This window comes from Mytilus trossulus, chromosome 2 (genome assembly GCF_036588685.1).
Source record: "Mytilus trossulus isolate FHL-02 chromosome 2, PNRI_Mtr1.1.1.hap1, whole genome shotgun sequence".
Lineage (NCBI taxonomy): Eukaryota > Metazoa > Mollusca > Bivalvia > Mytilida > Mytilidae > Mytilus > Mytilus trossulus.
This window is the reverse complement of record NC_086374.1, coordinates 86,244,858-86,316,946: the sequence shown is the minus strand read 5'-3', so window position 1 is coordinate 86,316,946 and position 72,089 is coordinate 86,244,858. Positions and strand designations below refer to the sequence as shown.

Genomic DNA, 72,089 nt, shown 5'->3' with positions numbered 1-72,089 from the left:
GTTGTCAAACAGTCTGATTAAAGTACGGCCCCTGTGTTTATGCGTTACATAATGTTGCTTTATATATGTAAGAGCCAAACAACAAATGAAGCAATGGCATATTCTAAGTTGGTCTTCTCCCTTGCAATATGTCAAAGCCAAACATATAAAGGACATGTAACCAGTATATGGGAGATTCTAGTGATATATCTAATGACATATACACCATTTATTTTTAGGAATTGCTTTTATTGGTGATTTTTCATCAGTACCACCTACTCAGGCCGCCATTGATTCGCTCAAGAAGTTTTTGGCATGCGCAGTACATGAAAGATTGCTAGCAGCCTATTACGTTTTACGGACTGAGCGTGATGTTATCGGAACAGGGTTTGGCGATGCATTGTACAATGAAATCGAAAAACTTCAACATTACTAAATAAAATGATAAAATAACTGCAGGTACTCTCAGAAATGTACTTGGTGTATTTTTGTTGTTAGGATGTTCAAGTACCCGGCCACGTCCACTCTGTGGTTTTGTTAGATGTATTTCTAATTGTATCACTCTGATAAGTTAAGACTTTGTCGACTGATTATCATAGTTTGTTATATTGTTGTACTGTTTCACAAATGTCCCAGTTTATGGGAGGGTTGGGAGCCCGCTAGCATGTTTAGCCCCACCATATTCTGTATGTGCCTGTCCCAAGTCAACAGCCTGTAACTCAGTGGTTGTCGTTTTTTGCTTTTGTTACATATTTGTGTTTCCTTCATTATTTTGTACATAAATTTTATTTAAGCGGTTACTTTTCTCATTTCAAATGTTTTACAATTGTCATTTCTGAGCCTGTTATAGCTGACTATGCGGTATACGCTATGCTGATTGTTGAAGGTCGTGGGTAATCTATAGCTGCTAATTTCTGTGTCATTTTGTCCCTTGTAAAGATTTATCTCATAGAGAATCATACCACATTTTTTTATATGTAATGTCTTGCTTCCACAATTTGACGTTTATATATGTTCACAGCTGATCTTTTCCGTTAAGTGTGTACTAACCTCATGATTATCTATCGTGGGTGAATTTGTATAAGACAGCAACCCAACAAACATAACACATAATTGAGGTTTAAATACAAGCACAAGAGATAGCTAACATTCATATCACATAAACTTCGCCCTCCAAACAGTTGTTCAGCGATCAAAAGCAATAGAAGGCACATTCGATATTTGTCAAAATCTAAAAAGGACATGATTTCCGTAGGGAAATATACCATTTATGAAAAAAAAAACTATGGAAAAGCTAGCAGGAATACTCAGTTTCTTATGAATCGTTATCAATAATACGACAACCCTCATAGAAATACATGACTAAGGACGGTGCGTTGACATTTGACGTTTTGACTCTTCATAGTTGCTGTCCATCACAATTTACGGTTAAAATATATTGTTTTTCGTTTAATGTTAAACGCGTTATAGAGACCATTAGTTTACTCTTTTGAATTGTTTCGTATTTTATTATTCCATGGTATTTTGTAGCTTATTGAACGTATGGTTTGTTTTCATTGTTGGAGGTCTCACGTTGACATATCGTCGTTTGCATGGTTGTCCTTAACTTTGGAACCTTATCTCTAAGGTCCTTATGATAATTTTTGATTATTTGCAACATCTATTGTCCGTAAATATTGAAAGAAAATAAACACAAGGACCTAAGTAATTAAAGAGAGTTATTGTTCCGAAGCTCGGTTGTCCTTAAGTATTTTATGAACAGCTGTCTCATTTGTAATAGTGTCATATATCATTTTTTTTCATATTTTGGTATTTCATTGAATAAGAATACTACGTTCATACTTAATTAACATTTATTTTAAATATTCAACAAACATTCTGAAAGACGTGGTGAGCGAAGTTTCTTTGGTGTTTCAAATCTGCTGGTACAATACCTGTAAGAACAAATTTTACAGTTAATTTATATTAAAGTAAACAATATATTGAAAACCACAGTAGTTTTTTTACTTTAAATAACTTAAGTATCATTTGTCAAAATTTGCAGCATATTTAATTAATCGTGTGCTATACTTGAATGCTAGTTTGAAATATACATTCATGAGAGGATGTGCCACTTGCCATACTTTATATTTCATCAGTGAGAACAGTCGCAATTTTGACTTTATTTGTTCATCAAAACTGTGTGTGCCATATACTGACTTTACTGACAACGAAAATATGGCCGGGGCATCAGAAGCTTAAAGCAGTTTTATTTCACTCAATTATTAAATATTAAATTTGTGAGAAAGTTTTATGGTTACTACTGGGAATTGACCTCTTCCTTCCGTTCTCATTGTATATTTATTAGTACATACAGTTACACAACACTGTGAATGTTGGAAGATAAATTGAGACATATCTACATAATCACGTCAGGTATGACTTTTTACATGATATTACCAATAAGTGAAAATGGCGGGTTCCTCCTTAATATTAGTTCAATTATTTGAATTCGAGTTACCTCCCCTAATGGCTTTTATTAATTTGGAACTCAATGTTTGATACTATTTATATATATATTACCTGTCAGCTGTATTTATTTGGTTGTTCTATTTCCAAAATTCTTCAGAACTGATAGCAGCAAAACGTATATCACTAAAAAGGACGAAATAAAAAAAATATTAAATGACGCTAAATAAAATTCTGTACTTGTCTAGTTTTATAACACTCCTACGTACTCATAGACGGATCCAGGGGAGGGGCGCACCCCTGTTTCGTGGGGGGGGGGGGGAAATGGTTGATTATATAGGGAATCACTGAAGCAGGACTGGAGCCCCCTTTCCCTTTAAGGTCAGTCAACGGGCCCCCCTTATGAAAAGTTCTGGATCCACCACTGGTGCTATAATCAACACGGCGAATATTGCACGTTGTTTGAAGATACGTAAATGCCCGTGCAATTAATTAACAAAATAACGTAAGTACTGTACTTAGATCAGAATGATTTCCCTCCGTCTGTTTCAAAATTCAATGAAACTTATTGCTTTGAATGTTTTAAGCTGAGAAAAAACAGCAACTCCCTCCAACGAAGTCAGTTTTGGATCTTCTTAAAAAATATGTTGTATTTGATACTTTCAAAAGTTGGAATTTTTTTATTTGTTATTTATTTTGGACTTTTTTTATGTAGAGCGTATCTGATGCTTTTAGCCGATTTGACATGTTTATTATATATGTGTGTATATACTTTTGCACGAAAGCTTAACGATAAAGGGCTGTTTACTTACGGAATAATCCGCCTAGTTGTCCGAACACATCAAATACTCCTCCCGAAGAATTCGAATAATCTTGTTGTACGGGATAATAGGATGAATATGGTAAGTTGTACCCATGTACATTGACTGTACAAACGGCAACAATGATGAAAAATAAGATACAACTGTTCAAAAAGTTTGTCATCTGAAATACAGAAATACATGATTGAATAGGTTTTATTTTCTAAGTCAAAATTCGACGTAATTACAGAAAAACTTGAATACCATGTACAATTATAAAATTTGTGCATACAATCACTTGTATTAAGTTAGGTATGTCATTATATCAATAGAAAGTTAAAAGATACTAAAGAAACATTCAAACTCATAAGTCGAAAATGAACTGACAACGCCATACCTAAAAAGACAAATAACAGTTCACAAAACACAAAACACAACATTGAAAACTGAAGCTGCTATTAAACATTAGAGCTGCATCATTACGTTATTTTTTTGCAATTTGAAATGATGTTTGGGCTTTTTGTTAAAAAAAAAAACGGGACGTTCAAATGTCTATGTGATTGGGTTCTTCATTTTTATGTTTTGTGGCCTTTATCACGATATTTTTGTTTTCGCCATTTCTACAAAAATTAATAACGCAATAAATGCCAGTTTTTATCTTAGTAAAGAATACTGTTAGTGTTTATTTTCGTGCCTAATTTTAACAGTTCAGAGATAAAAAAAAAAAAAGGAACACATTATTTTAAAAAAGATTGCTGTCTTTAGAGAAACATTATCAACGTTTCATTTCAATTAAAATGTTAGAATATCTTAATCTGAAATTAATATAGTTTTAACTTACGTTTATAGATATATGTTATCCTCTTAGTACACTAGTGTAGTTGAGTAGAATTAAGGCTTATATGACCTAACACACTCGGTTATTTACGTTTATATACCAAATATGACGGGTATATGTGCGGTTATTCTGGGTACAAACGTGTACATGATTTATTTCCGAAATTGACTCATCAATTTCCGATACAAGTTCTTTTAATATTTTGTAATTTTATGTTTTATATGGCGTCATCAGTTTTATGGTTTGCACCTTTCACAGCTTTCAATTCACTTGAAATATTACAAAGGAGAGACTAACACGTTAACTGTATTTTGAATGTGTTCTGACATTATTCCATATTGCCCTTATAGCTTGTTGTTCGGTGTGAGCCAATGCTCCGTGTTGAAGGCCGTACTTTAACCTATAATGGTTTACTTTTTAAATTGTTATTTGGATGGAGAGTTGTCTCATTGGCACTGACACCACATCTTTCTATATCTAATAAGTATTACAAGAAGTAAAAACTACCCAAAAAAAAGAGTTCAATTAATTTATCCTAAAAGGTTACTCATTCAACACTGTAATCAGATATTTGAAGACTCTTTTATTGGTATGAATATTGATTTTGTTATCAGAAAATTATAAACATTTGACATATTATTTTTACACACACATGCACTTTCACGGTACCACAATATCCCGATACCTATATTTTGAAATTTCACAAGGTCATGTTTTTCTATGACGTCTTCATACTGTAACTGCGAGGACTCTCATTAATCTATATTTTGTGGTTTGTTTGTTGTTTAAATTCCCTGCCATGTCAGGTCTGTGTTTTTGAAAGTTTAGGATAGAAATATCGGAATCGATTTCTCTCATTCCATCAATCGGTCTGTTGTTCATGTGACTTCTTCTAATCAGGTCAACATTACGATATATGATTACTTGAAAGATGTTTTTCTGCTTTCAATATCGATCTAAAATATAATGATCGAGTAAGGATTTTCAACTGATTTTTACAGGGCATTCCAGTGTATTTCTATCGTCTTGATTTCCATTTCGTAATATTCGTTTTGGGTTTTAAACCGATCTACATCATGATGAATACGTAGACATCATCACTGCTGAGTGCAAACTTACATTCCTTATCGCTTGTTATAAATTCATTTCTTCAATGAATACTCATCAAATACTTTTTAAAGAAGATAAATTAATAATATTGAAATGTTTTGTTTTATGTTTATATATATATAAGTAAAAATCATTTATATATATGCACACGTATGCGGAAGAATATCTCAAGAACGTTTGCAATCTCAAGGAACGATAACTCTGAATGGATTGCGGGAAAATACGAATGCTTACTTAAATCCATTCTATTAGAAAAATCGAATTGTTACAGCAGAGTGACGTGTCCACCATGCACTTGCGCTGCACTTCTATTAATATAGTAGAATAGAATGATAAACACATGCATGACAATTATGATGAATTCCTTGTCATTAATTTATCATCGACGCATGAACTTGTCCCAGAAAAAAATTATATCTGTACATTAACCTCACTTTCAGGTATACATGTGATTTTTTTTTCAGAGACAGGCGCTTGTCGGAACATCAACAAGAACTTGCGGTCATCCGATGTTCTGTACTTCAGTAGTTTGATAATAATAGTTTGTTTTTTGTTGTGCTGGGTTTTTTTTTGGTATCTGGATGGTTGAGCGCTTACAAATATTTTGAACCCTTCACATTCTTCATCTACCTGTCCCATGTCAGGAGCCTTTAGTTTAGTAGTGGTTGTCGTCGGCTACTTTATGTCATATTAGTTTTTTCTTCATAGAATAGGCCATTGTTTTTCTCATTTCAAATGTTTCATTATTTGTTTATGTCGGTACCATTATAGCCGACTATACGGTAGTGGTTTTCTTATTTTTGAAGGCCGTACGATTGGCTATAATTGCTTACATCCACTTCATTTGAACTTTGATGATAAGTTGCTTTATTGACAATCATACCACATCTTCTTCGTTTTAAATGTGAGCTACGTTATGATCAGACAAAGGCACGGTGTTGGTCTATGTGTGACATAAGGACTACCGATGAGATTCTCGGGGAAGCACATGTTGGGGAGCCAATCCAGTATTTTCATATCTCATCTCTCTCCTCATATGTGTATGCCTTTTTTAGTCTTCTTATTTACATATGAACAGAAGATGTTGTTCAGTGTATGATTACCAATGCGTACATATCTATTCTGTTCTTTGTTTTTCATGCGGATTTTTCATTGTCACATTCATTAACAAACAAAGTCGACTGAAGACTATTTAAATACTCTCTTAGGCTTTCCTAGTATATTAGTACATCCTAAGATATTGAGAATATTGGCTCTTAGCGTTCCAGACTAAAAGGTTGATACTATAATTATCCTAATAGTATAAAACATAATGATTAAAAAATTGTACATTTTTATTGTATTTTCACTATTTTGTACTCAGTATCATTGTAATAAATGAAATATATTGTCATTTTGTTATAGGAAATTATTATTTTTATGTGACTACCCATCATATGTCATTATATAAACAAATATCTGATTAGTCGGCAATGTCGTTAATTCATGTCCTCTTTACCCATTTGCGCCTTTATACTTGATTCAAACGAGTTTGAATTTTGTTATGTATTAAAATTTATAATCTCTCTTTTTTTCAATTCTCTCGGACTTGAACACTTTCAAAACATTTTAATAATTCTATATTTTTCAAATAAAATTGAGAAGTGAAATGAGAAATGTACATGTGTCAAAGAGACAACAACCCAGACAAAGAAAAAAGGCAGATTTTTTTTTTCAATTAGAACGTAAATTTCTTTACCTGAAGATGGAAAGGAACCTATATATAGAATTGCAACATTTGGAAACAGTTGTTCAGCGATCAAAAGCAATAGAAGGCACATTCGATATTTGTCAAAATCTAAAAAGGACATGATTTCCGTAGGGAAATATACCATTTATGAAAAAAAAAACTATGGAAAAGCTAGCAGGAATACTCAGTTTCTTATGAATCGTTATCAATAATACGACAACCCTCATAGAAATACATGACTAAGGACGGTGCGTTGACATTTGACGTTTTGACTCTTCATAGTTGCTGTCCATCACAATTTACGGTTAAAATATATTGTTTTTCGTTTAATGTTAAACGCGTTATAGAGACCATTAGTTTACTCTTTTGAATTGTTTCGTATTTTATTATTCCATGGTATTTTGTAGCTTATTGAACGTATGGTTTGTTTTCATTGTTGGAGGTCTCACGTTGACATATCGTCGTTTGCATGGTTGTCCTTAACTTTGGAACCTTATCTCTAAGGTCCTTATGATAATTTTCGATTATTTGCAACATCTATTGTCCGTAAATATTGAAAGAAAATAAACACAAGGACCTAAGTAATTAAAGAGAGTTATTGTTCCGAAGCTCGGTTGTCCTTAAGTATTTTATGAACAGCTGTCTCATTTGTAATAGTGTCATATATCATTTTTTTTCATATTTTGGTATTTCATTGAATAAGAATACTACGTTCATACTTAAATAACATTTATTTTAAATATTCAACAAACATTCTGAAAGACGTGGTGAGCGAAGTTTCTTTGGTGTTTCAAATCTGCTGGTACAATACCTGTAAGAACAAATTTTACAGTTAATTTATATTATAGTAAACAATATATTGAAAACCACAGTAGTTTTTTTACTTTAAATAACTAAAGTATCATTTGTCAAAATTTGCAGCATATTTAATTAATCGTGTGCTATACTACTTGAATGCTAGTTTGAAATATACATTCATGAGAGGATGTGCCACTTGCCATACTTTATATTTCATTAGTGAGAACAGTCGCAATTTTGACTTTATTTGTTCATCAAAACTGTGTGTGCCATATACTGACTTTACTGACAACGAAAATATGGCCGGGGCATCAGAAGCTTAAAGCAGTTTTATTTCACTCAATTATTAAATATTAAATTTGTGAGAAAGTTTTATGGTTACTACTGGGAATTGACCTCTTCCTTCCGTTCTCATTGTATATTTATTAGTACATACAGTTACACAACACTGTGAATGTTGGAAGATAAATTGAGACATATCTACATAATCACGTCAGGTATGACTTTTTACATGATATTACCAATAAGTGAAAATGGCGGGTTCCTCCTTAATATTAGTTCAATTATTTGAATTCGAGTTACCTCCCCTAATGGCTTTTATTAATTTGGAACTCAATGTTTGATACTATTTATATATATATTACCTGCCAGCTGTATTTATTTGGTTGTTCTATTTCCAAAATTCTTCAGAACTGATAGCAGCAAAACGTATATCACTAAAAAGGACGAAATAAAAAAAATATTAAATGACGCTAAATAAAATTCTGTACTTATCTGATTTTTTAACACTCCTACGTACTCATAGACGGATCCAGGGGAGGGGGCGCATCCCTCTTTCGTGGGAAAAAAAATGGTTGATTATATAGGGAATCACTGAAGCAGGACTGGAGTCCCCATTTAGGTCAGTCAGCGGGCCCCCCTTATGAAAAGTTCTGGATCCACCACTGGTACTAAAATCAATACGGCGAATGTTGCACGTTGTTTTGAAGATAAATGCCCGTGCAATTAATTAACAAAATAACGTAAGTACTGTACTTAGATCAGAATGCTTTCCCTTCGTTTGTTTCGAAATTCAATGAAACTAATTGCTTTGGGTGTTTTAAGGTAAGACAGAACAGCAGCTCCCTCCAACGAAGTCAGGTTTGGGTCTTCTTTAAAATATGTTGTATTTGATACTTTCAAAAGTTGGAATTTTTTTAATTATTATTTATTTTGGACTTTTTTTATGTAGAGCGTATCTGATGCCTTTAGCCAATTTTGCATGTTTATTATCAACGTGAGTATATACTTTTACACGAAAGTTTTACGATAATAGACTGTTTACTTACGGAATAATCCGCCTAGTTGTCCGAACACATCAAATACTCCTCCTGAAGAATAATCTTGTTGTACGGGATAATAGGATGAATATGGTAAGTTGTATCCATGTACATTGACTGAACACACGGCAACACTAGTGAAAAATAAGATACAACTGTTCAAAAAGTTTGTCATCTGAAATACAGAAATACATGATTGAATAAGTTTTATTTTCTTAGTCAAAATTCGACGTTATCACAGAAAAACTTGAGTATCATGTACAATTATAGAATTTGTTGTCGATGCATACAATCACTTGTTCAAGAGAAAGGCAAAAGATACTAAAGAAACATTCAAACTCATAAGTCGAAAATAAACCACAACGTCATGGCAAATAAACAAAAAGATCAAAAGACAAATAATAGTACACAAAACGCAACATAAAACAATAAAATATGTTTAAACTAACTAACATAGAAAACTAAAGACTGCTATTAAAAATTAGATTTGCATCATAGCGTAATTGAATTGCACTCTAAAATGATATTTTGGCTTATGGTTTAAAAGCTTATGGTTTAAAACGCGACGTTCAAAAAAGTTTATTATCCAAATGTCTGTGTGTTTTGGGATCTCAATTGTATGAGCCTTTTTCATGATATTTTTTTTTTGTTATCGCCGTTTCCACAAAAAATCACGGAATAAATAATTATCACTTTTTCATTTCTTATCGCTTTAAGTAGAAAAGAACATTGTCGGTGTTTAGTGTTCTACCTAGCAATACTATTTCAGAGGTAAACTGACTGGGAACATATAATTCTTAAAACGATTGATGATTCCAGTTTCATTTCTATTGAAATATACGAAAATCTTAATCTGAAATTAATATAGTTTTAACTTACGTTTATAGATATATGTTATCCTCTTAGTACACTAGTGTAGTTGTAATGGAATTAAGGATGATATGACCTAACATACTCTGTTATTTACGTTTTTATACCAAATATGACGGATATATGTGCGGTTATTCTGGGTACAAACGTGTACATGATTTATTTCCGAAATTGACTCATCAATTTCCGATACAAGTTCTTCTAATATTTTGGAATTTTATGTTTTGTATGGCGTCATCAGTTTTATGGTTTGCACCTTTCACAGCTTTCAATTCACTGGAAATATTGCAAAGGACGGACTCGCACGTTAACTGTATTTTAAATGTGTTCCGTCATTATTCCATATTGCAGGTTTAGTATTACAAGAAGTAAAAACTACCCAAAAAAGGAATAAATTTATCGTAAAAGGTTACGCATTCAACACTGTAATCAAATCTTTGAACACTCTTTTATTGGTATGAATATTAATGTTGTTATCAGAAAATTACAAACATTTGACATATTATTTTTACTCACATATGCACTTTCACGGTACCACAATATCCCGATACTAATATTTTGAAATTTCACATGGTCATTTTTTTCTATGACGTCTAAATCCATCGGTTGTACTGGTGGGTTTTTTTCAGTCTTATATACGTATTTTTTATTAATTGTTATGGCTTTGACCTAGCTGTCAGTAACTGCGAGTAATCTCAGATCTATATTTTATGGTTTGATTGTTGTTTAAATTCCCTGCCATGTCAGGTCTGTTATTTTGAAAGTTTAGGATAGAAATATGGGAATCGCTTTCTCTCATTCCATCAATCGGTCTGTTGTTCATGTGACTTCTTCTTATCAGGTCAACATTACGATATATGATTACTTGAAATATGTTTTTATGCTTTCGATATCGATCTAATGATCGAGTAAGGGTTTTCAACTGGGTTTTTTTTACAGCGGATGACCGTGAGGGCATTCCGGAGTATTGCTATCGCCTTTGTTTCCATCACGTAATATTCGTTTTGGGTTTTTAACCGATCTACAACATGATGAATACGTAGACATCATCAAGTGCAAACTTACATTCCTTATCGCTTTTTATAAATTAATTTCTTCAATGAATACTCATCATTGACAAGTACTTTTTAAAGAAGATAAATTAATAATATTGAAATGTTTTTGTTTTATGTTTATATATATGACATATAAGTAAACATCATTTATATCTATGTATACGTATTCGGAAGAATATCTCATGAACGTTTGCAATCTCAAGGAACGATAACTCTGAATAGATGATTAAACATTTTTGCGGGGAAATACGAATGCTTACTTAAATTCATTCTATTAGAAAAGTCGAATTATTACAGAAGAGTGACGTGTCCACCATGCACTTGCGCTGCACTTCTTTTAAAATAGTAGAATAGAATGATAAACACATGCATGAAAATTATGATGAATTCTTGTCATTAATTTATCATCCACGCATGAACTTGTCCCAGAATTTTTGTTATCTGTACATTAACCTCACTTTCAGGTCTACATGTGATTTTTTTTCTGAGAAGGGTGCCTGTCGTAACATCAACAAGAACTTGCTTGTCATCCGATGTTCAGTACTTCAGTAGTTTGATTATAATAGTTTGTTTTTAGTTGTGCTGTTTTTTTGATATCGGGAAGGTTGCGCGCTTTCAAAAATTTTGAACCTCGTCACAGTATTCATCTACCTATCCCATGTTGGGAGCCTTTAGTTAAGAAGTGGTTGTCGTTGGTTACTTTGTGTCATATTAGGTTTTTTTTCTTCATAGAATAGGCCATTGTTTTTCTCATTTCAAATGTTTCATTATTTGTTTATGTCGGTACCATTATAGCCGACTATACGGTAGTGGTTTTCATATTTTGGAAGACCGTACGGTTGGCTATAATTGCGTACGTACACTTCATTTTAACTTTGATGATAAGTTGCTTTATTGACAATCATACCACATCTTCTTCGTTTTAAATGTGAGTTACGTTACAATCAGACAAAGGCACGGTGTTGGTCTATGTGTGACATAATGACAACCGATGAGATTCTCGAGTAAGCACATATTGGGGAGCCAATCCAGTATTTGTATATCTCGTCTCTCTCCTCATATATGTATGCCTTTTTTAGTCTTCTTATTTACATAAGAACAGAAGATGTGGTTCAGTGTATGATTACCAATGCGTACATATCTATTCTGTTCGTTATTTTGTATTTGGATTTTTATTGTCACATTCTTTAACAAACGATGTCGACTGAAGACTATCTGAATACTCTCTTAGGCTTTCCTAGTATATAAGTACATCCTAAGATATTGAGAATATTGGCTCTTAGCGTTCCAGACAAAAAGGTTGATACAATAATTATCCTAATAGTATAAAACATAATGATTAAAAAATTGTACATTTTTATTGTATTTTCACTATTTTGTACTCAGTATCATTGTAATAAATGAAATATATTGTCATTTTGTTATAGGAAAATATTATTTTTATGTGACTACCCATCATATGTCATTATATAAACAAATATCTGATTAGTCGGCAATGTCGTAAATTCATGTCCTCTTTGGCCATTTGCGCCTTTATACTTGATTCAAACGAGTGTGAATTTTGTAATGTATTAAAATTTATAATCTCTCTTTTTTTCAATTCTCTCGGACTAGGACACTTTCAAAACATTTTTATAATTCTACATTTTTCAAATAAAATTGAGAAGTGAAATGAGAAATGTACATGTGTCAAAGAGAATACAACCCAGACAAAGAAAAAAAGGCAGATTTTTTTTTCTCAATTAGAACGTAAATTTCGTTACCTGAAGTTGGAAAGGAACCTATATATAGAATTGCAACATTTGGAACCAAACTCCATGTTTTCTGTTTGCATGTCACATAGTGGCATTGTGCAGTAATTGCCGTTTGTTGGTGTTATTCATAAGTAATTCTCGTTTCTTGTTTTTTTATATAGATTAAACCGTTGGAATGGTTTTACATTCGTTCGGTTGATGTTTACATGTTTTTGTTTTTAAAAAAAGATATAAAAAGATGAGGTATGAGTGCCAATGAGACAACTCATCACACAATTCATAAAAGTAAACCATCATAGGTCAAAGTACGGTCTTCGACACGGAGCCTTGTCTCTTGCCGAACAGCAAGCTATTAAGGGCCCCAAAACATAATAGTGTAAAACCATTGAAACGGGAAAACCATCGGTCTAATCTATATATATAATAAACGAGAAACGAGAAACACTTATAAACCACATCAACAAACGACAACTACTGAACATCTGATTCAAGACTTAGGACAGGTGCAAACAATTTCAGCGGGTTAAAACGTGTTAATGGTACCAAACTTTCACCCTTATCTGTAACAATAGTATATATCATCACAAAATAGAAAGATGGGCACAGGACGTTCGTGCTTTTTTACCTGTAAAACGATAGGACATTTGACCTATAATTGTCAACTTTTTATACATTGTGACTTGGATAGTGAGTTGTCTCATTAGCACTCAAAGTTATACCCTTGCCAATCATACAGACATGACGTATCTCTTTCAGTCTTGAACTGTTTGGCTGGCTAAGAATATTGTGTAAAATTAGATAAAATCAATATAAATCAAGATTTCTACAGATCAAGTATCAAGAAATTAATTTGGAAGTACATGTATGCAACAGTTATTCTATTTTGAACATTGAGGTAAAACAGACGCACAAGTACATATGGTGCAAATGCAGTTTTACTTTAAAACATGTTATCATGTTGGTGTCTTTAAAGCTTACTTATATGCGGTATCGGGTCTGCTCATTGTTAAAAGTCATACGGTGATCGAAAAATTTATAACTTCTGAAGATCCAAACATACAACCTCAAATACACAGAACAAGTCGTGAGTTAACCAGTTGACATTCTGTAAACCATTCAATCTTTCAGCACATTACACTTTAAGTAGGATTTTTATTCATGTCACTATATATAGCTGTGTTTTTCACTTTTCATTCTCGAGCTGTCGTTTTTAAATTACATGTATAGTTTTCCTGTCCAATTGATACGTTAAAAGATACGTCATATGTTACATTCATCCACTGAAAACTACGTTGAATTTCATGTAATTGTAAAACAAAAAACTGAAACATTTAAAAAGTTTAATAGAAAACAAATGTCTTCATCCGTGACACAAAATCAGTACATACGCAACCAAAAAAAAAACACAAGATCAAATGAACAAGCTTGTATTGCTGTTCTTCATATTAAAATCACAATAAGACCTTCAAAACGGAGCAAAAAAATGCAAATCTCACTGCAAGATTCAGACTTTCCTTACCAATGTATTTTTTGGAAGCCGTTTATCATCGACCGATTAAAGTGTGTTTGTATGTTGTGTTGTTATGTTTCATTGTTGTATTACTATCATCTCATAAACTATTCTGTAATTCTGTAACTAAGAAACTTTATATTGTATAAGACTTTTGGCACCGCTATTTCAGACAGCGTTTTAAGAAAGGTTCTACAAATTTGTAAATTGTAACATATAATGCAATATATCGACACAAACAATTCAAATAAAATTGAATATATGTGTTGTCTGCTCTCTCCTTTCCCTCATATTTTTTGGTTTGATAGAAAAGTACATTTCATCAATAAGAATAAAAAGACATTTTATATCTAAAACATTTATTTCATTTCAGTACAAAATATTCATAACAATTGATTAGAGTATTATATTTTTAAAGACTACTTATACACGTATATTACATTTTATTGCACTTTTCGAAAAGTCTAAATAAATTAAAACAATATCAATTCAATATAATGACAGAAATTCTTATAAAAATGATACATGTTTATTTACAAAAACTGCAAATCTAGTACGAGTGATTTGGAGACATCTTGGCTTTGGTAATGCTGTTCATGATCTGAAAGATAAGATTATCGATTAGATATAGTTTTTCGAAGATGCTATGTGACTTGTTAAGGTTCCACTAAAGTCAAATTATAGGACACCTCATAAACATCTAAACTTTGCCTGTATTTTTCAACCTATAATGAATAAAGTCATAAACTATGAGAACATATGTTCATTTAAACATACTTTACATATACACACTGTATAAATTGTAAATAAACTTAAAATTGTTATGTTGTAGCCAAACCGGTTCTTGGGGGTGAACACCAAATTTTCAAAAAAATCTGGAGGCCTGCAAGACGACGTAATTAACTTAAAATTGGTATGGTAGAATACTGTTACATGTAATGCAGGGCAAGCTCATGTTGATTTGTCACATACATATGTTTTAATGGCATATTTGTCCAATTTCTGTATTGTACCTTCGATATTCGTTCACTTAGATACATGAAATTAACTGAAACTCGAAAATCAATACATTTTATAAAAAATCAACATGAGCTTGCCCTGCATTACATGTAACAGTATTCGTCCATACCAATTCTAAACAAATTAAGTCGTCTTGCAGGCCTCCAGATTTTTTTGAAAATTTTGTGTTCACCCCCAAGAACCGGTTTGGCCACAACATAACAATTTCAAGTTTATTTACAATTTATACAGTGTGTATATGTTAAGTATGTTTAAATGAACATATGTTTCATAATTTATGACTTTATTTATTGTAGATTGAAAAATACAGGAAAGGTTTAGATGCTTAAGAAGTGTCCTATATTTTGACTTTAGTGGAACCTTAAATGTATTAAAGTCAAAGGATTAATAAATAATTATTTCTTTATGTTAGTTATTGGCAATATTTGGTGGAGGGTTGTCTTTTCAATACTATATCTATGTGCCCGTCTCATGTCAGGAACCTCGTCAGTAGATATCTAATGTCATATCTTGTTCTTTGTGTTTTGTTATTTGAAGAAATTGATGTTAATTACAGTTCTTTTACTGTTTATCGTTATGTTGGTGTCACATTTGATTCACATTTAATGTGGACGCCGACGAATGTACTAATAAAATGAAAAATTGCAATACTAAAAATGTATAAATTATACAGTTTTTAAAAATATACTGAGCATTTTATCTATTCATTTCATTTTCAATACTATAAATTATAATTATTTTTATACAGTACTCACCTTTTCTTTATTTTTTTCCTTTGGCAAGCAATAAAAGAGGAGCTGCTATTAAGGCTGCAGGTACTGTCAAAATAAGATTAAGAACATATAGTTTAATAATTTAAAATGTTAAAAATGTGCGTTACAAAAGTAAATAAGTTAAGGTATGCGCTCTTTGTTGAGAGGGCTTTCGCGGTTTGATAAAAAAAATGTATTTCCTACTGCTGCTCAAGGGATGCTCCATTAATATATTTTAACCTTAATTTGAAAGCAATAATGTTTCCGATTTTTTTTTTAGACATGGCATTGATCTGAGAAACAAAGAGGACCAAAAGACTATCAAGCCATATTTTCGACCCAGTAAAACATTTGGACAAATTGTCTTCAAGAAATTGCATGATAAAGTGAAGCAGTCTGAGAAATTGTTAAGAATACTTCTTACTTAGAAGGGCTAAGAAAGTAAAAAAACAATACACGAGAACTAATCATATACAAGGGTAAAAAAAGATTGACTCAAATGTACACAGATAACTGCCCTGGAGAGAGAGATATATTTATTCATTATGTATCAAAACAATATACAAGTTAGGAAAAACAACATATTTGAGTGTATATATAGAGAGAGGCAATCATTATGTATATAAAAAAAAAGTAAACAAAAAAAAAAAACATATTTGGGTGTGATTTAGTTAGATGTACTTACAAAGTGGACTGTTCATAATTCTTTCGCCCAATGAAGGTCTGCGTTGAAAAATAAATTGATTTGAATGTCCTCCAAATGGCATTCCAACTGGTACCGGTAACATCATGTGATTCCTCTGAGGAAAATGGCGGTTTCCATAACCATAATTCTGGTACACACCATAATTACCAGTGTATCTAAACAATGGATGGACACCATACATATTATGTCCATATGAATTAAATCCTGATTGCTGGTGATACGAAAATGGAAATGAACTGAAAGGAGACCATGGTAATCCTGATTGAAATCCACTGTAACCGGAACCAAATGGATTCATAAAGAAAAATGGAAAAGTGTTGTAGAAGTTCTTTGCATAATTAGAACCATATCCGCTTCCGTAACCTTTTGTATATCCTTGATTGTAATTTGTTCCATATCCTGAATTGTATTTTTTTCCATATCCGGAATTATAATTGGTACCATATCCAGAATTATAATTGGTGCCATAACCGGAATTATAATCGGTGCCATATCCCGAGTTGTAACTGGTTCCATATCCAGAATTGTAATTTGATCCATATCCGCTATTATAGCTGTTTAAGTTTGATGATCCATACCCGCTATTATAGCTATTTAAGTTTGATGCATACCCGCTATTATAGTTGTTTATATTTGATCCATACCCGTTATTATATTTATTTAAGTTCAATCCAGTATTATAGGTATTTAAGTTCGATCCAGTATTATAGGTATTTAAATTCGATCCAGTATTATATGTATTTAAGTTCGATCCGCTATTGTAGTTATTTAAGTTAGAATTGCTGTTGTAGCCCACGTTACCAGTATATGAAACAACATTGGTTATGTTTATGATGAGCAATACACATAAGCACCAAATCGCATGTAGTGAGTTCTGCATAATTTGAATCTACAATATAAAGTAAGTGATATGTGTAAATAACCAATGGTTTGATGTTCAACACTTATGTTTAAATAATACTAAAAGTTCTTAAAGGGAAAAAAATCAATTTATAAAAACAGGGTTCTTCTGAAACGTCCTTTTTAAGTCTCTGTTGTGTCGTTAAAGAAATCTACTGCGAATTAAGAATACATTGCCTTCAAACTATGTATAGACTTTGTGATGAAGAAATGTAAGATGTCCATAAAAGTATAAACTCAAGATAAATAAGACTTAAGATTATATGCTTATGTACTTTAATATAGTAACTTTTACAATTTCTAATCGGATAGCAAAAACATCGCGTAATTGTACATGATCCAACTTGAATTTGAACGAAGGAATACACCTTATTATATACTGATATAAAATCAAAATCCTAAAGACTTACTTGTAGTTCTATCGAAAGTCAAAGTTATTTTACTATGAAGAGTGAAACTAGCATTTATAGATCCCATTCTGTTGTTAGTCATTTCCCACAATACACACGGAAATAAGTGCGTCATATTTCTGTTTCCCCTGGTTTTATGCGGGTAGGTGTGAGTAATACAATATTTTCCATGTATTGGTTTACAAGTTGTCAAAACTATTTTAGGACAAGATATTTGACAAGTTACATCTTAATTGACCCTGGATTACCTGGATTCATGATTATCCAGACGTCGAACAAAACTTAATTACCTGTATTTCATACTGTACAATATTCCATTCTGTAGTATACCTTTTTGAAGTTAAATAAACTTTCAATGTCTGTCATGCTTCAGCTAAAATATATTTTTTTACTCTTGCGATGATGGATTTGTATATAAAAATCCCTGTTGCGATGTTTATATATTCGTCCAAATTTTTTGTTGGAAGCACATGTGAGGTTGTGATTTGATTTCATTACCGTCCATTACTGATTTTATGTTCCTCTCCGATTTCCATATCCAACTAAGCATAGCTTAAAAACGAAATGAAACATAAAAAATCAAGTCAATTATGAAGGCAATTGATGTTAATATTTGCCGACATGATGGAACTGGTGGAATCGGTGTTTTCATTTCAGAGTTTAAATATTTTGTTAAATTAATTTTATTCTTATTGGCGAAAAAAAAAGCAACACAACTACAGAAGGTTTAAGTTTAATTACTAGAATACTAGCGTACATTGAAGTGCAATAATGTACCAATAACGTAATGTAACTGTAGACTCAACTATTATTGTTTCATACGTAATTAATCGGATCCTTACCCAACCCTTTATTCCGGTAATTAGTCTCCAATGTAACAGTAATATATTTCTTATTATTACATTTCCATGTAAACGTAGCCAGTGCCATTTTTGTTTATGAGCCAACTGAAACTCGACTCCTGTTAAAACATTTCGCCGTGTTGAAGACCTATTGGTGGGCTAGTGGTATTTTCTGCTGTTTGGTCGAGTTGTTGTCTTTTTGACACATTCCTAATTTAATATTTCTTAATGTTTACTTAACATTCTATCTGGTAAAATATTTTGTGTTGAACGAAATTGAAAAGGAGATTTATAATTGTCATTATAGAAAATTGTTTTTTAAAAGAAGAAAGTTACCATAACATGCATATCATATAACTATAAATATCTGATAAGTTGGCGTTGTCGTTAATTCGTGTCTTTTATAGCTCTTTGCCACTTCATATTGTAATATCGAAGATGTCAAAGAGGTTGAATTTTGTAATGATGTCAGTGTTAGTTCTAGAACTAATTCGAACATTGTATAGTTCTACATGTCATCAAATGTATTTTGCAATCAAAACGCAAATTCTCGAAACGTTACCAGGAGATGGTATGGAATCTAAATATAGAAACGCAGCCTTACATCTTATACAAATACCTCACCCATTTGAAATCCAAACTTCAGCGTGTCTATTTTCGTGTTACATTGTTGCATAGTTCAGTGGTTGTCGATAGTTAGTGTGGTTCTTGAGTGTTTTTCGTTTCTCGTTATATAGCAGATTAAACCATTAGTTTTCCTGTTTAAACTGTTTTACATTTGGGTGCACTTTATAGTTTCTGAAAAGACTGTCGGGATTCCAATGGGAACCAAGTGTCCCTCTTCTTGCCGATTTGTTTCTTTATAATTATGAGGCTGTCTTCATACAGTAACTTCTTAGGAAGACAAATTAGAAGTTAGCAATATCCTTTAACTTTACATTCCGCTATATAGATGATGTTCTCTCACTAAAAAATACAAATTTGGTGACTTTGTTGAACGAATCTATCCCATCGAACTGGATATAAAGGATACTACAGATACAGCTAAGTCTGCCTCATATCTTGGCTACATCTTAACTTGACAATGAGTGTCGGTTGAAAACAAACTTTAAGAAAAAAGAGATGATTTCAGCTTCCCAATTGTGAGCTTTCCATTTCTAGGTAGCAATTTACCAGCAGCGCCTGCATAAGGAGTATATATCTCCCAATTGATACGACATTTCTGCGCTTGCATTTCCTATCATGATTTCCTTGATAGAGGATTGCTACTCTCAAAGAAGCTATTAAACTAACAGTTCCAAATGGTAAAGTTATAATCATCCCTTCGTAGATTTTACCAACTGAATTAAGACTATTTACCGGATTTGTAATAACATAAGCAACACGCCACATGTGCCATATGTGGAGCAGGATCTCCTTACCCTTCGTAGCATTGAGATCACTCCCAGTGTTTGGTGAGATTCGTGTTGCTTAGTCTTTAGTTTCGTTGTCAGTTTATTTTCTATCTATGAGTTTGACTCTCCCTCTGGTATCTTTCGTCGCTCTTTTATAGCTTGCTGTTCGATGTTAGACAAGGCTACGCGTTGAAGGCATGAACTTTGAACTAAAATTATCAACTTTTTATACAATGTGACTTAAACCGGAGATCAGTCTCATTAGCACACAAAGTTATACCCTTGACAATCATACAGACATGCAGTATCTCTTTTTCAACCTTGACCTGTATATATGGTTAAGAATATTGTGTTAAAGGAGTAAATCATGGTATCTACTGATCAAGTATCGAGAAGTGATTCGTATATGCGACATGTTTTCGCTAAAATAACGATAAAACAGACACACAAGTAAATTTGGTTTTCAATGCAATTTATTTTAAGTCTGAATTGTTTTACAATTGTCGTGTTGGTATCTTTAGGTAGTTTTTTTTAACATGGAACTGTCAGTTTGTTTTCTTTTTACGAGTTTGAAATCCCTTTGGTATCCATCGCATTTCAAATTTTAGTATATTGTTAATGATACTATGCTAATAGCAAATTCTTTTAATTATATTTTACAATGTTAACGTAAGAAAACTTAAAAATTTATTTACTTGGACCAAATACTCAACATTATCAATAACTCATTAAGAATTCAGAGGCAATACGACCGTTCTAAATGTTGGGTATATTCCTTTAGTTTGATATTCATTTTGGTTTTTTTCCCTTTTCTCTCAATTTATATCTAGCCAATACTTTTGAATGAGTTTCTTTAAGTAAGAATAAGGAGATATGCTTACAAATCAAACAACTATCCATCATTTACAGAGTGCTTTATTTCGCTTTCCAAGGGGAAGATTGGTTTATCCTCTTAACTACTTATTAATCAAGATATATGGTAAATAAACTAATCATAGATACCAGGACTAAATTTTATACCACTGGGCTTGTGATACCCTCGCGGAAATAAATCTCCACCAGCAGTGGCATCGACCCAGTGGTTGTAATTTAACTCATCATAGATACCAGGACTAAATTTGATATATACCCCAGACGCGCGTTTCGTCTACAAAAGACTAATCAGTGACGCTCGAATCCAAAAAAGCTAAAAAGGCCAAATAAAGTACGAAGTTGAAGAGCATTGAGGACCAAAATTCCTAATATGTTTGCCAAATACAGCTAAGGTAATCTATGCCTGAGGTAGAAAAACCTTAGTATATCAAAATATTCAACATTTTGTAAACAGTTAATTTATAAATATAACAATGTCAATGATAATTCATGTCAGTAAAAGGGTGTATTGTTAAAGCTTCCTCTTGCTCTCAAATGGAAATCATGTATTTGCAGTATTCAGTCATCTAGAAACCTTGATAGATTTACAAAGACCATACTTTGATTATAATGGTTTACTTTAAAAAATTGTGACTTGGATTGAAAGTTGTCTTATTGGAACTCAGAAGATCAAAATATACAACTTCGTTCCTTATTTGTCCTATTAAACTTTTTTGATTCGAGCGTCACTGATGAGTCTTTTGTAGACGAAACGCGCGTCTGGTGCATATACAAAATTTAGTCCTGGTATCTATGATGAGTTTATTTCCTATCCTATGAATGTCTACATATTTTGTAACCGCTTATTATCGACCGAACAAAGTCTCTACTTGTTTGTGCTGTTTAATCTCATTGAAGTATACCTTACATCTCTTTGCATTCATAAACTATTTTGTATCTTATGACAACAGAAGATTGTACGCTATTTTGGAACGAGTCAGACAACGCTAGTCCTTTTATAATAAAGGTTCTACAATTTTGTATCTTGGTTCACTCTTCCTGCCATTAACTGACAGGTAATGACATATATCAATACACACAATTCAAATACAGTTGAATGCTGTCTTCTTTCTTTTTTCCTTCATATTTTGGTTAGATGGAAAAGTACTTTTCATCAATAAGAATAAACAAAGCATTTTATATCTAAAACATTTATTTCATTTCAGTACAAAAAATGCATAACAATTAATTAGTGTATTATTTCTTAAAGACTACTTATATATTACATTTTATTGCACCATTCGAAAAGACTAAATAAATCAAGACAATATAAATAAAATGAAAAGTCTTATAAAAATGATACATGTTTGTTTTTTACAAACACTGCAAATCTAGAACGAGTGATTTGGAGACATCTTGGCTTTGGTTATGCTGTTCATCATCTGAAAAATAAGATTTTCGATTAGATTGAAAAGAGGTCAAATGATAGATCAATAATTATTTCTCCGTGTTATTTCTCGGCAAAATTTAGCGGAGGACTAAGATAAAAAAAAAATTATACGTGTGACTGTCAAAAGTCAGATAGCTCGTACATAGTTGTATTATGTCGTATCCTAAAGTTTGCTTTTTGGTATTTGGAGAATTGGGTGTTGATGGCAGATCGTTGGTTCTTTCTGTACACTATATTCTCCTTTGTTTTCATGTTGTATTGACGCTATCTATAATTGGTGAGGACTGTATGTTGCCATTGAGATGTCGGTAAATTTTTTATGGTTGGGTTGATGTCACATATTATTTATACTTAATGTGGACGCCAACAAATTTATTAATGCACCTAAACATTATACGTTTGCTTAAATACAGAAAGCTCTATATTGATCCTAGCTTAAATATCAGTGGTTGAATTAAACAGATCGAACCGAAGTACCTAATATAAGTATCATACTTCGAAAATTGACAAGCATCACTCACTTAATGAATACTGCATCAAAACTTGGATCAGTATAATCAATATATTCCAGGTCGAAATTATATATGTTTAATAAAAAAAAATGCATTATCAAAATTTATAAATTACGACAGTATTTAGAAGTATACTGTTCGTTTTATCTATTCATTTTGTTATCAATACATGTACTATACATTATCATGATTGTTATACAGTACTCACCTTTTCTTTATTTTTTTCCTTTGGCAAGCAATAAAAGAGGAGCTGCTATTAAGGCTGCAGGCACTGTAAATAAGATTAAGAACATATAATTTAGCAATTTATGTTTAAATGTGAGTTAAAAAAAAGTATATGTATATAAATAAAGATATGCGCTCTTTATCGAGAGGCTTTCGAGGTTTCAGTAAAACAAAAAAGGGGACCTTCATTACTCCTGTTCGAGGTGTACTGTTCTTAATGTTCTTGAAGTTGGAAGAATAATGTTCCCCGAAAAAAAATGAAGAAATGGCATTGATCGGAGAGCACAGATGACCAATAGTCTACCAAGCCATGATTCCCTATATCCTATATGTATATGTATCTATATAGAAAGAGGCAATCATTATATATTAAAATTGTAAATAAGTAAGAAAAAACAACATATGTGGGTGTAAGGATACAATTAAAAATATTTTGGTTTGCCCAAACCCTACTCAAAGGTTGAGACAGTGGGTAGGAAAGTAGTCCTTTTTTTCAAAAAGAGAAATTGAAGTATCGGTTGTTTATTATTCTGCATGCCTATCTAATTAAAAAAAACTTCGTCAAATCAGGACAATAAAAGAATTTGAGTTGGCCGGGTTTTTTTTTTTGCTGGGTAGGTAGCGTCTGGGCAAACAAACCTATTCCTTTATATGGCCTTATTAAGGTAGATGTACTTACAAAGTGGACTGTTCATGATTCTTTCGCCTAACGAAGGTCTGCGTTGAAAAATAAATTGATTTGAATGACCTCCAAATGGCATCCCAACTGGTAGCGGCAACATCATGTGATTCCTTTGGAAAATGTGGCGGTTTCCATAACCATAATTCTGGTACACACCATAATTACCAGTGTATCTAAACAATGGATGAACTCCATACATATTATTATGTCCGTATGGATTAAATTCTGATTGCTGACCATACGACCATCGAAATGAACTGAAAGGAGACCATGGTAATCCTGATTGAAATCCACTGTAACCGGAACCGAATGGATTCATAAAGAAGAATGGAAATGTGTTATAGAAGTTCTTTGCATAATTAGAACCATATCTACTTCCGTAACCTTTTGTATATCCTTGATTGTAATTTGTTCCATATCCTGAATTGTATTTTTTTCCATATCCGGAATTATAATTGGTACCATATCCAGAATTATAATTGTTGCCATAACCGGAATTATAATTGGTGCCATATCCCGAGTTGTAACTGGTTCCATATCCAGAATTGTAATTTGATCCATATCCGCTATTATAGCTATTTAAGTTCGATGATCCATACCCGCTATTATAGCTATTTAAGTTTGATCCATACCCGCTATTATAGTTGTTTATGTTTGATCCATACCCGTTATTATATTTATTTAAGTTCGACCCAGTATTATAGATATTTAAGTTCGATCCAGTATTATAGGTATTTAAGTTCGATCCAGTATGATATGTATTTAAGTTCGATCCGCTATTGTAGTTATTTAAGTTAGAATTGCTGTTGTAGCCCACGTTACCAGTATATGAAACAACATTGGTTATGTTTATGATGAGCAATACACATAAGCACCAAATCGCCTGTAGTGAGTTCTGCATAATTTGAATCTGCAATATAAAGTAAGTGATATGTGTAAATGACCAATGGTTTGATGTTCAACACTAATGTTTAAATAATACTAAAAGTTCTTAAAGGGGAAAAATCAATTTATAAAAACAGGGTTCTTCTGAAACGTCATTTTTAAGTCTCTGTTGTGTCGTTAAAGAAATCTACTGCGAATTAAGAATGCATTGCCTTCAAACTATGTATAGACTTTGTGATGAAGAAATGTTAGATGTCCATAAAAGTATAAACTCAAGATAAATAAGACTTAAGATTATATGCTTATGTACTTTAATATAGTAACTTTTACAATTTCTAATCGGATAGCAAAACCATCGCGTAATTGTAAATGATCCGACTTGAATTTGAACGAAGGAATAAACCTTATTATATACTGATATAAAATCAAAATCCTAAAGACTTACTTGTGGTTCTATCGAAAGTCAAAGTTATTTTACTATGAAGAGTGAAACTAGCATTTATAGATTCCATTCTGTTGTTAGTCATTTCCCACAATACACACGTAAATAAGTGCGTCATATTTCTGTTTCCTCTGTTTTTTTGCGGGTATGTGTGAGTAATACAATATTATCCATGTATTGGTTGACAAGTTGTCAAAACTATTTTAGGACAAGATATTTGACAAGTTACATCTTCATTGACCCTGGATTACCTGGATTCATGATTATCCAGACGTCAAACGAAACTTGGTTACCTGTATTTCATACTGTACAATTCCATTTTGTAGTATACCTTTTTGAAGTTTAATAAACTTTCAATGTCTGTCATGCTTCAGGTGAAAAAATGTGTTTTTACTCTTGCGATCACGGATTTGTATATAAAAATCCCTGTTGCGATGTTTATATTTTCGTCCAAATTTTTGTTGGAAGCACATGTGAGGTTGTAATATAATTTCATTACCGTCTATTACTGATTTTATCTTCAACTCCGATTTCCATATCAAACTAAGCATATCTTTAGAACCGAAATGAAACATAAAAATTCAAGTCAATTGTGAAGGCAGTTGATGTTAACATTTGCCGACTTGATGAAACTGGTGTAATCGGTGTTTTCATTCCAGGGTCAAGATATTTTGTGATATTAATTTCATTCTTATTGGCGAAAAAAAATTAAGCAACACAACTATAGAAGGTTTAAGTTTAATTACTAGTACACTAGCGAACATTGAAGTACAATAACGTAACAATAACGCAATGTAACCGTAGACTCAACTATTATTGTTACATTCGTAATTAATCGGATCCTTACCCAACCCTGTATTCCAGTTATTAGTCTGCAATGTTACAATAACATTTTTATTATTATTACATTTCCATGTAACCGTAGCCAGTGCCATTTTTGTTTATGAGCCAACTGAAGCTCCCCTCCGGTTTAAACATCTCGCCGTGTTGAAGACCTATTGGTGGGCTAGTGGTATTTTCTGCTGTTTGGTCGAGTTGTTGTCTCTTTGACACATTCCCAATTTAATATTTCTTAATGTTTACTTAACTTTCTATCTGGTAAAATATATTGTATTGAACGAAATTGAAAAGGAGATTTATTATTGTTATTATAATATTATTATTTTTTTAAGAGAATCAAGTTGCCCTAACATGTATATCATATAACTATAAACATCTGATAAGTCGGCGTTGTCGTAAATTCGTGTCATTTTAAGCTCTTTCCGACTTTATATTGTAATATCGAAAATGTCAAAGAGTTTGAAATTTTGTAATGCCAGTGTTAGTTCTATGACTAATTTGAAGATTGTATAGTTCTATATTTGAAATCCAAAATTCATGGTGTCTATTTTCGTGTTACATTGATGCATAGTTCAGTGGTTGTCGGTTGTTAGTGTGGTTCTTGAGTGTTTTTTTGTTTCTCGTTATATAACAGATTATATTGTTCTATTTAAATTGTTTTACATTTTGGTGCACTTTATAGTTTTTCAACAGACTGTCGGGATTCCAATGGGAACCAAGTGTCCCCCTTTTCTTGCCGACTTGTTTCTTTATCACTATGAGGCGGTCTGTATACAGGAACTTCTTAGGAAGAAAAATAAGAAGTTAGCAATATCCTTTAACTTTACGTTCCGCTATATAGATGATGTTCTCTCACTAAATATAAAAATTTGGTGACTATGTTGTACGAATACATCCCATCGAACTGGAGATAAATGATGCTAAAGATACAGCTAAGTCTGCCTCACGTCTTGACTTGCATCTTTACTTGACAATGAGGGTCGGTTGAAAACAAAACTTTACGACAAAAGAGATGATTTCAGCTTCCCAATTGTGAGCTTTTCATTTCTATGTAGCAATATACAAGCAGCGCCTGCATACGGGGTATGTATCCCCTAATTGAAACGACTTTACCGTGCTTGCATTTCCTATCATGATTTCCGTGATAGAGGATTGCTACTCACAAGGAACCTATTAAACCAAGAGTTCCAAATTGTAAAGTTGACATCATCCCTACGTAGATTTTACCTACCGAATTACGACTGTTTACCGGATTCGTAATAACAGAAGCAACAAGACGGATGCCACATGTGGAGCAGGATCTGCTTATCCTTCCGGAGCATTTGGAGCACCCCCAGTTTTTGGTGAGGTTCGTGTTGCTTAGTCTTTAGTTTTCTATGTTGTGTCTTCTGTACTAATATTTGTCTGTTTATCTTTTTTTTGTTTTTAGCCATGGCGTTATTAGTTTATTTTCTATCTATGAGTTTGACTCTCCCTCTGGTATCTTTCGTCCCTTTTTTCTAATTTGCTGTTTGGTGTAAATCAAGGCTACGCGTTGAAAGCATGTACTTTGACCTAAAATGATCAACTTTTTATACAACTAGAACACACCCGTGATCTCACGGGTCCGTGACTGAATTAAAGTATATAACTATGCGCAAGCCTTATTTTAGTATTAGTATTGTCATCTGATAAAGTCATGCCAATTATAAGATACACAGTTTTCTCTGCTTTCAAATCTTTCTGTTTGAACCCGTCGAACTGCAACTTATCAATTATTGGTAATATTTATTATTTGGAAAACAATAGGTCCTGGAACGGAGTCAACAGCATTGTCCTATATTAGTTATAAATAAAGTTGAATTCTTTGTTTCGCTGTTTTACGTCATGCCCACTAACAAATTGAAAACTGTACCTATACGCCTTATTTTTAGTCCAGATTTTTAGTATTAGTATTGTTATCTTAGAAAGTCTTACTGATTAAAATACTACAATAGGTAAAAATTTGACAATTTAGTAGTGTCAACCTTGTGATTATGACCCGTGTATATAGCATATTAATCCTGAATACACCGTTTGGTGGTGCGCCTGTCAGATGCGGAACGTACAGATAAGGTAATACATGTAGGTAACAGGTGAATATACTATTGGTATCGGTATCGGACTCGACCCGGAACTTCTTAATTATTGGCAATATTAATTACGTGGAAAACAAAAGGGCCTGGAGTAGTGTAATTTTTAATCTACACCTTTGTACTATATTAGTTATATATAAAGTTGAATTCTGTGATTCGTCGTTTTTACGTGATGACGGCTGACAAATTAGACCTCGTAATTTTAGTATTATAGATATGACTTAAAGGAAGAGCAGTCTCATTAGCACACAAAGTTATACCTTGCCAATCATACAGACATTAAGTATCTCTTTTAACCTTGGCCTGTGTATCTGGTTAAGAATATTGTGTAAATGGAATTAATCAAGGTATCTACTGATCAAGTATAAAGAAATGATTCATATATGCGACAGGTTTTCGTTAAGATACGGATAAAACAGACACACAAGTAAATTTGGTTGAAAATGCAATTTGTTTTAAGTCTGATTTGTTTTACAATTGTCGTGTTGGTATCTTTTGCTATTTTTTTTTTAACCATGCCATTGACAGTTTGTTTTCTTTTTACGAGTTTAAAATCCCTATGGTATCCATTGCCTTTCTATTATATTATTAATGATACTGGGGAATTAGCAAATGTTTTAAATTATATTTTACAATGTATACGTAAGAAAACTTTGTTAACTTGAACCAAATACTCAACATTATCAATAGCGCATAAAGAATATAGCGGCAATAAGACCATTCTAAATGTTGGGTATATTCATGTTATGTTGGTTTTTTTTGTTTTTTTCTCTCTCAATTTATATCCATCCAATATTTTTGAATGAGTTACTTTAAGTAAGAATAAGGAGGTATGATTACAAATAAAACAACTATCCATCCACAACATACCGTTTAGTTTCGCTATCCAAGGAAAAGATTGGTTTATCCTCTGATCTACAATTAGTCAAGATATATATAGTAAAAGTTAGTATTGTTCAAAACTTCCTCTTGCTCTGAAATGGAAATCATGTATTTGCAGTATTCAGTCAGCTAGAAATCTTGATAAATTTACCAATCTGCTGCTTCTGTATGAAACATGCTTTTGCAAAACTTTTAGGAATTTTTGTACTCAATGCTCTTCAACTTCGTTCTTTATTTGGTCTTTTCAACTTATTTTAATTCGAGCGTCACTGATGAGTCTTTTGTAGACGAAACGCGCGTCTGGCGTATATACAAAATTAAGTCCTGGTATCTATGATGAGTTTATTTTATTGCTTGATATTCGGTGTTAGCCAAGGCTCAGTGTTGAAAACCATACTTTGACCTATAATGGTTTACTTTACAATTGTGACTTGGATTGAAAGTTGTCTTATTGGAACTCATACCACATCGTCTTATATCTATGTACTCAGAAGATCAAAATATACAACTTCAAATGCACCGAACAAGTCGGAAATTAACCAAATAACATTCTGCAAACTATCATTCTTACAGAACACTGCATTTTATGTTGGATTTTTTTTTCTGTAACTGAATTAAGGTGGGTTTTCCCTTTTTTCAAGATGACATTTTTAATTTACGTGTATAGTTTTCCTATCCTATGAATGTCTACATATTTTGAAGCCGCTTATCATCGACCGAATAATGTCTTTGTTTGTTTGTGCTGTTTAATCTCATTGAAATATACCTTTTCTTTGCATTCATAAACTCTTCTGTATCTTATGACAACAGAATATTGTACGATATTTTGGAACAAGTCAGACAACGCTAGTCCTTTTATAATAAAGGTTCTACAATTTTGCATATTGGTTCACTCTTCCTGCCATTAACTCACAGGTAATGACATATATCAATACAAACAATTCAAATACAGTTGAATGCTGTCTTCTTTCTTTTTTCCTTCATATTTTGGTTTGATGGAAAAGTACTTTTCCTCAATAAGAATAAAAAAGCATTTTATATCTAAAACATTTATTTCATTTCAGTACAAAAAATGCTTAACAATTAATTAGAGTATTATTTTTTAAAGACTACTTATATATTACATTTTATTGCACCATTCGAAAAGACTAAATAAATTAAAACAATATAAATAAAATGACAATATAATGACAGAAATTCTTATAAAAAATATTACATGTTTGTTTTATACAAACACTGCAAATCTAGAACGAGTGATTTGGAGACATATTGGCTTTGGTAATGCTGTTTATCATCTGAAAAAATAAGATTATCGATTAGATTGAAAAGAGGTCAAATGATAGATCAATAATTTTTTCTTCGTGTTATTTCTCGGCAAATTTAGCTGAGTATCGAGATAAAAAAAACTTTATACATGTGACTGTCAAAAGTCAGATAGCTAGTACATAGTTGTATTATGCCGTATCCTAAAATTTGCTTTTTGGTTTTTGGAGAATTGGGTGTTGATGGCAGATCGTTGGTTCTTTCTGTATAATATATTCTCCTTTGTTTTCATTTTGTATTGACGCTATCTATAATTGGTGAGGACTGTATGTTGTCATTGAGATGTCGGTAATTTTTATGGTTGGGTTGATGTCACATATGATTTATACTTAATGTGGACGCCAACAAATTTATTAATACACCTAAACATTATACGTCTGCTTAAATACAGAAAGCTCTATATTGATCCTAGTTTAAATATCAGTGGTTGAATTAAACAGATCGAACCGAAGTCCCTAATATAAATATTATACTTCGAAAATTGACAAGCATCACTCACTTAATGAATACTGCATCAAAACTTGGATCAGTATAATCAATATATTCCTGGTCCAAATTATATAGGTTTAAGGGGGAAAAAAATCAAAATTTATAAATTACGACAGTATTTAGAAGTATACTGTTCGTTTTAAATATTCAGTTTGTTATCAATACATGTACTATACATTATCATAATTGTTATGTAGTACTCACCTTTTCTTTATTTTTTTCCTTTGGCAAGCAATAAAAGAGGAGCTGCTATTAAGGCTGCAGGCACTGTCGAAATAAGATTAAGAACATATAACTTAGCAATTTATGTTTAAATGTGAGTTACAAAAGTATATATATAAGTAAAGATATGAGCTCTTTATCGAGAGGCTTTGAGGTTTCATAAAAGCAAAAAAAGGGACTTTCATTACTCTTGTTCGAGGTGTACTCTTCTTATTGTTCTTGAATTTGGAAGCAATAATATTCCCCGAAAAAAATGAAGATATGGCATCGATCGGATAGCACAGAGGACCAATAGTCTACCAAGCCATGATTTCCTATATCCTATATGTATATGTATATATATAGAAAGAGACAATCATTATATATTAAAATTGTAAATAAGTAAGAAAAAACAACATATGTGGGTGTAAGGATACAATTAAAAATATTTTGGTTTGCCCAAACCCTACTCAAAGGTTGAGACTGTGGATAGGAAAGTAGGCATTTTTCAAAAAGAGAAATTGAAGTATCGGTTGTTTATTAGTCTTCATGCCTATCCGATTAAAAAAAAACTTCTTCAAATCAGGACAATGAAAGAATTTGAGTAGGCAGTTTTTTTCTGGGTAGACAATTAATTAATTAATGGCCTAATTAAGATAGATGTACTTACAAAGTGGACTGTTCATGATTCGTTCACCTAATGAAGGTCTGCGTTGAAAAATAAATTGATTTGAATGACCTCCAAATGGCATCCCAACTGGTACAGGCAACATCATGTGATTCCTTTGGGGAAAATGACGATTTCCATAACCATAGTTTTGGTACACCCCATAATTACCAGTGTATCTAAACAATGGATGAACTCCATACATATTATTATGTCCGTATGGATTAAATCCTGATTGCTGACCATACGACCATGGAAATGAACTGAAAGGAGACCATGGTAGTCCTGATTGAAATCCACTGTAACCGGAACCGAATGGATTCATAAAGAAGAATGGAAATGTGTTATAGAAGTTCTTTGCATAATTAGAACCATATCCGCCCCCGTAACCTTTCGTATATCCTTGATTGTAATTTGTTCCATATCCTGAATTGTAATTTTTTCCATATCCGGAATTATAATTGGTACCATATCCAGGATTATAATTGGTACCATATCCGGAATTATAATTGGTGCCATATCCGGAATTATAATTGGTGCCATATCCAGAATTATAATTGGTACCATATCCAGAATTGTAATTTGATCCATACCCATTATTATAGCTTTTTAAGTTTGATCCATACCCGCTATTATAGGTATTCAATTTCGATACGCTATTATAGTTATTTAAGTTCGACCCAGTATTATAGGTATTTAAGTTCGACCCAGTATTATAGGTATTTAAGTTGGATCCAGTATTATAGGTATTTAAGTTCGATCCGCTATTGTAGTTATTTAAGTTAGAATTGCTGCTATAGCCCACGTTACCGGTATACGAAACAACACTGGATATGTTTATGATGAGCAGGACACATAAGCACCAAATCACCTGTAGTGAGTTCTGCATAATTTGAATCTACAATATAAATAATTGACATGTAAGTAATTCGTGTAAATAGCTTTTGGTTTGATAATCAACAATATTGTACAAATTATACTTCAGTTTAGTAGGAAAAAAATAAATACAGATCAATCAAATAACAGGGTTTTTATTCTGAAATGTTCTTTTTTTAAGCGCATATTGTGTCGTTATAGAAATCTACTGCGAATTAGGAATGCATTGCCTTCAAGCTATACTTTATGATGAAATAACATGGGGTGTTCACAAAAAAACTTAAGATAAGACTTAAGAGTCTATGGTTATGTGATTTAAAAATGTATTAATAGTTGTGCCAAATACGACTAAGGTAATCTATGCCTGGGATGGCTCCACCATTTTCTACATTTTCTACATTTGAAAATGCCTGTACCAAATCAGGAATATGACAGTTCTTGTCCATTCGTTTTTAATGCGTTTTGTTATTTGATTTTGCCATGTGATTATGGACTTTCCGAATTGATTTTCCTCTGAGTTCAGTATTTTTGTGATTTTACTTTTTCCTAAGTTTTTCAAAAAATACTGTTACAATTTCTAATCTGATAACAAAACCATCGTGTAATTTTACTTGATCCAAATTTTTCAACGAAGAAATTAACCTTATAATATATTGATGCAAATTCAAAATTGCAAAGACTTACTTGTGTTTCTATCTTAAGTCAAAAGTTGTTGCTTTACTATGAAGAGTGGAACTAGCATTTATAGGTTCCATTCTGTTGTTAGTCATTTCCCAAAATACACACGCAAATAAGTGCGTCATACTTCTGTTTCCTCTGGTTTAATGCGGGTAGGTGTGACTAATACACTATTTTCCATGTATTGGTTTACAAGTTGTCAACACTATTTTAGGACAAGATATTTGACAAGTTACATCTTCATTGAACTTGGATAACCTGAATTTATGATTATCTCGACGTCGAACGAAACTTCCGACTTTTCATTTAAAAAAATACCTTTATTTTTTTAATCCATTCATTTTCAACATAATATTATATGAAATATGAAGTATAATTTATGATCATTTGAGTTGTTTGACATCAAACAATTGCAATCAGGCTAAGAGTAATAATAGACAACAATGTGCATTAAGTCAAATGAATATATTTGAACCGTAATAAGATAAGATAAGATAAGATAATTTTTATTAACCAATCATGGTGCCCAAAATTTGAGCTACACAATCAAATGAATGAATTACAAAATAAAGCACAGAAAATGATTAGAATGATTAAAGTACATTTAGACAACAAAAAAAACAAAAAACAGAAAAAAACCACAAGAATACACATTTACACTAATTAACCTGATATAAACCAAGTTTTTGACAAAACATAGTTGTTATGGGTGCCACTGTGACCTGGAGAAATTACATAATTCTTCCTATAGTACTAGGTTTATGGGAGACAACCTTATTTCCTATATATATCTATACATGTATATATTTTTTCTTCTATTTTTTTTTTTTCAAACAACAATATTTTCTATAATTTTCTTTCGTTCTTCCAAAAGGGAGTGCAATAAATTAGATAAGTTTGAAGTTACAAAAAATTTTCAGATGAAAGAATCCAAACAAATTTCATTTCATCAGATAATCTTGAAAAATTTTGAATTTTGAATTTAAATTAGATAGATGTTGAGATCGAGTATCTTTTAGAACAGGACATTTTAAAAGAAAATGTAGTTCGTCTTCAACTGCGTTCTTACATAGTTTACACTTTCTGTCTTCACCTTTAATCCCAATATACCTCCCTCTTTCGATTTCAAGATCATGACAGCTAGTTCTAAATCTTGTGATTATTTGCCTGGTTTTTTTTTAATTCATTTTTAAATATGGTTCAAACATAAAAATATTTTTAAATTTTCTGTAAGTTCTTAATTTAATGCCAGATTGTAAATTAGTACACTTCCCAGAATTGCTTTCTAAACTAGCTAACCAGCTTTCTTTAAATTTAATAGTTAAAGATGTGTTTACCTTTTTTAGAATATGGTTTTGTTTAAAGTTTGACTGGTTAACAAATAGATTTTCTATGTCTAGAAATTTAAATATATGTTTAATGCTTCCTATCCAAGATTCCTGGTTATGTTTGTCCGTAGAATGAGACAGATTTATGGCTTCCCTTAGAATAATATTTGAAGGTTCAATATCTTTCATAAGATGGATCCAATATTTTATCATATTCATTATTACATAATACAGTGTAGGGAGTGAACCTAGTTCTCCTCTACATGCCGTAATATAGTCTTTTATCAACAGAATTTGTAGGATTCAGTAAATGAAAAAACAAAATTAAGTGGCAATTAAGATGACCGTTCAAAACGTTAATAAAATATTTCATTCAGTGAAAAGAATAGATAACGAATCTGCTTATTTTATTCCTTTCTACAATCTCCAGTTCTGTCTTTAAAAATCTATCGTTTTATTAAATTTACACCGTAAAGACACTTGAACACTCTACTTAAAATACATATGGACCAAGAATAGTTTGATATGTGAGGTATACCAAAATGAGACAATATACAAATAAAAAAAAAGTTATTTCATATTCAGGATAAGCACATAATCATAAATGAATAAGATAGTTAGCAAATTGGTTCGACTGGAATAGTAAAATAAAGGCATGATGAATAGTGAGCAGAAACATTACCATGCAGCATGTCACCTAGCTGCCTCAAACGTTTACCAAATGATATTCAAGTTATGGCACTTTTCCTATACAATGAAGATGGTTTAAACAGACCATATTTGTAACTGTGTGAATTCATGCCATCTCAGTGACCACGTGCAGTTCGTTATATTCTTTTTGAAAGTTTGCCTTTTTTTTTAAAGTCGGTAATTGGTGAATGATGTTGTATATTGTAATGTGCGGTAACTTTGGTGATTCCCTTTTATATTTTACGTGGAATCAATGTCCCAATCCAACATGCATTGATTGCTTTACTAGACAAACACAGCCAATATATTGAGGCCAGTATGTCCTACTAATAGCATTTAGATTTTAAAACAAATATGGAATTATCAGTTAATCTAAGCAGTAAGATTGATATTCACACAAACAGACAGATGTATCTATGATACTAACGTATATATAACAACGTGTACTGTATTTCTAAAGTACTCAACGCCACTTGTTAGAATACGGATATCGTGACAAAGTAAATATAACATTTGATTGGCTTATTGCGAGGACGTCTCGTAAATAGTTATCAAAGGTACCAGGATTATAATTTAGTACGCCAGACGCGCGTTTCGTCTACATAAGACTCATCAGTGACGCTCATATCGAAATATTTATAAACCAAACAATTACAAAGTTGAAGAGCATTGAGAATTCAAAATTCCAAAAAGTTGTGCCAAATACGGCTAAGGTTATCTAAGGAAAATCCTTAGTTTTTCGAAAAATTCAAAGTTTTGTAAACAGGAAATTTATAAAAATGACCACATAATTGATATTCATGTCAACACCGAAGTGCTGACTATTGGGCTGGTGATACCCTCGGGGACGAAACGTCCACCACCAAAAAAAGACTTTGGTCTTTATAGATACAATTTGAAAGTTTTTGTCATTTTGATATGAATATCCCAACTGCTAAAATTAAAACATATGCAATATTCCATTTAACAAGTAAACAAACTGTTTTTGGAATTCACGAGGACAAATATACTACTGTTCTGTAGTTATAATTATAACTCATATAGTTAAAAGGAATGATGCCGTAACATAGTTTACGTTTTGAATAAATTAATCAAAGTACTATAAACGCTGTAGGCAGTTAACCAAAAACCAAGGCAAACGTAGTTCTGAAAACTGTTCAGTGTTGCTTCATTTTTGTTTTTAAAGATTTGAAAGAACAAACATTAAACATTCTTATGTTGTACATTTCTGAGTATTTCATGGATTAATTTACGATAATTAGGGAAATTCATTAACGTTTTATCAAGATTTTTAAAAGCAATGCATATATCAATGTATATTTTTAATGTTGAGTCTGCAGTGGTACAAGTTCGCAATGATTGGAGGTATTCTAGTTGGTAGATAACGTTGGTACTAGTTGACTTTTAGTGGAACAATTTGACATAGTACGAGATATGAATTGTATGAATGGACTTGCTTGCCTGAAAGGAACACTGAGTTTGGGTTCTACAGAACAAAAATTATGAGACACAAATCAGTCAGATGTTTACTACTACAGGGATCAAAAGTTAGGTCTGATTGACTTGCCTATAGTAAATGTAAATAACCCCTACTTGCACCCCAAATGCATGATGTCACTCCATACCAAAATTGAATAAAATGACGGTTGATTATGAAAACAGTTAGTCAAACATTCTCGGGCTTTACACTGTTTGAAAGATGTATATGTTTTCTTTGAAATGAGCCATAAAAAAAAACTTTTTAAAGCCCAAGAAATAATTCAAAAATAATTAAAGTAAATTCAATCAACCTAGACCTTTTTTTTGCATCAATAAAATTTTATAATAAACAAGAAAAAACTGTTACAGAATGCTGTTATGATGTCTCCCAAACTAAGCTACCAGAATTCGTCATTCCCATGATCGCCTGACATTGGGCAACGTCTAATTCAATTTCAGTGGCGGATCCAGAGGGGGGGTTCCGGGGGTCCGCACCCCCCCTTTATTTTGGCCGATCAATGCATTTGAATCGGGACATATGTTTGCACCCCCCTGCACCCCCCCTTTGCCCTGGGCTAGCACCCCCCCTTTCGAAAATACCTGCATCCGCCACTGAATTTGGTTTATTCTAGTAAACTGATATGCTTATGTGTCGCTTATGAGATTGACCTTGTTAGTGCATGTCATTCAAATCTTTCTGAATTGACGAACCGGAATAAATATGGTTGATGGGAGGGTATCTAGGCCGTTTAAAAGAGTATTCAACATTTTTATTCTTTATTTTTTTTTAAATAACTGATATGTTCACAGGTAAAATAGCTACGGACGTTTCACGGACGTGGTAATAAACGTCCGTAAAACATCCGTAAAACGGATGTATTACGGATGAAACGGTTACGTCCGTAGAACGTCTGTAAATATACATTCGTAAAACGTACGTGTAAAAACTGACGTAAAACGGATTGTCCGTTTCACGGACGTATCTTAAACATACGTATTACGGACGTTTCTGCAATATCCGTATTACGGCCGTTTCATTTTCAAAGATGTAAAAGTACCATGCATGATATATGCACGACTGCTAATACACGTTCAAAGTAAAATTCTTAACTTGCTTTCAGAATTCTGCATGCCAGACATACATATGTATAGTAAATCTCTGCTTCAAGGCTATAATTTTAAATATTAGCATAATATGAGTACATACATGTATGAAGTGATTTTTTATTATTAAAATAATTAACTTTTGTTCCTTAAGAACATCCATTGGCAACTACCCTATATTTTAAGCCTAGAAATAGTGTACTGTAATTTTTTTTTTATTATAAATAAGCACTGAATTTCTCTCCCATCAGCCCAAAGAGCATGAAGGGTCAATGATAAGAATTAATGTAAAATAAAAAAAAAATCCATACCTATCCTATTTTTTCAAAGAGGTAATAGGAAACACATATATTATTTTATTTGATCTAATTGAAAAAAAATTAAATCTTAAAAAATCTGTCCATTTTAAAAAATTTTAAAGGTTGATTTAATATTACAATTAATATAAAAAAAAGAAGATGTGGTATGATTGCCAATGAGACAACTGTCCACAAGAGACCAAAATGACACATACATCAACAACTATAAGTCACCATACGGCCTTCAACAATGTGCACAGCCAATACGCCTAGTCAGCTATAAAAATCCAAGATAAAACAATGTAAAACAATTCAAACGAGAAAACAAGTGGCCTCATTTTAAATAAATAAATTAATGAAAACAAATATGTTACACAAAAACAAACCACAACCACTGAATTACAGGCTCCTGAGTTGAATTATAAATACAAAGAGTGCTTGGTGTCTTTCCAACAACCAACTAATAATGGATGCATGGTTAAATAATTGCCATGGATGCAGTTAAAGAATATAAAACATCTAGCATATAACCTTAAGTATTTGTGATGCTTATAAGCGAAAATGACTGTATGTATATACTGTACAAGGCTGAATATTAAAATTACCTCAAACCAGGTTTCTTCACATGAGACCAATGGCAATGGATCTGACTGTTGAACTTGTCTAATATATATGATTGTTGATCATTCTGATTATCTGTCCAAGTACAAAACTATGCTAACAAGAAATTGCACATGAGCATATAGAAAGTACCTGAAAAGTTTCAGATTGTTTAATGTCTGAAGTAGTTCTACTGTTCCATGAGGATCATAAGATGCAGGGGGAAGGAAACACTCTTATCGTGTTTTAATCACAACAACCAATTGCAATAGTCACATGGTGTTACTTCGTCCCTAAACCCGCCCTTAGAATATGTTAAAGTCAGGCCCGTAGCCAGAAATTTCCAAAAGGGGGTTCGTTTGACTCACAAACTCGACTTTAACAGTCACAATTCGAACAGAACATCGAGCTTATTAGTTTTCAAGGGGGGGTTCGGACGAACCCCCCCCTGGCTACGGGTATGAAAGTAGTCTCAGAATCAATGTATGTAGAATAATGCCGCTGAAATTAACCTTTATCATACATTTATCCTCCTTTGGTGTGGAATAAAAACAAATTACCTGCTCCTATTTTATTTGTACTTCAAGCAAGCATTTTTGAAACCAGTACTATGGGAAGAAAGGGCCGGTTACTATTTTTTTCTTGCAATTATTGTAAATATGTTTAGTTTTAATTTGTTTCCCTAGCATGTGCTTTCTTGTAATCTTCAACATATTGAAGTTAAGAAGTATTATGTAGATGAAGTATTTTTGGGCAAGATAGAAAATTACACTGTAAAGGGCCTTTTGATGTAGGTCTATTGTTAACGATGAGGTTGGAAAGGGGGTACCAATTAAATTGATTTATAACCAAAAATCCAATCAAACGAGATATTAAAGACAGAGAATAAAAGATAAAAACATCAATATTTAAACTTACCATTAAACATAACTGAACTGACTGATCCAGAAATTTTTATAAAGGGGATTGGGGGCACTGACTGTTAAAACAACTGGGCTCTCGGTCATAAAACTTTACTCAGTACTCCGAGTACAAAATAAGTGCTCGAAACACAAAATCCAGTATTTAGATTGGTTGATTCTTGAGTCGGAGTACAAAAATCGTGCTCGAAAGTTTTATGACCGCAAGGCCAGGCCTCACTAGTTAGTCATGCATTGCCAGCGGCGAATCCTGAAATTTTCAGAAGTGGGGCCCACTGATCGACTGCCTAACTGAGGGGTCTGCTCCGGTCATGCTTCAGTGATTTCCTATGTAATCAACTTAATGCCCTGGCCCCTCAAAATTCACCTCTACATGCATAATCAATCAAATATTTCCAACAAAATGGGGAGGGGCAGGCCTGAGGGTGCCCTTAATTCGCCTCTGAATGTGTGCAACATGAACATACAAAATAAAAGAGTTAACTCAAGTACTGATAGTAAATAGTAAACAGTTCGGAACTTCCCGGGGTTGCTCAAAATTTGGCAACCTACGTCTCAATTGAAAATTTAGTAAGTACAATTTTGATTTGATTCGACATATTGACAAACATGATAACACAAGGGACACACTGACGACATCAAAAGTTTGATGTAGGATAAAAAAAAAATCAAATAGTTTGGGAGGGTGGTGGATGGGTTGCTGCAAGTTTTGATTATCCCACATCAAATTTACATGTATATTCAATCATTTTTTCCAAAATTAAGTGAAGAAGGAGGAGAGGCAGTGAAAAAACTAGGTAAACTCAAATAAGTTTTGTTTATTCAACATTGAACTTTTGATGTCGTCCACAAGATCTGGTGAGCTTTCCGTTGAATATAGGAGGAGAATTATAAAACAAAATATATTGTTTAACTTTTGAACAATTGATGATCAAGTCCAAAATTTAGCAATTTCAAGGATCTATTAGGGTGATAATGTAGCACTGGCTATTCAAATATTTGTTGTAAAACCTTAATTGTATATAGAGTAAATCAAGGAGACAGAAGAAAAAAAAACTTCAACGTTTCCTAAAAATCATGATTACAAAAGAAGGTCTGTCCGATTGGTAAACTTTCAATTGCACTTAAATGAATGATAAGTGAACATGTAGCCTCAAAAGTTTGATTTATTAGCCTAAAATTAAAAAAAATGCAGGAGTTAGAGGTATAAAGGACCGTGGCCCAAAGAGATCTTGTAATGAAAACAAAAAGTTACTTTAGTGGTGTTCATCATATAAAAATCATTTTGTATTCAATATTCAACTGTTTGTATGCAGATTCTAAGATGAATATAATAATCATTTATTGGAGAATTTATCAGTACTCTACACTATATATTCTTTCATGATACGGCATGCTTTGGTTTTATTTTTGACAAAATTTTGCAAAAATCGCTCTAGATTTCGCTTTAATTTATACTTAATTTCTCTCAAACTACTAAGCTGATTAAAACAAAACTTGTTAATTTAGTGATCAAAGTGAGTGAAGTACATGTTTGTCATGTATAATGACTGAAATATTTGGATTATGAAGCACCTACATCACCAAATTATTGTCATGTCTTACTTATAACTCATTACTGTAATATGAATAGCATGTGCTAAAAATATATTTCGATTTGACTGTTGCAAGTTCTTCTTGACATGTTGTCTCCTGAAGTGTGTGAAATACTTATTTCCATGTGTAAAAAATATTGATCGTAAATGATCGTAAATATATATATGACATATATATGAAAGCTTGGCAAGTGGAATACGAAAACCCGGAAATATCATCGTTGCCGTTTTTTACACTATGACGCAACTCATCCATGGACGCTCGTCTGCTGCTGAATTCATGTTTTACAGTTGAAAAGAATGGAAAGAAATATAGTAGTCCAATAGATAATACGATGACCTCTTGTTTTTCAAAACTGTTGGGTCAAAAAGTTATTGTAAACAGATAAATTGAAATGGATAGCTTGTCGATTAACTGGAAGAAAGCGGTAAACGAAACGCACACAAACAAGAAAGTTGTGTTTCTTTTTGATGTAATACATACCCACTATTTTGTACTTGGAAAGCACAACGAAAGGTAAATATTATCATGCACATATTTAAGAAGATGCTAGTGGTGTACTATTCACGAAAAAACCATTTGACTTTATAAATTTCATCGCATGCAAACCCGAAAATCAGTCAAAGTCAGCTGACATAACTGCGGAAACGTAGCTCTTCTTCTTTAATAGGCCATGGAAAAACAATTGGTGATTTCGTCTAACCTGACCCACTGCCAAAAGGGCCTAGTTTTTTTAGCAACCCTTTCTATAAATGTTCCCACACTTGTTGGTTAAGCTATCATGCAAGTTAGTTTTATTGGAAAGGGGGGTGCTTAGATGTTATTTGAAAAATATGCGGGACTGGATTTCTGTACAAGTTATAAAAAAACTAAAATTAATGTAAAGACTTACTTGTATAATAAACCAGGAACGAAAATATTGAAAAATTAACTGACAGGACAGATATTTCAAATTTTAAAAATATTGAAAAATTAACTGACAGGACAGATATTTCAATTTTAAAAAAAACACAGGATTATATTTTTATTGTAGCCCCACCCCATAAAAGTCAAGTGGTGGCTTACTTATTACCAACACGCCCTGCTTTTAAATTGCTCCACTTATAAAAAGGGTTTAATCTGTAAAAATATATACTCCTTCTAAGAATAGCCTTGCCCAACTTGGGTAAAATCAAAATGAATATTTGTATAGTATACATATACAAATCCTTGATATAATATATAAAAGAATAAAGGTCTGCAAACTTGCCTTTATTTACATAAATTTGTACTTATGTAGACTACATAGTCCAAATAATTACGACTTCTTGAAAGGCTTTTACACAGTCGCCATATATCAGTATTTTTATGGCCCCCGCAACTTAGTTGGGGGGGGGGGGGGGGGGGGGGGGGCATTTAGCATATTTAGTTTTACCCTTGTTTGAAATTCCGTCATTCAGCAACAAACCATTATACCAAGTTTTTTTTCTAAACATCTTCAGATATTAGCTCATTGAACTTTTTATATTATTTATATTAACAAGAGCAACACACACACACACACACACATGTTGATGTATGAATACACAACGTAGGAGTGGGCGTGTCGCCATAAAAATTGACAACATTGAAAATAAAACTTATACTTTTAACCAATCAGAAGACAGTGAATACTTGAAATTTATTTATCGGATATTGGTATTACGTTGGCGTGGTCGTTGTCGTCCAAAGACATTTGGTTTTCACACTCTAACTTAAGTAAAAGTAAATAGAAATCTTTCAAATATAAACACAAGGTTCATGACCATAAAAGGAAGGTTGGGATGTTTTTGGGTGTTTTGGTCTCAACAGTTTTGGAATTAGGGGCCAAAAAGGCCCATATAAGCATTTTCCTATGTTTTCACACAGTAACTAAAGTACAAGTAAACAGAAATCTATGAAATTTTAACATTTGGTCTATGACCACAAAAGAAGGTTGGGATGGATTTTGGGAGCTTTAGTCCCAACAGTTTAGGAACTAGGGGTAAAAAAAACAGATCCCAAAATAAGCATTTCCTTGGTGTTTGCACAATATAAACTTTAGTATAAGTTAATATAAATCAATGAAATTTAAAAAAAAGGATTATGACCACAAAAGGAAGATTTGGATTGATTTTGAGAGTTCCCAATTAATTAGGGTCCAAAAGGGTCCAAAATTAAACTTTGTTTGATTTCATTAAAAAATGAATTATTAGGGTTCTTTGATATACCAAATCTAACGGTGTATACAGATTCTTAATTTTTGGTCCTATTGAAAGGGTCCAAATTTAAACTTTAGCTTGATTTTCACAAAAATTGGTTCAAATCAGGGTCCAAAATTATTATATTCAGTATTGTGCAATAGCAATAAATCTTTAATTGCACAGTATCGTCATGATTGTGCAATAGCAAGAAATTTTCAATTGCACAGTAGTGCGCAATATCAAGAAATCTTCAATTGCACAGTATTGCGCAATAATAAGAAATATCTAGTTATACTAAATTGAAAAATAGCAAGAAATTTTCAATTGCACAGTATTGCGCAATAGCAAGAAATATTCAATTGCACAGTATTGTCATGTTTTCAAATTGGTCTACATTAAGGTCCAAAGTGTAAAAAATTAAACTTTGTTTGATATAAAAAAAAATTGGGGTTCTTCAATATGCTTAATCTATTAAAAGCGTCAAAGAAAAAAATAATAGTCTTTCAAGATGTCACACTTATTTGGACACCTATATACTACCCAGAAATTAGAAAACACTGATACAAAAATAAAAAATACAAATTTAATATATACATGAATGATATCTATTGATTTAAAATGATGTGTTATTTCTTAAACCATGATTGGAGATTCATATTTATTATTAAATTATTATGTAATTTATGTATTTATTTACTGTATCATAATCCAATGTAATCTATTTGGACTTTTTTTTTAGCTGACTCGAAATCATGCTGTTTGGGCCCTCGTGTACAAAGTACATAGGAAGTGGACTCCTTGAGAAGGTGAAAGGTCTGCTTTACATGTACGTAATGTTTATATGAAAATACAAAAAAGTGGTGATAGTGAATGAGAAAATAGAAGAATTTTTAAAAGTGTAAATTCACTTTTTTAGCTCACCTGGCCCTTAAGTGAGCTTATGCCATCACTTGGCGTCCGTCGTCGTCGTTGTAAACTATTTCAAGAATCTTCTCCTCTGAAACTACTAGGCCAAATACTTCCAAACTTTAACTGAATGTTCAACAAACATGGTCGCCATTGCTAAAAGTTTTAAAGCATCTAGTATAAATTTTATATTTCATTTCCTTGTATGTCAAGAAACATAGCTCCTATGGCTAAAATAGAACATAGGAGAAATGATTTTTTTTTGCTTTTGAAGAAAAGACTGATCATGATTTATACAATGCAAAATATAAAAAATGCAGAACAAAAAAACAAAATATGATAAACAGCAACGAAAGACAAATGGAACCACTGAATTACACTAAAAGGCTTCTGAACATGGGACAGACCCATTCAAAAGGTTGTGGTGGGGCTAGACTAGTAGTTTGTGGTGTCAAACCCACATCCTTTAATTGGGGGCTGGTCAATTTTTCTCATTTCAGATTTCATAAATAAAAAGAAAATTTCTTCAAACATTTTTTTAAGAGGATTATAATATTCAACAGCATAGTGAATTGCTCAAAGGCAATTTTTTTTTATTAAGTTCATTAGACCACATTCATCCTGTTTCAGAAACCTACATTGTATGCTGTGTCGTCAACTATTTAGTCACAATCCAAATTTAGAGCTGAATCCAGCTTGAATGGTGTGTCCATACTTGACCTAGCCATTCAGGGTTCAACCTCTGCGGTTGTATAAAGCTTACCCTGCGGAGCATCTGGTTGGCTTATATAAATACACACGTATCACTGAAACAATTGCATTCAGAGCAAATCTGACCTCAGGTTAAAATGTTCACCAGGTTAAGAAGATCTATCATTTTTTTCAGGGAAAGTTTGTTGGTATAGCTTAAAAGATCAAAACTAATATCAGCCAATTTTGCTAGATCAAATATTAAATGCAATTTTGGCAGATATTATAAAGTCTTTATTTCATTAAACATTATTTCTTTTAGCATTTTCAATGGATGTACACGTACAAGTACTTTGAGAAGTAGGAGAAGCTAATCAACAGGACAGAATTCATTTGGGTCATTGCTGTCTAGATTATATAGTGGATTCATAGATAATCGAATTGATTTATGTGCATATGAGCACAGAGGAGCAGTAGTCAATGAATAATTTTGTGAGGAGAGGTATGTCTATATTAAAAATGACGACTTTATTTGATATAAATTTTGTTCTCTTTTCAAATGTGGTAAATCATGTACATGAAGTTTCCAAGATTTGTTTTAAAATTTTAAGTCATAGAGTTCCAAGTTTTGATTCTTATTGTGGGCAAGTTTGAAAATTATCCATGTTAACAGTTAGAAGTGAGAAATTATTTTTTTTACAAAACCATAAACAATTTGTTGAGATTGATGATGAGGTCAGTTTAAGGAAAGCAAGAAATAAGTTATAATGGTAAAGTAATTAATATTGTGCAATTGTAATAATAAAATAGGGTTATTGCATGAAAATTGTCCTGATTAGAATTTTATATTGCACGAGCTTGCAAGTGCCAAAAAAAATGATTTATGTTCTACAAGGGACAATTTTTTCCAATATTCATGCAATAATTTTGAAGATTTATTGCACTGGGTCAGTGAAATATTAGAATTTATTGCATGCTGTTGGAAATATTATATTTCTATGCAATAATTCTCCTTAGTGCTTAACTTCAATGTTGACAAGTTTCTAATTTCTTGATACAGGTCTGAATTTGGATTGTAAATAAATATTTGACATATTATAGGTTTCTGAATAAATGTAGTCAAAGAACTTGAAATTGGTTACACAGCTACTTTTGCATTGGTACGTACTATATCTGAACCAAAAATATGTAGTACTGGAAATATTTAGTAGTAGTACCATTTAGTTACTTTAAAATTATCATAATATTAAGTTCCTTTATTTTACAGTACTTGATTTGTAATTGAAAATTAAGTTCTACAGTACTTATTTATACGACCCCAAAATATTTTTGGGATCATATAATGGTATGATGTCATCTGCGTCATCATTGTCTGAAGACACACAGGTTTACGGATAATAACTTTAGTTTAAGGATCTTCATGAAACTTTTTCAGAAGGTTCAATACCTCAAAAGGAAGGTTGGGATTGATTTTGGGGATGATGGTCCCAACCGATTAGGATTTAGGGGCTCAAAAGGGGCCCAATTAAGCATTTTCTACTTTCAGTATAATAACTTATGTAGAAGTATTTCAATTGCTCTGAAATCATACCGCAATGTTTAAAACCACAAGTAGAAGGTTTGGACTCATTTAAGGGGTTATGGGGCCAAAGTTTAGGAATTGAGGGCCAAAAAGGGGTCAAAACAAGCATTTCTCTAGTTTCAAGACAATAACTTATGTGTAATTGTATGGATCTCTCTGAAATTGTACCACAATGTACCATATAACAAAGGAGAGGCTGGGATTAAGTTTTGATTTATTGCCTATAATATGTAGGAATTAGTGTTCAAAAAAGGGCCAAAAAGAAGCATGTTTCTAGTTTTCAAACAATCATGACAATTACTTGTGTTTAAGTGTATGGATCTCTCTGAAATTAAGTCAGAGCATCAGTTCATACTACATGTAGTTTTTGTCTGGACTTCTTGATTAATTTATATATATATACAATTTTAGCTTGTTACCAAATGAAAGGAAAGGACAGTATTGACAAGGATTGATATCACTGGTGAACATGTATGTCATGTAGGTGTGAAAGTCCTGCAAAACAGAACTGATATCAAAGTAAGTTCATCTGTAGAATTGCAGTTAATTTAGATACTTTGATGTTATCTTCCTAAAACTGTACATGTACACTGTTAGTTATTTTTCTCACTTTCTGATTCAATGCATGCATCAAGCCTTACTCTGCTCCCCTCCTACTGCTCCATACACACACACTTGAGATGTCAGAAATTCAGACTATCATAGCATTTAAATTACAAACTTTCCTAGTCAGACGTATTGATAAGTTAACGTTGATAATCATTTAGAAAACTTTAAAATATTTGCCACTGGAAGTTAAAATAAGGAAAAAAATCAACCAATTAATGATTTTGCATTAACTAACAGAATAAATTTGCAAACATATAGCAATTTATTGAATTAGATTATGTAAATGGATAAACCCTTCACGCTTTTTCAATGAACCAGACTCAACCAATAATTATACTGCAATCAGCTATTTTACTATACAGATAAAGCTACATGTATAAACGTTAGCTTTATACGTCAATGACCTCAACTAACCTATAAGCCCCGCCTCCTTTCCAGACCTACGTCACAACCATGACAACGTAAAGTAACAATGGTCAAACTTTTATCAATTTAAACTTTTATGTCTTCACATTGGATATTTATATACCATGTATATCAAATGTTATTAATTAAGTTCATTTTCCCTTTCTAATTCCTTAATTTCAGTAGAAAGACAATATCATGAATATAGGTATAGTGTCTTGATATATGAAATTTATTTGTATTCGGCACAAAACGGGAAAATGCTCGGTAGAACCTCGCATTTTCCCGTTTCTATGCCTCATACAAATAAATTTCATATTTCAAGACACTATACGTAAATTGTCTAAATATAAAGAGATGAGGTATGATCCTCAATGTGTCATTTAAAAGACCAATGGACATTATTATATATATACATGATATAATATAATGCTATTTCACACTTTCATTTTTTGTCAAAACATAGCCATAAGTATTTCTATTCTTGGTGGTGATGTTAACGATTTGTATAAAGTTTTATATTTTAGAAGGTAGAAGATCTGGCCTTGAAGTCATTTAACCTTTTAGTCAGTTATTATACGACCGCAAAATTTTAAAAATTTTCGTCGTATATTGCTATCACGTTGGCGTCGTCGTCGTCCAAATACTTTTAGTTTTCGCACTCTAACTTTAGTAAAAGTCAATAGAAATCTATGAAATTTTATCACAAGGTTTATGACCACAAAAGGAAGGTTGGGATTGATTTTGGGAGTTTTGATCCCAATATTTTAGGAATTAGGGGCCAAAAAGGGCCCAATTTGCATTTTCTTGTTTTTTGCACAGTAACTTTAGTAAAAGTAAATAGAAATCTATGAAATTTTGACACAAGGTTTATGACCACAAAAGAAAGGTTGGGATTGATTTTGGGAGTTTTGGTTCTAACAGTTTAGGAATTAGGGGCCAAAAAGGGGTCCAAATAAGCATTTTTCTTGGGTTTTCCCACCATAACTTTAGTATAAGTGAATAGAAATCTATGAAATTTAAACACAAGGTTTATGACCATAAAATGAAGGTTGGTATTGATTTTTTGGAGTTTTGGACATAACAGTTTAGGTGTAAGGGGCCCAAAGGGTCCAAAATTAAACTTTGTTTGATTTCATAAAAATTGAATAATTGGGATTCTTTGATATGCCGAATCTAACTGTGTATGTAGATTTTTAATTTTTGATCCCGTTTTTAAATTGGTCTACATTAAGGTCCAAAGGGTCCAAAATTAAACTTAGTTTGATTTTGACAAAAATTGAATCCTTGGGGTTTTTTGATATGCTGAATCTAAAAATGTACTTAGATTTTTGATTATTGGCCCAGTTTTCATGTTGGTCCAAATCGGGGTCCAAAATCAAACTTTGTTTGATATCATAAAAAAATAAATAAATGGGGTTCTTTGATATGCCAAATCTAACTGTGTATGTAGATTCTTAATTTTTGGTCCTGTTTTCAAATTGGTCTACATTAAAGTCTAAAGGGTCCAAAATTAAACTTAGTTTGATTTTAACAAAAATTGAATTCTTGGGGTTCTTTGATATGCTGAATCCAAACATGTACTTTTATTTTTGATTATAGGCCCTGCAGTTTTCAAGTTGGTCCAAATCAGGATCTAAAATTATAATTTGAAGTATTGTGCAATAGCAAGAAATTTTCCATTGCACAGTATTGTGCAATAGCAAGAAATCTTCTATTGCACAATACTGCAAGTCTTTTCAATTGCACAGTATTGCACAATAGCAAGAAATATCTAATTGCACAATATTGTGCAATAACAAGACATTTTTTAATTGGTGTTATCTTTCTTCGTCCAGAATAGTAGTTGAATCAACTTAAATCTTTGTTTTATACAATATACAATGTATATTCACTTTTTACTACCAACTGATAAATTAAAACAATCTTTACCATTCAGTGATAGCAAGCATTTTTGTAATACTTTTAGTAACTTTACCTGTATTTTAAAGATTTTAAACATAAAATACATGGTCAACACGTGCACTCTTAGGTCTTGTTGAGGCACAGGTTACCTATGAGATGTATGCTTAACATGCTTTCACAATTTTGTAAATACTTGTTCAACCTACAGCTTGTATTTAATAAAAGCTCTTCCTAGTTAGGTTTATGGTAGTTTAATCATAATTCCTCCATCATTTGCCCATTGTTTGAGTAATCTATTGATACTGTTTCTGCACATTGGTATATGAGACAGTGAGTACACACACAACTTTCTTTTAAGATTTCTTAAAAGGAAAGGCTTACATTTGTTTGACAGCAACCTTACAACAAAAAGTACAATAAACATGGACATGACAGCAGCTTTTACACAACCCCCAAAAATCACATCATCATACGATATTGAAAATAAAATTAAAAAATGTTCCAATATTATTAGGGGGGAGGTCAATTTGCAACAGCATAGTGTAGTGCACAAAAGCAAAAAAATGGATATAAATTCAAATCAGATATCTAATTAAAGTTCTTTGTCTCCGTTTATCATATTTATTCTTTGTCAGAGAAACCTATTATTTGTCAAATATTTAGTTACAATCAAAAGTCTGACCTGTATCAAGTGCTAATATTTTGTCCATTTTTTCCCCAACTGTTCAGGGTTTTACCTCAGCACTCCTATCTCTGCACTTGGCAAAACAACTTATTTTAACATGCTAAACTAACATTTTGCAATAGGCATATATGTTGTAGGCTGTTTGTGACCTCTTAAGTGTATTACACTATTAATTATTATAACATTACTTCATGGAAGTTAGATTTTATATATTTTTATGAATATTTAATTTCAGATACCATCCACAGTGAATATGGTGAAGAATAACCAATACATGTACCATGAATACAGGACATGGAAGACCTCACAAACTTGGGAGTTTTACAAAAAATAGAACATTTAAATTTAAAAGAAGACATTTATTTTGACATTCATAGACTTGGAAAGTAAAGAAATTAGAATGTGAATAAAAATCCTTGGAAATAAAATTTTGAACTTTGAAGAAGATTGTTTGTTTTAAGAAAGTTTGAAGAAAAAGGATACATTCAAAACTGTAAAAAGGAAACATTTCAGTATTCTCAATTTATACTCTGGAGATCAATTACTCTTGATAAATAATTTAAAAAAGATCCTATAAAAGTAAGGAAATTTGGTTGAATTGCCAATGAGAAAAATATCAAACAGAGTTCACATGATGTGAGCAACTATAGGTCACCATATGTCCTCCAACAATGAAAAAACTCAACTATAAAGTGTGTTGTGAAAAGGTTTGGACATGACAAATTGAGAAACTAAAGAGCCTCATTTTATCAAGTTAATACATGAAAGCAAAGTATGAACCAAAGACCAGCACTGAAATACTTCTGATTATTGTTGATTTACTCTTGAATATTCATGTAGAATGTTTAAAAAGATTTTAAATCAGAGTTATCATCAATATTCAACTTGTTAAACAACAAGTGGCGTACTGTATGACAGAAAGTTCTATGTCAAAATCCTTGTATTTGTATTGCACCAGAAACAAATTGTAGATAGAACACTAGGATACTATAAGGAAATGTAGATAAAAAGTATCATCACCTTAAAATAAAGAAAAGCATTTTGTCATTGACAGTTCCATCAAAAGTCTCAGCAATACAATGCAACTGTTACATACAAATCAAACTATACTATATACTATAATAAGTGTGTTATATATTCTACAATAAGTGTATTATATACTATAATATACAATATATTATAATGCATAATAATAATAGACGTTATACGTCCGTGGTACAAAACATCCGTATTACGGTCGTGGTACTTAACGTCCGTATGACGGACGTGGTCCTAAATATCCGTATTACGGACGTTTAACAGACGTTTTACGGATGAAAAGCAACGGACGTTTTACGTCCGTGGTACTATTCGTCCGTAGACGTACCGTATAATACGGACGTATTACGGATTTTTTACGGACGTAAAACATCCGTAGCTATTTTACCTGTGTTGTAGATGAGGATAATGATAACATGATAACATGGATTGTTACGGAATTCGAGTTGTAAACATGGTTGATTCAAACGTTGATCTTTCATGTTGCATCCATACCGAATAAACTGTAAAGTGTCATAGTGTTTTAGTGGGTGTCATAATGAGCCAATGTATAAATAAGAGGATTATTCTTGTTAATGCAATATGCCAAGGACATATACTGAATACTTAAAGAGGGGCAAAGGATACCAGATGGATGGTCAAATTCATAAATCGAAAAATAAACGCCATGGCTAAAAAAGAAAAGACAAACAGACAACTTATAGAACACAAGACACAACATAGAAAACTGAAAACTAAGCAACACGAACCCCACCAAAAACAAGGTTCATCTCAGGTGCTCCGGAAGGGTAAGCAGACCCAGCTCCTCATTTGGCAACGTTGTGTTGATCATGTTATCACAAACCCGGTAAATAGTCCAATTAGGTAGGTCACATTCGTGAACAGGAAAGTGATGTAGTAACGACATAAGGAACATGTCCGAAATCATTATATTTTTATTGTCCTGAAATTAGGGGGATAGCATTGTCTCTTTGGCCCAGTTGTCTAAATAGTTTATCATGTAAGTTTATCTTTGTCATTATTATAAAAGGACATAATTGTACAGCGATCTATTCAAAAGAAAGGGTTGTTATGTTTTTTGCATTTACAGGTCTTCGTCTCAGATAAGTTGGATGTATAAGATGATGAATAAATATGTATGATGGTATGAATGTAACCGACGCAACGAGATATGAAAATTTCTCCGTCTATGAAAACAAAGAGTATCGTGGCCATTGACTATGTTGTATCTGATGACAAACTGAGATTAGAAAATGAGTCTTTGTTTGAAATGACGGACGAATAAATTTCAATGCTATAATGAAATATGATAGTAGATTAGGGGGTAATCGTATTGTAGTTAGGCCAAATACTTCATATATTAGAAATCTCTTCCTCAGAAGTCTATGAAAAAAAGGATAAACAATTTTGAACATTGTTCTGGTTCTATGCCTTTCTATCAATATTAATGGTTTGTAAGTGGTAACAAAATTCAAAACGCTATGTGCAATATGTTCTAAAAATGACTTTGTATCCTTACAGAAATCACAATTCCACAGTTGAAAAAAAAACATCGGAATGATCATTGTTTTTCTTCATGTTCGGTTACAGTCTGTGAAACTGTGTTCGTTCAAAATATGAACATTATGTCACTGAAGTACATAATAAATACAGAGTTCTGATGGTAGATTTATTTGGTTTTCTCCTGGTTTGCCCACTTTTAATTCTACCAATTATCTATAAGAAAATTAAAAAAAAAGACAAAAGGTTTACACCACTGGGTCGATGCCACTGCTGGTGGACGTTTCGTCCCCGAGGGTATCACCAGCCCAGTAGTCAACACTTCGGTGTTGACATGAATATCAATAATGTGGTCATTTTTATAAATTTCCTGTATATAAAACTATATAAACTTTTTGAAAAACTAAGGATTTTCTTATCCCAGGCATAGATTACCTTTGCCGTATTTGGCACAACTTTTTGGAATTTGGGATCCTCAATGCTCTTCAACTTTGTACTTGTTTGGGTTTATAAATATTTTTGTTTTGAGCGTCAATGATGAGTCTTATGTAGACGAAACGCGCGTCTGGCGTACTGAATTATAATCCTGGTACCTTTGATAACTATTTACACCACTGGGTCGATTCCACTGCTAGTGGACGTTTCGTCCCCGAGGGTATCACCAGCCCAGTAGTCAACACTTCGGTGTTGACATGAATATCAATAATGTGGTCATTTTTATAAATTTCCTGTATATAAAACTATATAAACTTTTTGAAAAACTAAGGATTTTCTTATCCCAGGCATAGATTACCTTAGCCGTATTTGGCACAACTTTTTGGAATTTTTGATCCTCAATGCTCTTCAACTTTGTACTTGTTTGGGTTTATAAATATTTTTGATTTAAGCGTCACTGATGAGTCTTATGAAGACGAAACGCGCGTCTGGCGTACTGAATTATAATCCTGGTACCTTTGATAACTATTAATGAGCATACAATTGAATAGTCTGTTCCACCTTAGGTATATAATAGTTTGTTAGTGTTTTCTATATATTAAGTTATTTATTTTTCTAACTTCATTTTCATTTGTATAGAAAAGTAATTAAAAAGACAAAATAAAATCTCTATAATTTAATATAAAATCACAATCAATTCATTTAGCATACATGCACAATGACAAAACAATTACATTCAGTTATTGTCTTTATAATTCATTAACTTCTGAATGATTTTCATGATATAAATACACCAATACAAGTTCTCTTTTATTGCAAACATACGTAATTTAATAAATTTATCAATTTTATAAATGCATTGCATAAGGAAATAAATAAAGCACTATGGTAAAATAAGTAATAGGGGCACTATATGTAAAAAGTTGAGAAAGGCAATCTTTTATATCTACATCAAAAGTCACAAAATATTATATTTCCTAAGTCACAAATTACAATATTTCACTTAATTGTTCAGTAAAATGTAGGAGATAGGAAGTCGGGTCTGAGTGTTCTATCACGTTAATAAGTCCTTATTGGTAACTGTCTTTTGACGTAACCGAATTCTGGTGTCTATAACAGTAATACCTATGTATCGTCGTCTTTTTGGTTAGCGGGCTTCTCCTCCAGCTTACTGGATAATGTTATATTCTATGTGTGCATTTGTCTTCTTCAGTAACTCGATGATGTTGTGCAAGGCATGTAAAATTTGAGAACAGTGTTTTTATTGAAATTTAGAAATAAAAAGAAATTTAAATGACATTTATTCTAATTTTTAGTTTCAATATTTTACTTTTAAGGGTTTTTTTTTTCAGAATGTATAACATTATTTGTTGAAAATTTGTAAAAAAAAACATCAATTTCGTACACATTTTTTCTTATTTCTTTTTTTTTCTGTTTGTCAAATTTAATTAATTTTTCTGCCAAAAAAATTTAAAATATAGAATATTTATGCACTTTTTCCTTGGGTTAATAACAATATCTTTTTTTTAAATGTTACAGGTAAAATAAAAGATAAAAATATGACTACAATTCAGAAAAAAACTATAATTGTTAAAACAACAATTCCTCCTATAGAATTGTGAAAGGAAATTGGGAATGTGTCAAAGCGACAACAACCCGACCATAGAGCAGACAACGGGTCTTCAATGTAGCGAGAAACTCCCGCATCCGGAGAAGTCCTTCAGCTGGCCCCTTAAAAATATGTATACTAGTACATTGATAATGGACGTCATACTAAACTCCGAATTATACACAATAAAAAAAATAAAAAAATCATACAAGACTAACAAAGGATAGAGGCTCCTGACTTGGGACAGGCGCAAAATTGCGGCAGGGTTAAACATGTTTATGAGATCTCAACCCTCCTCTTATACCTCTAACCAATGTAGAAAAGTAAACGCATAACAAATACGCACATTAAAATTCAATTCAAGCAAAGGCCGAATCCGATGTCAGAAGATGTAACAAAAGAAAATAAATAAAATGAAAATACTACATAAAGAACAACAGACTACTAGCAGTTAACTGACACACCAGCTCCAGACCTCAATTAAACTGATTGAAAGATTATGTCTTCATCATATGAATATCAGAAACAATCGCTCCCGTTAGGGGTTTAGATCATACTATCATAAACTATATGAGAAGAACATAACCCGTGTCATGCCAACAACTGTTTTTAAATAAATGTGTTAGGTCCGATGCAAAGACCCTATAAGTGAATCAATATTAAAGCCAAAATATGCAATCTTGACAACAGTATCGTAACTATATCCCTTCTTAATAAGTCTTTAAAGTTTTTGTAATCTTTTGAGGTGAATACTGACATTTTTGTTCTTTGCAAAAAATATTACCATAACAGTTTGGATGTGAAATACCTGAACGTATAAGATGTCTGCATGTTGAGTTATATTTACGAATGATGTCCTTATACCGATGATAAAATTTAGTAAATGGTTAAAATAGTTTGTGAAATCAAAAACCCTGGTGTATTAATTTTTCAGTAATACATAAATTTCTCTCGATAAAATATAATACGTTGTTACATACACTAGCGATACTAAAAATTGATAATTAACGATAGGAAATGAAAAATCATCTCTTTTATTATATTTTTTTATATTAAGCTTCCCGTAAATGATATAGATATCAAGATCGAGGAAAGGGAAGTGGTCGTTGTTAGTATTAGCTTTATTTAAAGTAAGTACAACTGGATAAATTTCTTTAGTATACATACTGAAGTCGTCATTACTGAGAGCCAATATATCATCCAAATATCTAAAAGTTTTGTTAATTTTTTGTATCAAATGTTGTTTCGATGAGTTTTTGCTAAGTTTAGTCATAAATTGTAACTCAAAGCAATACAAAAACAGGTCCGCATTAAGTGGTGCACAGTTAGTCCCTATTGGAATTCAAATAACTTGACGATATACGGAATCTCCAAAAGCGAATAAAAATGTTATCAAGTAAACATTCAAGCGAATATATAGTTTCAAATCATGTCCAATTGACATAGTTCTTTTGTTTATTGCTTTTGAAAAATGACCTAAAAGAGTTTGAACATATGTACTCGCATTCTGACTTTTTAAATGCCCAGTTAATTAGGGAGGTGACTTATTTCTTAATAAGAATATGAGAAAAAGTGGTATATAAGTTAGAAAAATCAAAACTTTGAACAGATTCAAAATCACCAATATATACATGCAATTTATCAAGTACTTCAAACTAGTTTTTGAGACTCCAAATATTATTTATTCCACCATTTGCAAAGGCCTATGTTGTCATATGCATGTAATTAAAAGTGGGCAAACCAGGATGACACCGATTTATTTCTATTCAATAAAATTCTTCACATAAACCAGGATTAAAATTCTGTAAACCAGACGTGCGTTTCCTCTAAAGAAGGCTCACCAGCGACATACATATAAAAACAGATAATATTGAAGAGCATTGAATCAAAATTCCGACCTGAAATCGATAAAAAAAAATCATTTACAACGAAAACATGTATTTTCCAGTTGGTATCTATAAAAAAAGTTGTATCCCTTAAAAACTAAATGTCAATACCCTAAAGTCTGATGATTTTATATTACATTGTGACTTCAATCAATCATTATTTCCATTGGATTGGATTGAAAACATTTTGATGGTAAAGTTTTAAACTTGCTTAAAAAATGATTAACTAGATTTTACATTTATAACGTTTGGTACGATCTATTTTCAACACAGCGGGAATTTTCCTTGTGACGTCTGATCTAGAACAAATTAGTCCAAAGTAGGATTGATTGCATCTTAATATCTTAAAAATTTTACCCCGTGTATCAATAATACAGTGTATTTACTGATCATTCGTTTGAAGTATTGAATATCGATTTCCCCTAAATCAAACGCAGGTGATCAATAAAGTTTCAAAAGATGGTATAAGACTTTGTCATTTAGATAAAACATGAGAAGAAATAAACTGTAAAACATTACATGAAATGAATAAAAGAATAATAGTTTTATTGTATTTTTTTGGTGAAATTATCATACAATTTTAATTCATAAATAAAGACGAAAAAATAATATCTCATTGACTTCAAAGAGTTATAAAAAGAACGACGAAGGAAATAAAATGACTACTAGTAATAAAGGTAAATGTGTACTGTCTAAACATTATTCCGTGTTGCATTTTTAGTAGAGACATTGCTGACGTAAGTTTCAAGAGATATTATTCAATAAATTAAAAACACTAATTTTGTAGATATTACCTTACCATAGAACAAGAAAATACATTCACTAGAATGGACTACCCATATTTATTGAATGTTACATATAAACGGTTATTAGATGAAACTTTTAAAATGCAAAATATTTACATATTTCATGAGCTCAGATAAATAAACAAAAATGTGAAATAATGTATTTAGGTTCAGGTTCAAATTCATGTCAAGAGTTAACAAATTTGTGTCTTCCTCCATTTTTGATTTTTAAAAAGTAATAACAATCGGTCTAGAGTTTTAATTAAAAGTGCAAATTTGTGCAAAATGTTCTACCCCCACCCAAATCTTCTCGAATATAAACGGCTTGATAGGGAGCAGAAACAATATCGTGCAGCAGGTCCTAAAAAAATTACCAAATTACATTAACGGCTCTTTTCCTAAAAATGACGTTGGTTTAACCCGACCATATTTGTAACTGTATACATACATGCCCTATCAGTGACCACGTACAGTTGGTTTTTATTATGTTTGCAAGTCGGCATAATTTTGCGATGAAAATGTGTCTGTATTTTTTTTAAACTGAAACTTTAGATTGATACTAACATGTATATTAAAACGTATACCGAGTTCTAAAGTACTCAACGCCACTTGTTAGAATACGGATATCGTGACTAAGTAAATGTAGTATTTGATTGGCTCAATGCAAGTACGTCGCGTTAAACAAAACTTTGGTCTTTAAAGATAAAATTTGAAAGTTTTTGTCACTTTGATATCAATATTCCCCACTGTTAAAAATAAAACATATGTAATATTCCATTTAACAAATATAATTGTGCTTTTGGGAATTCATAAGGAGCAATATACTGCTGTTTTGCAGTTCGACATAACTAAGATAGTTATAATACTTCCGAAACAAAGCTAATGTGTTAAATAAATAAAACAATAACAATTGTTAAAGGGAAAAAACAACATTAAACGATATCTGGTGTAACTCAAAATATGGCTGAAACAAACAAAAGGATTGAAAAGTGTGTTTCTTTCATAAAGGATAACCTGACTCACGTTGATTCTGTTATTGACAAGTTGATTGAATCTGACGTAATACCATTAAAAGAGCGCGATTCTATTGTTTGTAAACCTTTAGAAAGAGAACAGATCCAAAGTTTATTAGATGTCGTTACAAGAAAACAAAAGGGTGACGTTTTTTTGAAAGCATTAGTGGAGACAAAAAATGAGCATGTGGCTGACACAATAAAGTCTGTTAAACTATTTGAAGGTATGATTAAGCTATAACAATGAATCATGTCAATCTTGTTTGACTGTAGTGAATGAATTTGAAATTAAGTATGTTCTTTTTCCAAACAAAGACATTAATCTTCTTCTGTGAACTTGGGGCCATAATTTAACTTTATATAAATAAACAGTATTAGTACTTGTTATGAAGTATTCTGTCTTTCGATTAGTTGTTGATTTTTTATTTGCGAATCACTTAGAAATATCTTTATACATTATCGTTTAGCAGAATAAAAAAGTATTTTAACTTTAAACATGGTCTTTTTATACAGTGACCATTTTCTGTTTCCAATTAGCCTGTCTCTTAGAATATCCAGTCGTGTTAAGGAAGAGATGCTGCTTTTGTTCGTTGATACATGTCGACTAATACTTTATTACTACAATTATTTGCCGAGAAATGTGTGTTTTGATTTAAATCCTGAAAATAAAATAAACTCGAAAATTAATCAGCAAGACGATATCTTAGTCATGAATTGTATTCTTGTCTTCATGTCGAAATAGCAGCTATCAAGTTGAGCGACATAGGCTTATTTGGCCTTTTATTTATAATTCATGATTACGAATCAAAATGATTATCACGAATTGTATAATTCGTTACCACAGATTACAAAATACTGTGATTACGTTTTTAAATCGTTATTAATAATGAATTGTATAAATTTGTGATAATGAAATTATATCCTTACTCAAGAATTGCAAAACAAAAGCTGTGATTACTAGTTCCACAAATTAACGAATTTGTCCTTGTTAACCAATTATACAATTCGTTTTAATGAATTCAATTCGTAACTACGAATTAATAAAACTGTAATGAAAAAAAATCAAAATTATCAAATTTTTTATTTGGTAGTAAATAACATAATTTGTGATAACGATTAAAATTAGATATTTTTGGAAGGTCCTAAATGGGTTTCCATGGTTCATATTACGATATACTTTATTGGAGAAATTGAGTGGTTAAAATCAAAATTATGTTTTCAGACATGACAGAAACGAATGAAAGATCTCGAACATACATAAAAGATGAAAAGGTAAGCATATTAATTACATCACACGTATTTTTGTTCTTTGTTCAATATTTCTACAGCAAAATGTTAACTTGCTAAAAAAAATCTTTCCACAGATTAAAATCAAGGGTTCCAATTAACATAAAAATCGTAGTCGTCTTCGAATTGGAAACTACTTTTGATCGAATAAAGCAAGCCAGCAGTTGAACCTGCCAATAACGAATTATTTGTTTAGGACATGTGATGCAGTTCCACGGCGATTTTTTTTTATAAACATTCATTCGGTTTGGGTTTGTACCAGCCGACAAGGCAGTCAACAATGTGATGGTTGTGTGCCGTAAATGCTACACGGACGTTTTTAAGAATGAAACTTAAATTCATCTACATTCAAGTTGAGCGCTTCATAGAGAGTCATATGGTAAAAAAACATATCATAACAACATCATAGCTTTGGGCCGCTTCTGAACAATTGAAGGTTCCTGCTATGCATTGGTTACCTAAACTACACCCAAAAAAAAACAGAACATATCGTTTCATATTTGCCTCTACAACTTTTCATTGATTTTAACTAGTTTCTATATAACTACTATCAAATAACTTATCTTAGACTTTCGTAATAGAATATATAAAAACAGTGGAATGAACTATTTTTAGATTTTATTTTTATTTTTATATTTCCGTTCTTTTTGGCAGTCCTTTTGATTTGTTGGCAGTTTTGAATTTTGAACTATTTACATTACACTTCCTATACAATTTTATCAAACAAATGTTTTACTATGTGGATAAATGGTCGTTTGATAAATCTAAATGTCACTCATTTCAAGCCTCTCTAATGAGAAGGGTAAGTAAACATAAACAAGGACGTTTGTTTTCTCGTTTGAATTGTTTTACATTTGTCATTTCGTGGCCTTTTATAGCTGACTACACGGTATGGGCTTTGTTTATTGTTGACGGCCGTATCGTGACCTACCTATACTTTTTTTCATTTCTGTGTCATTTGGTCTTTGGTGGAGATTTGTCTCATTAGCAATCATTCATACCACATCTTCTTTTTTCAATGTTACATGGAGATGTAATGAGATGATTGGAGCTGTTTATTTTCTCCTGATAATTTATGTACGTGTTGGCAACAAATAGAAATAAGAACGGAAATTAGGGAAATGTCAAAGAGACAACAACCCGACGAAAGAGCATATAAAGTTATCGGCCAAACTTAGTAAACCTGTCTAGATTGCATTCAATTGATAAATTCAACAACACTTACTTTGCTGAATTGTTCGAACTTATTGATGACCTTCAACCAGTAAGCTAGAGTTTGGTTAAGGGTGATTTAGGCGTGTTTTATTATTAAAAGAAAAATAATGTCAACATTGAAAGTGAAACAAGGGTCAACCGTTAAATTACCTAAATCGATCCCTAAAAACTCATTTCAAAACAGAAAAAAACGATGATTAACATATATTTTTAACCTATCATATGAATATAATCAGAAAAATCCATTTGCAAGGGTTTGCTCTCTATGTATATCCATATTTATGTGTATGTGACTCTCGGTAGTATTCGGAGGTCACCTTGATGGTTAATTAATTTGCATCAAGACTGAAATAAACACGAATATCGGATACATATATTCGAGCCTATGCATTGCTAATTATTTATTTCAGACTTTTCAGAATTAGGATATACTTTGTAGTGTTATAAATTCAGTCTTTAAGTCTTTATAATTAAAATTGATAGAAGTTTTTGATAATTTGTCAAAATGAAGTTTTTATTATGCTTTTTTCATAAATATAATGAAAAGTATGGGTCACCGGACTTTTTTTCACGGTACAGGTTGTGCAAAATTGTCAGATTTTGTATAGATTATGCAGGGAATTTTGTTTGTGATAAAATGTAAACTGCTTGATAGAACTTTAAGTTAAAATGTGAGAAAACAGCTCTTATCCCATGCTTTCAGATAAGAAAAAGAAAAAATGGGGTCACCGAACTTGCTTTTTTTCTACATTAATTCACAACACTTTCTATTATAAAAATAACTACATCTGAGTTATCTCCCCTTAGTTCGCGACGTGGAAAAAATCAAATCAAACACAAAGAAGTTTTTTTTTAATTATATTACATATTACTAAAAAAAATTTGCAAAGATCATCAAATATCTAGACCAACGTTATCTGCTACTTTTTAATCCAAGATGGATGAGGACACCTTTAATATGAGAATTTGAGTCAAATCAGGTGAACATGAATTTGACAGCTAATGCCCCTTTAACTGTAGCTTCACTTATAGTTTTAAAAACACAATGCTGACAAACCAAAAGAACAAAACTATCATAAAAATGATTCAATAATGTATACAAATAGCTTCAAATAAGAATTAAGAAACATATTGCCCAGTTAATACTACATTATTTTTCAATTTTATTACGATCGACATGTAATTGTTTTGATCGCTTGGAAAAATTTATGATCCCTAATTCAAAACATCGTTTTACAATTTCGCAATATTTACTGTTACATGCCAGCAAGCTACCAACACGTGAGCTCATTTCAAATGTTTAATTTTTGTCGACATTATAGAATGAAGATCACGATGAAGCAAATGATAAAGCGCTAAAGGAGCTTAAGAACAAAACAGAAGAGAATGAACGTCTGAAAACGCATCAGAAGAAACTGCGGGAACAATTGGAAGAAAAGGTCAGTCGAATGAGAGAATTAAACAAAAAAGCCATCGAAAGCCAGAATAAATGTAAAAAACTTGAAGACAAAACCGAAGTTATGCAAAAGGAGTTGAATGAAAAGGAAGAACAACTTCTAGTATTAAAAGACGAGTGTGGAAAACTGAAGATACAAATAGATCAAGTGGAACAAAAGTTGAAAGAAAAGGACGAGAAAATAGACGCTTTAAGTAATAACTTGAAGGATGTTTTCAAAGAATTAAAGAATCAAAGTGAGAATACAAAACAGATTTTAAGTGACAATGAACAGCATAAAAAGGAAGTTGCTGAAATGAAAAAGGGAAACGAGGAACTAAAAAAAATGTGTACTAGTATATATGATGAACTCAAAAATATCAAATCAGACAGTAAACCAAATATTTCAAAAAACCGACCTGCACCGCTATGGCGAACAGGAACCTCAGGTACACCTAGATACTTGAAAAAATGATGATTGAAAATTGTGACAAATCGACTTTAAATTCTAAATTTTTGAACGCTTCGCTTTATACAACAATAGATGGAAGCTTAACCAAATAAACGATCTTTTCATTATAGAGTTTTTAAGCAAGAACAATTATTGAATAGACTTGCGTTAAGTTGAACATGGTTGAGGACATAGTAGGCCCAAGACCACAATTAATGACCCCGCTTTTCGTTGTTCACGAATATAGTTCCCTTTAATTATAGTGTATTTTTTCTTTATTTTTTTTCTTTCCCTTTCTCATTCATTTCTTAGCTTTTCTGTGGTGGAAATGAAAGAAGAGAGCTGAAATAAACTTTTGGATGTTTTATTTTAACTGATTTCAATAAGGAAAGGGTGATTAGGCCAGGTGCAAAAAGGTTATATTTACACTTTTCGGAACATCTCTTGACTTGCCTATAGGGGTAGGGATGTGTATTGGCCAAATTTATATGATGTAATGATGCATTTTTTCTGAAAATTGCATATATTTTTGGACTTGTACTGTACATTACACACACAAAAAATTAGACAAAAAAAACAGTCAATTTTTTTTAAATGCGACAAAACGTTATAAAGAAATGATAGAGAAATTAATTGTGGTCTCGGGCCAGTATCCATATAAAAATATATATTTTCGTCCTCAAACGTTGCCTTGCTGCCTCATTGATTTATATCCCACATTTGAATTATTCATATCGTTATCTTCTGATAAAACTGTTCGGTCTACAGTGAACGAAAGACCTTTTCGCTTTCTTGTTCCTTACATGAAAAGCTCAAATCCTCATTTATCTGGTACTTGAATATAGCCAACATGTGGTAAACAGTATGTGGGACAAACAGGTTCATTATGTTTTAGACGAAAACATATATACCGATAAAATAAGAAATTTACAAGTATAATTTACCAACATTAAGGTAAACATATTCAACATATTAAATTTATATAAGATTCCAAACACTCTAAGCGATCCAGAAATAACAAGGGCAATCGCATTAACATTTTGAGGAATACCACAAAATTATCGAACTGTCTTGGATTAAACAACTGCAGAGTGAGAAAATAAATGGCCAAAGGAACATATCTAAAACGCCTTCGGTTGATATCATGAATAAAGTTAATAATAGACAACGTATAATAGGTTTCATGGCAAACGTATCAATCGAAATCAACGAATTTAACATCATATAAGTTATACACTTGATGATCCCCTATCAATATTTATTTAAAACTAAGGGTATGCATAAATTATTATGTGAACTAGCTCATATATCAATTAGTAAATTACATGATATTTTCGAGGAGTGCGATACACCAACTCTATGGATATTCAAGTACAATTACAACATTTGCAACCATAGGCGGCTCCGCCGTATTGACACACCTGAAAATCATAAACGTCACTTTCTGAAAATTAAATATATCAAGAAAGGTTCATTTTATTAACTTATCAAGAATATTTATGACTCTACAATTCAAAACTTTACACTTGCCTTTTTGATAACACAGAACTACTAATTATATATGTCGTAAACATACAAAAAATCTAGCAAAAGTATAATTTTTAATTAACCGTTGGTAATATCAGACGTCAATGTAGAAAATAATAATCCTCTAACTTAAAACTGTGAATCGTGTAATTTAAGATATGATCCCTATGGCCGTGTTATTACGGGAGACGTCGGTATGGTTCAGGTCAGAGAGCCGTTAAAACCTTTTAGAAAAAGGACCAAATATCATCCTTTATCTAAAAAAGATTGGATACAGTGCCGTCTGATCACAAAAGACGCTCTTTTATCGTAATGTAGAAGTTGGTTTAAACGGAAAAAAAGGAATACAAAATATCTCATGTATGAACGTTACTTGTCTATCCCAAATTCATGTATTTGGTTTTGATGTTAGATTTGTTATTCTCGTGGGATTTTGTCTGATGCTTGGTCTGTTTCTGTGTGTGTTACATTTCAGTGTTGTGTCCTCTTATATTTTTAAAATGCGTTTCCCTCGGTTTTAGTTTGTTACCCCGATTTTGTTTTTTGTCAATGGATTTATGAGTTTTGAACAGCGGTATACACACGGTATACTACTGTTGCCTTTATTTACAAGTCAGGAAAATGGCAGTTGTTGTCTTATCGTTCGTTTCTGTGTGTGCTGCGTTGGTGGTTTTTTTGTTCCTCTTATAGTTGATGTATTTTGTAACCCGGATAGTTTTATCTCAATCGATTTTTGACTTTCGAACAGCGGTATACTACTGTTGACTTTATTTGTGGATATTCGAATATCACATTTTGAAATAAATTAGAAATAAAAAAAAGGTACATAATACGTCTATTTCTAGAATAAGGAAATAAACTTCAAGATTTTTCAAAGCAGTTTGTGTTTGTACCGTCCGACAAAGCAGCCAACAATGTGGTGGTGATATGTAGTAAATACTACACAGGCATTCTTAAGAATGTTTAAATTAATCTACATTCAAGTCCGTGAGAGTCATATAGTAAACAAACACATGATAACCACATCACAGCTTAATGCCTCTTCTGAACAATGGAAGGTCCCTTTTTATGTATTGATTACCTAAACTTCACAAAAACAATTATACATTTTTATCCTCTCGGCCTCTAGTAAGTGATCTATAAATAATCATTCGGTGCTTTCAACTAGTATCAAATAATTAATCATGTAGTTTTAACTACAAGTATCTAATTAAATGGTCGTTTTGTAAATCTAAATGCAAATATGTTTGCTGCAACTCTTTTTAAGCCTTCTTTTAATGAGAAAGAAAAATATGCTAGGTATACTTACTGGGTGTGTGATGAGATGATTGAAGCTGTTAATTTTCTCTTTGATAATATTTATAAACGGTTGTATTCCTATATGCACTACTCTAAAAGCAGACTTGTACAGTTAAGAATACGAGTATATGACCAAATTCAGTAAAAATTTGTATAAATAGCATTTTATTGATAAATTCAACAACACCTACCTTTATCTGAATAAAAAAATTTCGTGACAAAATAAAGATTTTTAAATATATATGCTGAAATATATCTTGAGGAACTTTCTTTAAAAATATCAAATATAAATAGTAATAATTTTCCATTCCTAGATTTAGATAGTTCAGTCTTCACGGGAAACTAAACACTAAAGTTTAAAACAAAAGGGACAATTTTTCGTTCCATATTGTTAATTATCATTTTTTGGATGGTGATGTTTCTCTCTATGGCACTATCTTACAATGAATATATATCATTTGTTCACAATGCCCTTGTCTGATGTGACATTTCGGATTTTAATGAACGTAATCTTTGGATTGGAAAACGTAACTATTACAAGCTAGCATATCCTTATTTTTACAGAGATTAAATAAACTTATTATATAAGGTTACCAGTTCAACACTGTGATTGGATCTTTGAATATCGTTTTTATTGGTATTTGTATTGATTTTGTTATCAGTAGACTAAAAGCAGACAAAATAATATTGTAAGTTACACATGTACATACCTGGCACTATAATCTGTCTTTACCTGTTTCATGGCATTGCACAAGGTCATACTTTTCTCTGAATGTTTAAGTCATCTAGGGATGCACTAGTAACTGATCACGTCCATTCTGTGTTTTTTGTTCTATGTATTTTTATCTGTATTCATCTGATGGGTAAAGCCTTTTTCAACTGATTTCAATAGTTTGTTCTTATATTGTTCTGTTACACCAATGTCAGGGGAAGGGTTGGGTGCCTGCTAACATGATTAACCCGCCACATTCAGTATGTGCCAATCCAATAAACAGCTGCGCCAAGAGCACATGATACGCCCGACGTCTTATGTGGAAGTTATATGCAATACCCACAAATAGTTTCTGAGAAAGTTTTAAGCAATAACCATATATAGTTTTTGAAACACGGCGGGAAACCCCCCACCCTGGTTTTTTATTTTTACAAAAAACTAAATATCACTAAAATAAAATTTTGAATCAAAAGCAAAAAGTATAAAGATCTTTAGATTAATATAACAAAGAAGTGTGTAAAGTTTTAAGCAATAATCATAAGTTATTTTTGAGTTACGGTGCGACATGTAAAAAATAACTCCCCTGTTTAACAAAATACTCAATAACTCAAAAATAAAATTTTGAATCATCACCAAAAAGTATACAGATCTTTAGATCAATATAACAAAGAAGTGTGTAAAGTTTTAAGCAATAATCAATTGTTATAGAGATACGGCACAACATGTAAAAAAAAACCTCCCCCTTTTTTACAAAATACTCAATCACTCAAAAATGAAATTTTGAATCATCATCAAATAGTATACAGATCTTAAGATTAATATAACAAAGACATGTGTAAAGTTTGTAGCAATAATCATAAATCGATTTTGAGATATGGCGTGACATGTAAAAAAAAACTCCCCCTTTTTTACAAAATACTCAATAACTCAAAAATGAAATTTTGAATCATCACCAAAAAATATACAGATATTATGATTAATATAACTAAGAAGTGTTTAAAGTTTTAAGCCATAATCAAGAATCGTTTTTGAGATACAGTGTGACATGTGAAAAAAACACACCCCTGTTTTAGTTACAAAGTGCCGTAAATCAAAAAATTTAAATCTAATTTTCACCAAAAAGTATAATGATCATTTGACCATCATAAGAAACAACTATATTAAGTTTCATGAAATTTGGATAAGTCGTTCTCAAGTAACATTGCGACATGTTTAAACCTTTAGAAGTCAATTTCTGTGTCATTTGGTCTCTTTTGAAAGAGTTGTCTCCTTGGTAATCATACCACATCTTCATTTTTACATTAGACACACTTTTGTAAAAATGTTAAGATGAATAATATAAGCTGGAAAACATAAACACAAAAAGAAAATATCACTTCATAAATTTAGTCTCTTTGAAGTGTTTCTCTCTTTACACATTCGCATACCATGATCACTCAAAACCAAAGCTGTACATTCTGTACAAGTACATAAATATATGTATTTTGTGACCAACGGATAAAAAAGTCATATTCATATATAGTCAGGTCCAACTATTCCATAGAGACTTGAAGCCTTCAGTTTCTTCTTCATTTGATAAAAAGAATGCTACCAATGGCGAGTTTAGAAAGATTGGTCACCATAAATCATTCTGTTCCAAAATGATCATAAACACACATGTATTTTCTTATTTCATTTATGTGTATAGAGAGATAAAAACGTATTCCATACATATATGAGTTGTTGTTTTATACCATATCTTTATAGGTTTTTTTTTGTTTTGGTTAAAATAATGGATCTATTTGGTTTAATCATATCAATATATTTATACATGATTAAGAGCTATAGTAAAAGTCATGTGTTTTGTTGAAAAGTTGGGTTTGTTTTCACTGAATGCTACACTGTTAGTGTTGGTATTTGATTGTAGTGCTTTCAGCTAGCAATCACATACTTATTTTCATTTTTATTTATTTTGTTTGCAGGTTTTCTCTTCAAATGCTGCAACAGCAATTAAACTGCCAAAACAGATAAAGTATCCATTTCTATTTTTTTAATGCACGATTGAGTTACAGTTTCTTGTTTAAAAAAAAGCTCATGGCCCTTGCTGCGAAAATGTTGCATACTTTTTTGCAATAAATATATCTTTCTGCAGATAAATTCCACATTTTATAGGTACAAATTTGATTCACATTATGTGTCAAATTGATAATGGGAATGGGGCATATGTCAAAGAGACGACATCAAGACCAAGGAGCTGATAATAGCGGATGACCACAGAAAAAATCCTACGCCCAAGTGGGTTTCAGCTTGCCCCTAAATAAAATTGTGTACTAGATCAGTGAAAATGGACATCATACTAAACTAAAATACATACAAATGAACTTAAAGTAAACCAGATGCTCCACAGAGTGCAGCTTTATACGACCGCAGAGGTTGAACCCTGAACGGTTGGGGCAAGTATGGACACAAAATTCAAGCTGGATTCAGCTCTAAATTTGGATTGTGATTAAATAGTTGACACAGCATAGGTTTCTGACACAGAATGAATGTGGTCTAATGAACTTAAAATTTTTGTTTTGTCTTTGAGCAATTCACTATGCTGTTGAATATTAATCCTCTCAAAAAAATGTTTGAAGAAATTTTCTATTTATTTATAAAATCTAAAATGAGAAAAATTGACCCCCCCCCCCCATTTTTTTCATATCCCCTTTCCCCTTTTCCAAAACTGATCTCAATTCAAATTTCTAATGGCCCCTTACAATAACTACTCATTTAAATACATCATAAAATATTAAAATGTAAAAAAAGTGCTTGTTATCACTGATGGGTAAAGATTGTTTTAATTTATCAGTTGGTAGTAAAAGTGAATATACATTGTATATTGTATTAAACAATGATCATTCAACTACTATTCTGGACAAAGAAAGATAACTCAAATTTTCACAGAATATTGAAAATTTCTTGCTATTGCACAATATTGTGTAATTAGATATTTCTTGCCATTGCGCAATACTGTGCAATTGAAAATATGTGCCATTGCACGATACTGTGCAATTGAAAATTTCTTGCTATTGCACATTACTGTGCAATTGAAGATTTCTTGCTATTGTGCAATACTGTGCTATTGAAAATTTCTTGCTATTGCAGAATACTGTGCAATTGAAGATTTCTTGCTATTGCTGAATACTATGCAATTGAAAATTTCTTGCTATTAAACAATACTTTATATGATAATTGGGATCCTGATTTGGACCAACTTGAAATCTGGGCCCATAATCAAAAATCTTAGTACATGTTTAGATACAGCATATCAAAGAACCCCAAGAATTCAATTTTTGTTAAAATCAAACTTTATTTAATTTTGGACCCATTGGACTTTAATGTAGACCAATTTGAAAACAGGACCAAAAACCAGATGCTCCGCAGGGCGCAGCTTTATACGACCGCAGAGGTTGAACCCTGAACGGTTTGGGCAAGTATGGACACAACATTCAAGCTGAATCCAGCTATAAATTTGGATTGTGATTAAATAGTTGACACAGCATAGTTTTCTGACACAGAATGAATTTGTTCTAGTGAACTTAAAATTTTGTTTTCTCTTAGAGCAATTCACTATGCTGTTGAATATTAAAGTTTAAACCTCTCAAAAAAATGTTTGAAGAAATTTTCTTTTTAGTTTTGAAATTTCAAATGAGAAAATTTAAACCACCCCACCCAATTTTTTTTTTTCACATCCCACTTTCCCTTATTCCAAAACTGATCTCAATTAAAATTTCTAATGGAGGTTGCAATAATAACCACTCATTTTAATTTACAAGTTGGTAGTAAAAAGTGAATATACATTGTATATTGTATATAAAAAAGATTTAAGTTGTTTCTGGACAAAGATAGATAACTCCAATTAAAAAAAATCTTGCTATTTCACAATATTGTGCAATTAGATATTTCTTGCTTACTATTCTGGACAAAGAAAGATAACTCTAATTAAAAAAAAATTGCTGCTATTACACAATATTGTGCAATTAGATATTTCTTGCTATTGCGCAATACTGTGCAATTGAAAAGACTTGCTATTGCACAATACTGTGCAATTGAAGATTTTTTGCTATTGCTCAATACTGTGCAATGGAAAATTTCTTGCTATTGTACAATACTTAATATAATAATTTTGGATCCTGATTTGGACCAATTTGAAAACTGGGCCCATAATCAAAAATCTAAGTACATGTTTGGATTCAGTATATCAAAGAATCGCAAGAATTCAATTTTTGTTAAAATCAAACTATTAAAGTTTAATTTTGGACCCTTTGGACTTTAATGTAGACCAATTTCAAAACAGGACCAAAAATTAAGAATCTACATACACAGTTAGATTTGGCATATCAAAGAACCCCATTTATTCAATTTTTGATGAAATCAAACAAAGGTTTGATTTTGGACCCCGATTTGGACCAACTTGAAAACTGGGCCAATTATAAAAAAACTAATTACAATTTTAGATTCAGTATATCAAAGAACCCCAAGGATTCAATTTTTGTCAAAATCAAACTAAGTTTAATTTTGGACCCTTTGGACCTTTATGTAGACAAATTGGAGAACAGGACCAAAAATTAAGAATCTACACACAGTTAGATTCAGCATATCAAAGAACCCCAATTATTCAATTCTTGATGAAATCAAACAAAGTTTAATTTTGGACCCTTTGGGCCCCTTATTCCTTAACTGTTGGGACCAAAACTCCCAAAATCAATACCAACCTTCCTTTAATGGTCATAAACCTTGTGTTTAAATTTCATAGATTTCTATTTTCTTATACTAAAATTATGGTAAGAAACCCAAGAAAAATGCTTATTTGGGTCCCTTTTTGGTCCCTAATTCCTAAACTGTTGGGACCTAAACTCCCAAAATGAATACCAACCTTCCTTTTGTGGTCATAAACCTTGTGTTTAAATTTCATTGATTTCTATTTACTTAAACTAAAGTTATGGTGCGAAATCCGAGAATAATGCTTATTTGGGCCCTTTTTTGGCCCCTAGTTCCTAAACTGTTGAAACCAAAACTCCTTTTGTGGTCATAAACCTTGTGTTAAAATTTCATAGATTTCTATTCACTTCTACTAAAGTTAGAGTGCGAAAACTAAAAGTATTCGGACGATGACGACGCCAACGTGATAGCAATATACAACGAAAAAAATTTCAAATTTTGCGGTCGTATAATAAGGAATCTACATACACAGTTAGATTCGGCATATCAAAGAACCCAATTATTCAATTTTTTATGACATCAAACAAAGATAAATTTTGGACCCCAATTTGAACCAACTTGAAAACTGGACCAATAAACAAAAATCTAAGTACATTTTTAGATTCAGCATATCAAAGATCCACAAGGATTCAATTATTGTTAAAATCAAACTAAGTTTAATTTTGGACCCTATGGACCTTAATGTAGACCAATTTGAAAAGGGACCAAAAATTAAGAATCTACATAGACAGTTAATTTCGGCATATCAAAGAACCCTAATTATTTAATTTTTGATGAAATCAAACAAAGTTTAATTTTGGACC

The 72,089-nt window shown here is 31.8% G+C and overlaps 4 protein-coding genes and 2 long non-coding RNA genes across 10 annotated transcripts in view; 3 read left to right on the top strand and 3 right to left on the bottom strand.

Annotated features, from left to right (window-relative positions):
* The window catches only part of LOC134705479 (uncharacterized), a 5,687-nt gene extending 5,268 nt beyond the window's left edge, over positions 1-419 (top strand). The window contains exon 6 of the mRNA XM_063564200.1: positions 219-419. Within this exon, the coding sequence (XP_063420270.1) occupies positions 219-415 (197 nt within the window). The 3' untranslated portion in view covers positions 416-419. The remainder of the gene's footprint in view (positions 1-218) is intronic.
* A 7,197-nt stretch (positions 420-7,616) lies between these two features.
* Positions 7,617-9,992, bottom strand: LOC134705478 (uncharacterized). Its single transcript, XR_010105579.1, has 4 exons — positions 9,901-9,992; positions 9,031-9,196; positions 8,347-8,418; positions 7,617-7,715 (listed from the first exon to the last, which is right to left on the bottom strand). It is a non-coding gene; the product is annotated as an uncharacterized LOC134705478 (long non-coding RNA).
* A 4,657-nt stretch (positions 9,993-14,649) lies between these two features.
* LOC134708224 (uncharacterized) lies at positions 14,650-25,381 on the bottom strand. 3 transcript variants are annotated; one of them, XM_063568606.1, is made up of 4 exons: positions 25,286-25,381; positions 23,953-24,865; positions 23,257-23,319; positions 14,724-14,811 (listed from the first exon to the last, which is right to left on the bottom strand). In XM_063568606.1, exons 2-3 carry the CDS (start codon positions 24,854-24,856, stop codon positions 23,264-23,266), a joined length of 960 nt encoding a protein of 319 aa, XP_063424676.1. In that variant the 5' UTR covers positions 24,857-24,865; positions 25,286-25,381; the 3' UTR covers positions 14,724-14,811; positions 23,257-23,263. The 3 variants fall into 3 exon arrangements, with proteins under 3 accessions (XP_063424677.1, XP_063424676.1, XP_063424675.1); XM_063568605.1 differs by lacking the exon at positions 14,724-14,811 and adding an exon at positions 22,394-22,528; XM_063568607.1 differs by lacking the exons at positions 23,257-23,319; positions 23,953-24,865; positions 25,286-25,381 and adding exons at positions 15,986-16,048; positions 16,668-17,613 and having other exon boundaries at positions 14,650-14,811.
* Positions 25,382-30,151: 4,770 nt separating this feature from the next.
* LOC134708223 (uncharacterized) lies at positions 30,152-33,447 on the bottom strand. 2 transcript variants are annotated; one of them, XM_063568603.1, is made up of 5 exons: positions 33,359-33,447; positions 32,545-32,696; positions 31,802-32,490; positions 31,135-31,197; positions 30,152-30,413 (listed from the first exon to the last, which is right to left on the bottom strand). In XM_063568603.1, exons 2-4 carry the CDS (start codon positions 32,685-32,687, stop codon positions 31,142-31,144), a joined length of 888 nt encoding a protein of 295 aa, XP_063424673.1. In that variant the 5' UTR covers positions 32,688-32,696; positions 33,359-33,447; the 3' UTR covers positions 30,152-30,413; positions 31,135-31,141. The 2 variants fall into 2 exon arrangements, with proteins under 2 accessions (XP_063424673.1, XP_063424672.1); XM_063568602.1 differs by having other exon boundaries at positions 31,802-32,696.
* Positions 33,448-41,715: 8,268 nt separating this feature from the next.
* Positions 41,716-50,756, top strand: LOC134705477 (uncharacterized). 2 transcript variants are annotated; one of them, XR_010105578.1, is made up of 6 exons: positions 41,716-41,884; positions 44,309-44,395; positions 45,488-45,667; positions 46,267-46,325; positions 47,159-47,266; positions 50,587-50,756. It is a non-coding gene; the product is annotated as an uncharacterized LOC134705477 (long non-coding RNA). The 2 variants fall into 2 exon arrangements; XR_010105577.1 differs by lacking the exon at positions 46,267-46,325.
* A 7,808-nt stretch (positions 50,757-58,564) lies between these two features.
* Positions 58,565-66,177, top strand: LOC134706060 (golgin subfamily A member 6-like protein 2). The gene is made up of 4 exons (XM_063564770.1): positions 58,565-58,841; positions 59,840-59,889; positions 62,442-62,910; positions 66,146-66,177. Exons 1-4 carry the CDS (start codon positions 58,565-58,567, stop codon positions 66,175-66,177), a joined length of 828 nt encoding a protein of 275 aa, XP_063420840.1.
* The last annotated feature ends 5,912 nt before the right edge of the window (positions 66,178-72,089 follow it).

Excerpts from the sequence above, each read along its gene's own strand:
- LOC134708224 (XM_063568606.1), bottom strand. The coding sequence starts at position 24,856 with ATGCAGAACTCACTACAGGCGATTTGGTGCTTATGTGTATTGCTCATC. Across the intron at positions 23,320-23,952 it reads AATCATGAACAGTCCACTTT|TGCCTGCAGCCTTAATAGCA; the intron begins GTAAGTACATCT and ends TCTTATTTACAG.
- LOC134706060 (XM_063564770.1), top strand. The coding sequence starts at position 58,565 with ATGGCTGAAACAAACAAAAGGATTGAAAAGTGTGTTTCTTTCATAAAG. Across the intron at positions 58,842-59,839 it reads GTCTGTTAAACTATTTGAAG|ACATGACAGAAACGAATGAA; the intron begins GTATGATTAAGC and ends TTATGTTTTCAG. Across the intron at positions 59,890-62,441 it reads CATACATAAAAGATGAAAAG|AATGAAGATCACGATGAAGC; the intron begins GTAAGCATATTA and ends TCGACATTATAG.
- LOC134708223 (XM_063568602.1), bottom strand. The coding sequence starts at position 32,687 with ATGCAGAACTCACTACAGGTGATTTGGTGCTTATGTGTCCTGCTCATC. Across the intron at positions 31,198-31,801 it reads AATCATGAACAGTCCACTTT|TGCCTGCAGCCTTAATAGCA; the intron begins GTAAGTACATCT and ends TTATTTCGACAG.